At 41.9% G+C, this 72,089-nt stretch overlaps 2 pseudogenes; both read right to left on the bottom strand.

Moving 5' to 3' along the window:
• Positions 1-26,249: 26,249 nt before the first annotated feature.
• On the bottom strand, positions 26,250-26,369 carry LOC134898047 (5S ribosomal RNA; annotated as a pseudogene).
• A 4,727-nt stretch (positions 26,370-31,096) lies between these two features.
• On the bottom strand, positions 31,097-31,216 carry LOC134897432 (5S ribosomal RNA; annotated as a pseudogene).
• Positions 31,217-72,089: the final 40,873 nt, after the last annotated feature.

The following is a 72,089-nucleotide window of genomic DNA, read 5'->3' as shown; positions in this document are numbered from 1 at the left end:
TGAAGCAAGAGGTAGTAACAAGGTGGAATTCTACTCTTTGTATGCTTCAGCAGATGGAGGAGCAGCAATAGGACATTCAAGCCTATACATCCACCTATGACATAAGAAAAGGACCGGGAATGCATCTGAGTCAAGCACAGTGGAGATAAATGTCTGTGTTGTGCAAGGTTCTCGAACCCTTTGAAGTTACCACATGTTAAGTTAGTTCGGACACTGCCAGCTTGAGTCAGGTCATTCCCCTCATCAGGCTTTTGCAAAAGCTGCTGGAGAAAGTGAAGGAAAGCTGAAACAGAGCAATTCTGCAAAGTATGTCAGACTTGTAGATGAAGCCCTTCATTCGCTTTGCCAGTATTCAAGGGTCATCAATCTCTTTAAATCAGATCACCATATTTTGGTGACCGTACTTGTTCCTAAGTTTAAGTCTAACTTGCCAATAGGCACAAACCTGCAGAGATGCAAAAAGCTGAAGGTAAGAAAATTTTCAGCTCAAGCGGAACATGACATGGCAACATCTCCTTAATTTTCTCTGGCAACTGTGGCTGCAAAGAAAAAAACTACATTTTCCAAAGAGACTCGCTGGCAGTGATGCAGATCAGTCAGGAACAAGTTTTGACATATGGTCCAGACTGAAGGAGCTGCCTACAATTAGTGACATGTCTACTGTCACTGCATATGATGCTGTCACCATTGAAAGAATGGTTGATGACTATTTCAGTGATAGCATTCAAATAGGCATGTCAGACAGTCCATTTCAATACTGGCAGGAAAAAGAGGCAATTTGGAGGCCCTAGCACAAACTGGCTTTGTTTTACTTAAGGTGCCCACCCTCCAATGTGTACTCAGAAATAGATTTTAGTGCAGCCGGGAACCTAGGCAGCATTCAGCGTAGGAGGTCACTTCTCCAAAATGAATTACAAATTCCACGAGGAATACCTTTACCAGTAATTATCTCCAAAAAGTAGAGAGGGACAGGTGATGGTGGATTACAGCAAGAACAAATTAATAGTCTGTGAAGAAGAGGATGTACACACTGATGGGGGTGAGAAATCGGATGCTGATGACAACATTGTTCCTATTTAAAGTACTAAAGCCAGTTTGTGCACTGCCCATTGCCACTTTGTTTTGTGGGGCCCAAACAAACCTATCATTTCAACCACAAGTGAGAGTTTCTGTCACTGAAATTATTGGTTTGTTAAACTTTGCATGTCCTGTTTAATATACAACATAAGGACAAGGACAATTCCATCTTGTGCCTCTTTTCTTTGCATTACAGATGGAGCCCTCTTCATCTTTGCCTTTAATAGGATTAACTGAGCCAGGCCAGTCAGACTTAATCCCCTGCTGTATTGGTCTCTCTGTATTGTATTGCAGATGAGAACAATAGATGAAAGGCTTCTGCTAATAAACCATGGTGCACCTAGGTGCAGCAGAGAAGCCAAGATGAGCGTGGCTCCATCTGTATGTGCTCTTTGGAGCATTTTTTTGGCATAGTTTATAAAAGTGATATCCAATTAAAAAATACAAAAAAAATATTGTTTTTATTTTTCCTAAAAAAACTTTTTGACAATACATATAGTCATACAATGCAATAGACAGCAGAACTCCACTTTACAGAGAAATGGATGTTCAAGTCACAGCTACAGTATTTCCCTTCTGGATATGAGCTCACTAGGCATATAACATGTAACTATTTTTGTGGATAATGCTTGTCAGACCCTATGCGTTTCATCTCAACGGACTTCCTCAGGGGTATTAGAACAACATTGTATGTGTATATATAGAATCCAGTGAATGATTACCAGATTGGACACCAGTAAGTATTATAAGTGTAGAAAGTATAATCAATTACTAAGGCTGAAGATATGCAAGACTCAAACCAGTATTAAAGTTCTTTCAGCTGGATATGTGAGACTTAACCAGTATTAAGGTTCTTTCAGCTGGTCAGCCAAACTATATTTCAACCAAATGTGTGATGATACATCACTAAATTTTATAATAAAAATGTATTTAAATTCTCTCCAATTGGATCTAAAACTAAAGATAAAATGATAATCCAACACAGGATGTGGATCTCTTCCTGTGCACATACTCTCAGCAACACAATAATATGCACCCGACAGTAATTCCCCTGACACAATATTAAGTCCCCACAGTAATGCCCAACACCATATTAAGATAAGATAAGATACTTTATTTGTCATTGGTCAAACAAAAATTTGTACAGAACAATGAAACTACAACCGGATCAACGCATATGCAAATCAGTCAGCATAGATTAAATATCAGAATTCCCCAAACTGGTTCATTCTTACTATAACTGAAGGGAAGAAACTGTTTCTAAACCGTGAAGTCCTCGTTTTAATACATCGGAAGCGCCTTTTTGATGGTAATAGGACAAACAGACAATGGAATGGATGCTCACAATCTTTTAAGATGCTAATTCCTTTCTTCATACTGTACCTAATAAATACTGTAACTCCTCCACTGTAGGCAATTCAGTGCCAATGATATTCCCAGCTGTCCTAACTACTCGCTCCAACAATTTTCGGTCCACTGATATATAATAGGTTAAAATACTTTCAATTACACAACAATAAAAATTCAATAAATATTTTTTTTAGATAGTTTAGCAGCCTGTAATTCCCTAAAAAAAAAAATTCACTGTTGCACCTTCTTAACCATAGATACAACATTAGCACTCCAAGTTAAATCATTGTTAATAATAGTACCCAATAATTTAAAACATTTCACCCATTCAACCTCCAGGTTAGCAATAGATAATGGCAACAGACTAGCTCTCGTTGTTTTTCTAAATTCAATAATGATTTCTTTGGTCTTTTTTTGATTTAACAACAGATTAGCCTCCCCCCAACTAACCAACCTATCCACCTCCTCACGATACATAATCTCATCTCCATCCGATATAAGCCCCACTACTGTCGTATCATTGGCAAACTTTACAATTAGATTTGATTAAAAATTAGAAGCACAATCATATGTAAAAAGTGAGAATAAAAAGGGACTTAAAACACAGCCTTGAGGGGTACCAGTACTAATCATAGTAGAAGTAGATATTAAATTGCCCAACCTCACTTGGTGTGGCCTATCAATAAGAAAATTTAAAACCCAATTGCACAAGACTGCAGGAAATCCTAGTGTAAATAATTTCTTAATCAGAGCACCGGGGGGAAGGGGGGGGGGGGATAGTATTAAATGCTGAACTATAGTCAATAAAAAGTATTCTAACATACGAGTTGGGCCTTTCCAGATGACAAAGAGAGGAATGGACAACAGAGTTTAATGCATCTTCCATTGACCTCTTTTGTCTATATGCAAATTGATATCTATCAAAATCAGGGGGGATAAAACTCTTCATATGTGATAAAACTAATCTCTCAAAACATTTCATGATTAACGGGGTCAGAGCAATTGGTCTATAATCATTTAAATAAGTAATCTTCAAGGTTTTGGAACCGGAATTACTACTGTCTTTTTAAAACAAGCAGGGACTAAACACTGTGAAAGAGACAGATTAAAAATATAAGTAAAAATATAACTAATTCCATCGACACACCCTTTCAGTACTTTCCCTGGTATACCATCCAGACCAGGTGCTTTCTGGACACTAACACCTAATAGACAATTTCTGACCTCATGCTCAGAAAAAGTGAATGCCTTATCAGAGCAACACGTTAACAAATGAGTAGCAGCAGTTTGATTGGCTCTATCAAAACGGGCATAAAAATAATTCAATTCCTCCAATAAACCAACATCAGTGTGCACATCAAATGAGAATTTCACCCTCCAGTCTGTCAAACTCCGGATTCCATCCCACATGCTTCTAGAGTCAAAATCATTCTCAAATTTAGACTCAATTCTCGCAGCATAATCCCTTTTTGCTCTAATAATCCCTTTCTTAAGGGTTAATCTAGATACTCTAAAACTGCCTGATCATTAGCCTTAAAGGCTTGATTCCTAGCATTCAGTAATGAAAGCACCTCCCCGTTCATCCACGGCTTCTCATTCAAAAACTGCTTAATACTCTTCATAATAGTAATATTCCCAATGCACCAATATATATATGAGAGTACTGCAGAAGCCAAATGATCAACATTAACCTGAGAATTTTCAACAGACTGAGAAATAAATAGTTCCCAGTCGGTTGTCTCAAAACAATCCTGTAGCCTAGACATAGCATCCTCTGGCCAAATACAGACAGATCTATTTTCCATTTTCCTACGTTTCACTAATGCAGGGGTGGGGAACCTTTTTTCTACCAAGGGCCATTTGGATATTTATAAAAATCCTTTGGGGCCATACAAAAATTATCAACTTAAAAATTAGCATGCCCCCAGTAGATATGCCCCCATTAGATATGACCCCTAGCAGAGCCGCTTACGCACACACACAGTAAAAGAAAGAAAAAACACAATACTCACTAGCCCCGCTCCTGCTTCCGGACCCTTGCCCTCTGCCTGGCTGCCCGCTCCTCAGAACTATGGGAGAGACGTCATGACATCTCTCCCATAGCACCGCACAGACACACAAGTACACTGCCAGAGCTGGAAGCCAGAGCTCAGGAGTGAGAACCTACCTCCAGCTGCTGCTGAGGGGAAGAAGCCGGACACCCACTAGTAACAAAATTTCAGCGGGCGCCCGGCATCTCCCTTGGTTAGGTGAGCCTGGGAGGGCCGGATCAAGTGGCTTTGTGGGCCTTATACGGCCCACGGGCCTGAGGTTCCCCACCCCTGCACTAATGGGATATATACGAGGGAATAAGATATATAGACGCATGGTCAGAAAGTCCAACATGGGGACACACAATAGTTTTATATGCCTGTTTAACATTGCTGTAGACCTGATCAAGAATATTATCACCCCTAGTCGGAACAAATACATTTTTATAAAATTTTGGCAGCACCGCCTTTAAATTTGCTTTATTAAAATCACCAGCTACTAAAAAAACTCCATCCGGATAAATCCCCTGCCTCTTTGAAATAGCACTATAAAGAATCTACAGGGCATCCTTAACAACAGCCTGTGGCGGAATATAAACCGCAATCACTATTATAGCAGAGAATTCCAGAGGCAGATAAAAAGGCCTACACTTCAACATCAGATATTCCAGTTCCGGAGAACAGTGATATTCAATAATGGCTGAGTCTGTACACCAGTTACTATTAGTGTAAATACACAGACCACCTCCTCTCCGTTTACCAGAGGAGACTGCTCTATCTGCTCTAAACATAGATCTATCAGGGAGCTGGACAGCCGAATCCAGGATATTGTCAGTAAGCCAAGTCTCAGTCAAGACTACCAAGGAACATGAACTCATAATGTTGCTGCTAGAGATTCAAAGCAGCAGATCATCCACTTTGTTAGTCAAGGAACACACATTAGCCAGAAAAATACTTGGCAAAGGGGAGCTAAAAGGGGATTTCTTCCATCTCTCCACCACTCCTGCCCTCTTACCCCGCTTCTGTCTCCGTTCCCGACGTGGATGCCTCTTCCTTCTCGACACTACACATGCAGGACCTTCTCTGCTAACATCAGGCCGCAGGTTCTCTCCATCATTTTCCTGCTCCTTGCTCCCACTGCCCCTCCAACTATCTTCATGGCTGCGGCCACAGGAGGAACTTTGATCTGGCAGGAATGATGCCTTGGACACTGATGAACTAGGCACGGCTCCCCCCACCTGTAACCGCAGCTCCCTCCAGCTTCCTCTGCCATTGGGCATCTCTAACCCAGGCACTGCTCCCCTGGCCTGCAAGCGCGGCTCCACCCGGCTTCCTCCACCGCCGAGTCCGCGAGTGATGACGTCACCAGCTGGGGACGCTACCTGGGAAACCGCCGCTGCCTGGGACACCACCACTTCCTGCCACCTCCTGCCAGTCGCATCTCTCCCCGGCTGCCCGCTGCTAGATCATGGAGGGCAAGCAGCTCCAGCCGGGCATACTGCAGATGACCAGCCACCACCGAAGCCACCAAAACCAGCAGGACCACGCTCAGAAGGCACCTTTTACCGAGCACAATGCGGAGCTCCAAGCCACTGCATCCGTGCGCACCGCCAACCTCCACCTGCTCTTTCCCCAGGCAGTATGAGAGTATGGAGAAGTGAGCCTGTGGAGAAGTTGCCCATGGCAACTTATTGTTAAGTCTGTGACTTATATTTCACAAAGGGTTTAATGCAACCTGGACACATTTAGTGTTGCATGCCTCTTGACTGAAATACTGCAGGAAGCAAAATAGATATTCATATACCAACTATTACAAACACAAAATAAGATCCATTGTAACTTTCCACCAGAATACATATACAGCAATGGCAACTATATACACCACACTCCTCCCAACTTAGACAAATGAAGACATAGAAAGAGGTTAGCACTCTGCAATGTATATGTGTTACAAGCTGCAAATGCAGCTTGCATTTTGTTTGTGTTTTTATGTTGTGAGTCTGTTGTCTGTTGTGTTAGCATTCAAGGTTTTCTGATGTACTTGTTTGGGGTACTGTTGCGGGTCACCTTTGGTGAATCTGTGTAACTGAATCCTGTCTCCTGTATGTGTGGCCTGTGCAGTCTCACCTGTCAGATAATTAGGCCATTACCTTGTATCAGGTTTTCCAGCCATCCTGATTGGGGCTTGCTCCCTTTATTACCCAGCTTGCCCTTCACCTGATACCGGTTATAGCTTCAAGTTCCTGTTTGTACCCGGTCCCGGTTCTCGTCCTGTGGTTGTGAATTGAGTCTGTGCTGTTAATGCTGTCTGTTCCTGTTGCCAAGCTTGATATCACTGCACAGAATGTAATCCTGCTCTGAAGCAAGTCTCAGTCTCAGTGTCTCTGGATATCTGCATTGTTGCATTTCATATACATTCAGTGTTTATTATTATTTCACCCTGTGCATTGTTGCACTCATGTGCATTCTGTTATTATCTCTGTGCATTTAGCAGCGTTGCTAAGGTTGTGTCCAGTGAACATCTCACTGTACTGCGTTTACTCTTGCCCAGCCTCCAATAGTCACCTTGTCCTTACATAAGACCTGGGGCATCAGAGTGGGGGTGGACATTATTCACCCTGGAAAGGCAGCTGCTAAAGGTGAATCCAAGCACTGCAGGAGGTTAAAAGACTGATGGGCAAGGGTAATTGCGTGAGTCTCACCAAGTACCACCTGGTTACCCTCTTAACTGAGTAGTCCACATAACAATATGTCACACCAGAAGGCTACAAGTCAAGCCTCTGCATTGCCTTATGAACTCTTTCTGGGTACCGATGTTTAAATCCCAGAGTGACTGGCTGCTCCACCAAAATCACACTAGAAGGTTCAGGATCAGTTGTTGTTACTAAGGGAACATCATGCTTAGGTGACTCTTTAGCAGACTTGGGAAGTCTCTGTAGCTGACCCAAAGGGGTACATTTTCTCCACAGTGTCAGGAACAGTCTCTGTAGCAGTCCCAGAGGGGTATACATAAACCCCCACATCACTGGCTTAGTTATGTCCAGCTGTTGATGTACAGTCAGTTTGCCTCCCGACCTCAATTATTTGATCAATGTGGCAATGCCACAATTCTCCTCCGACTTCAGTCATGTACATCAAAGGGCCGGATTTGGAAGAAACTATTCCCGGTTGCCATTTGTCTCCTCTGTAATCACGAACAAGCACCTCTTGGCCAATGTCAAAGGACCAAGTAGGTTTCTGATAAACAGGTTGAAACTGCTTGTTCTGAACCTTCCATCTCACATCTGGTTTTATCAAATCCCACTGAGACCGCAGGTTCCGTTGCATAAAGAGCACAGCAGGTAGCTGACCAGTAGTGGAGTGCTCAGTTCTATGAAATATAAACAGGAATTTGTCAATCTCCTGTTGCATAGGTATGCATGGTGCATGGACTTGATAGCTTTTTTGAATGTTTGTACTAATCTCTCAGTCAAACCGTTAGTGGCTGGATGGTGTGGAGCTGATGTAAAATGTTTAATGTCATTGTCTTACATGAACTTTTTGAATTCCATGGACATAAATTGTGGCCCATTGTTACTGCACACTTGCTCCGGTAGACCATTTCTGGCAAAGATGGTTCGCAGCACAGCAATTGTTTTCCCAAATGTAGTAAATTTCGCTTTATTACCTCTGGTCATTTTGAAAGAGCATCCACTGCAATAAGAAACATACAATCCATGAATGGACCATCAAAGTCAATATGTACCCGCAGCCATGGAGATGATGGCTATTCCCAGGGGTGTAATGGGGTTAAAGGTGGTGAATTTTGAACTCTTTGGGGAAAATTCAATTGTTTTATAATGGGCATCTAGCTATTGTGTAATTTTTTCACATTTTAACAGATGGGTGTCTTACAACAGCCGCAATTTAATTATTTAAAATAGACTGGCTTATGGGTGTGTAAAAAGGGGTATGGTGTGAGCCTGTGATGCGGAGCAGTGGGCATCTTTTGCACCCATTCTCCATTTTGCACGGTGTTGCTGCAGTGTTGGGGTGCCTAACAGCAGCTCCAGGGACCATAAGAGAAGGGAGGCTGCTGTTGGGGAGTGCCCACAAAGCAGCAGACAGCTGTGTGCTTGATTGCTGCAGGAGGGAGGTGGGACTTGGAGCAGGCAGGCACAGCTGTGAGCTGACCTGGGGCAGGGAAGTATCCTGATGGCTGCATTGTGTGTGAGGGGGTACAGAATAGTGTGAAGGCTGTGGGGTGGGACTGGGTGCATTGGTGAGCTGGCCCCCAGCATAGGGAAGTGTTCCATGGATGGCTGCATTATGTGTGGGGAGGAGGGTGGGGTATGGCATGTCCTGACTGCAGGTGAGAGGAGGGGGGAGAGGAGTGTGCCACCCATTGCACCATGCTGGGGGGAGCGTGTTGTGTATCCTGATGGCTGCACTGGGGGTGGGGGTCGTAGAGTGTGCTGTCCACAGCAGTGTGCTTGGGGAGGGGGTCTAGTGTGCCCCTCACTGTTGTGTACTGGGGGAAGGATTGCTGCTGTGAGCCAGATGCCAAGTAGTGTGCTGTGAATGTGAGCAGAGGGGTGACAGGAGCATACTATCTGGGGGGTGGGTTGCTTTAGGGGATACACATATCTGGGCCTGGGGGGAAGTGGAGACGTGCGCTATTCAGGAATTTGAGCAGCAAGGGTGGGAAGAAGGGTACTATTGGGGAGGAAGAGAGAGCATGCGGGTTGGTAGTGGATGCTGCAGAGTGTGATGGCTATGACCTGGGGGGAGGGGAGTGTGCCATCTGCTGCAATGGTGTGTGTGATGGGGGGTGTTGGCTGCAGTAGGGACCAGTGACCCATCGGCTGCACCGTTGGGGGGTGGGTGGGTTGGTGAAGTTTGCTGTGAGCCAATGGGGGAATTTAAATGTTATTGTGGGTCCCTGTGCACTCCCGAAGGCAGCCTGATATGAGCATGATAAGGGGGAACATTGAATATTGCCTTGTGATATCCCGTCACTTTAGATGGGAGATCGGGCATGAACAATTGAATATATATATTGTAATATATCTAATGCAAACTGGTGACACTTGAAGAGTACATGGACTTTCAAAAATACATTTATTTGTCCTTCACCTCCTATGTTTCAGGACTTAACACACTTGTATGTGTGCGTATACTGTATATGTGTGCAGGGGCGTAAGCCGCGTAACTAAAACTTCGTGAGCCCCATAGCCAAATCTTGAAAGGGCTCCCCCAGGAAAAAACACATTGGCCCCCAGAAAGGATGAGGATGGAAAGATATAAAGAGGGAAGAAGTGGAAGATGGGAGAGTGGGGGGATGGACAAAGGTGTGGCACAAAAGCAAACTGAATCAGATAGGAGAAGAAGGTTGGTGAACAGATTGTATGGGGAGAAAGATGGGTTAATTTAACATAGAGAGAGAAAGAAAATTACAGAGGTTAGAGATGTGGAGGAGGGGAAAAGACATGTGGGAATTGGAGGAAGGGCAGAGACACACATGGAGTGTGGAGTGGGAGGCAGAGGCACATATTCTAAAGTACATAGTGTAACAACAAAGTCATGGGGAGACAAAGATACACATGCAGGGTGGTAGGGAGGGAATATAGAGATGCAGGGCAGTAGGGAAAGAACACAGATGTAGAGCAGATGGATGGGAATATAGAGACGCAGGGTGGTAGGGAGGGAATATAGAGATTCAGGGGGATAGAGAGACGCAGGACAGTAGGGGGCAGATAAAGAGATGCAGAGTGGTAGGTAAGGGATAGGGAGATGCATGGCTGCATGGAGGGCATATAGCGATGTAGAGCAGTAGAGAGGAGATAGAGAAATGCAGACAGATGGCTGGAGATCCCTGCACTACTTACTGTGCATGCAGAGCATGCAGTATTTTTCTTGGGTTGGGTGCCTGACAGAAGCCCCAATGAGACAGCCAAGGAGGGTAAGTAGTGGAGATGGTGGATACCAGGAGCGGAGACATAGTGCACAACAGAATAGTGGAATTGATACTGCACTTTCTCTGTAAGGCAGGCTGGGGGGAGGGGGTGCTGGTGGATGTGACCAGCAGCGAAAGCAGTGACACCATAGCCAAGCACATCACTGGGGTAGAATGCAGTGTGGGGTTACCATGTGTGCCCACAGCAGAACTCTCACCTGGCCTCCAGCTTGCACCTGGCACTAGCAAAGTGGCGCACTCTCATCTTTGATATCAGTGCAGCCACAGTGACATCACACTCCAATGCATTACATTCCTTATCTCTGGGCTTCCAGGAGCAGGAGTAGTGGTAATTACGTTAATGTAGGGGGAGGGATCGCCGACGGTGACTGTCGTCAGGTATGTGTGTGTGTGTATATGTATATATATATATATATATATATCAAAGAGGAAGACACAGGAAGGCAACACTAGATAATGTGTGTATATATATATATATATATAGTCACTGTGGTCCCTAGGGAGGATATGGCACACTCCCAAATGCTGAAAGAACCAGACGGCACTCTGGGGACTGATGCAACAAGTGGTGAAAGTTTTAGTGAGAAATCACATAAATAAATGGCATAGCTTTGCCGACGTTTCAGCGCCGCGCAGGGCGCTTTTTTTCGAGGCTGCATGCTGTGAAAACAACAAAGTCACACAGTGTTACCAATCTTACCTTTATGTGTCCCAACACCAACGTTTCCGTAGCACCGAGCAGCGGGAGCTGGCATGGGGCCGGGCTTCCGGTGAGTACCTGCTTGCGGTTTCCAGGAAGTGACGTCGTCCGGTAACCACGGCAACCTCGGGTGTCCTGGCCTCCGCTGGTAACCTGCTGGCGCTGACGGACTGAAGTGAAAACAATTGTGAAACATGAAACAACAGTGTTCCTGGCTTGGACAATTGTGCATATTAACTCATGGGGCTTGTGCCTGCTTATAATGTTAGTGATTAAAGTGCGTGATAGAGAACAGCCCTGGTGCATAATGTGATGTAGCCAAAGAACAAGTGCAATGATGCTAAAAAAATTCAAAAAGCTAAAACGTGAATGCAACATTCCCAATCAAAAAGACATGTCGACTGCATTAGATGTTAGGGTAAATGCTACCAATAAAGCGATACAGAAAAGGGAAATAGTGACCATGCTGTTATAGAAGGGACATTAGATGGAGAAAATGACAGACCCTGATCCCACATGTCAGAGGTTGCAGATAAAGGAAGAAGGAAAAGCGCATTATATGCTGTTAATAGCCCAATGTGCCCAACAGCGAGTTGTAGAGAAGACAGAAGACATACAGTATTGATATTGTTGTTATAAGAACACACTCCAGGCAATGTGTTCATTAAGTCCATCAGGTGCTAATGCTGATAGGCGACGGATCCATTCGATCTCTCTTTGTGCTAGCAACCTGGACCGATCACCTCCTCGTATGTGTGGGGGAATATGGTCGACAATCATGTAACGCAACTATTAAACATAGAAACATAGAAACATAGAATTTGTCGGCAGATAAGAACCACTTGGCCCATCTAGTCTGCCCCTTTTTTTTTTTTTAATCTCTAACCTTAATTGATCCTTATTTCTTTGTAAGGATATCCTTATGTCTATCCCATGCATGTTTAAATTGCTCTACTGTCTTAGCCTCTACCATCTCCGATGGGAGGCTATTCCACTTGTCCACTACCCTTTCTGTGAAGTAATTTTTCCGCAAATTTCCCCTGAACCTCCCCCCCTCCAGTCTCAGTGCATGTCCTCGTGTCCTATTGCTTCTCTTCATTTGGAGAATGTTTCCCTCCTGGACTTTGTTAAAACCCTTGATATATTTGAAAGTTTCTATCATGTCCCCCCTTTCCCTTCTCTGCTCCAAACTATACATATTGAGATTTCTTAGTCTTTCTGGGTATGTTTGGTGATGTAGGCCATGCACCATTTTAGTTGCCCTTCTTTGTACAGTTTCTAATGTATTAATATCCTTTTGAAGATATGGCCTCCAGAATTGAACACAGTATTCTAGATGAGGCCGTACCAATGACCTATACAGTGGCATTATTACTTCTTTCTTTCTGCTGCTGATTCCTCTCCCACTGCAGCCAAGCATCTGCCTAGCCTTCCTCATTGCTTTGTTACATTGCTTACCTGCCTTTAAGTCACCTGAAATAGTGACTCCTAGATCCCTTTCCTCCTCAGTAGTTTCCAGTATAGTGCCATTAATACTATATTTAGCCTTTGGATTTTTGAGACCCAAGTGCATGATTTTGCATTTTTTGGCATTAAACTGTAATTGCCACACTCTTGACCATTCCTCTAGTCTACCTAGATCCTCAATCATTTGTTTTACCCCACCTGGTGTGTCTACCCTGTTGCATACCTTTGTGTCATCTGCAAAAGGCATACTTTCCCTTTAATGCCATTTGCAATGTCACCAATAAAGATATTAAAAAGCACTGGTCCAAGTACAGATCCCTGGGGTACTCCACTGGTAACATTTCCCTCCTGTGAATGCACTCCATTTACCACAACTATTGTAGTCTATGCGGTGCGTTCTTAAAATGCCAGGCAACTGGCTGATCATTCGGTTTGCCCTCCAAAGCTGCCTTTATGGCTGATCGATGAAGGGCCATCCTTTCCTGAAAAGTTCGTATAGTTTGTCCCACGTAAACCAGTCTGCACGGACACATGATGACATATATGATATATTAGGATGTACATGTAACATGATGTTTGATCTAAAAAATTTGCAGGGTTTTGGGATGCTTAAAAACTGGGCCCGTGTCCATAAATTTGCAAGTTGTGCACGAGAGGCACTACTGGCATCTCGGTTTTTGCAACTGTTTTTTTGTCTGTGTAATGTCAGTTTTTACTAAGATGTCCCGTAAGCTGCGTCCCCACTTGTAGCAGGGCATGATTGACGTCTGCTTAAAGCAAGGTAAAGATGGGTCAGTACTGACAATGGGCCACAATGCCCGTGTGGCTCTGGTTACCACAGACCTAGCTGTTGTGTACTCAGTGATAAAAAGAACTTTTTTCTTGTTACTTTTTGTCAAGTGCTCAAAGAGTGTATCCCTTGGAATGAGCATGATTTCCTGTTTTGTGGATTCTAATTGTCGTTTATCGTATCCCCTTTGTATAAATTGTGCCACCATGTCATTCAATGCTGGTTCCAGTTGTGACTGGTCACTAGTAATTCTGGCAACCCTAAGCATCTGGGATCGAGGAAGGCCCTTCTTTAATGCAGGAGGATGGAAACTGTTGTGCATCAATAAGGTTGGCTTGTAATATACCGACGTGTGTATATTGTTGTTAACAATATTAATTTGTACATCCCAGAAATGTATGGACGTCTGACTGGATTTAAAGTTGAATTTGATTGGGGAATCACTGTTGTTGATATTTGCACACATATTGGCCAATGCAAAGACACCACCGGTGCAGAAGAGTAGGAGGTCGTCGATATAGCGTTTGTACAGTAGAATGTTGGCTCGTATTGTATCTGTGCCGAAGAATGAGCGTTCTTGAGCGAACATGTACATGTTTGCGTAGCTCGGCGCCACATTCGATCCCATGGCGCAACCTGTGAGCTGGACATAAAAATCGCCATTGTGTAAAAAATAGTTATGTGTAAGTGTGTACTCCAAAAGTTGTAAAAATAATGGAATGTGAAGCCCCTGAAAATTTTCGGACTGTAAGAATTCTTGCATAGCCATTAGGCCCTCCGCATGGGGGATGACGGTGTACAGACTATGCACATCCATGGTGCACATGATTGTATTCTGGGGGACAACTGCCATATAATGAAGCAAATGCAGTAAATGTGACATGTCCTTTAAGTAAGTATTTTGTCTAGTGACCAATGGCTTAATTAGAAGGTCAAGGAATTAGGAAATTGGCTGCATAAGGGAACCCCTAGCTGAGGTGATCGGATGGCCTGGTGTATTCGCACTGTCCTTGTGTACCTTAGGTACTGTGTATAAAACAGGGGTGATCGGGTGCACTTGCATAAGTGAGTTAGCCAACTTAGAACTGATGTGTCCATCATGTACTACATTTTTAAGAATGGCATCAATTTCTGTCTTGTATGCTGCAGTAGGATTATAGCGTAATTTCTTATAGGTGGTAATGTCCACCAGTTGTCAATCAATTTCCTGAATGTAGGAGCTCTTGACTTGAATGACAATTACACCCCCTTTGTCCGCAGGTCGGATCGTGATGTCATACTGTATATATATATAGGTAGGAGAGACGACTGCGGCACTCAACGTCTTGTGACAAAGCGAAGTGTATTATGTAGTCACAGCATAGAACATCAATGTTTCGGGGTGTCTAGCCCCTTTGTCAAGATGTGACATCTTGACAAAGGGGATAAACACCCCAAAACATTGATGTTCTATACTGTGACTACATAATACACTTTGATTTGTCACAAGACCTTGAGTGCTGCAGTCGTCTCTTCTACCTATCAATTACCTTCACTGGAGGCACATTTGCTATTTGAGGAGTGCCGGCCTGTCTGTATTCTATATATATATATATATATATATATATATATATACACATACAAGCACACGGTTAAGACCTGAAACATAGGAGGTAAAGGAGAGAAATTTATGTCCATGCACTCTTCAGAGGGAATTCAATTGTTTTATTATGGGCGTCTATTTATTTGGACTGTTGTTTTTGCAGCTATCATGCCAATTTATATAGAATAGGCATTTTACAACAGACACAATTCAATTCTTTAAGCGCGAGATAAGGGGTGAAGTGCGAGGCAGACAATGGGCATCCACACAGAGCTTTGGGCGTCTTTGTTGCCCATTCTCCATTCTGGATGCTGTTTCTGCAGTGCTGGGGTGCCTGATTCGCAAACTATAGCTTACAGGCAGCTCCGGGAGCAGAAGGAATGGATGCTGCTATTCGTAGTGTATTTGAAGCAGTAGCTGGCTGTATGCTTGGCTGCTGTGGGAGGGAACGAGGGAGGAGCGGACAGGGTGCAACTGTGAGCTGGCTAAGGGTATGGGAGTGTTCCAGTAGCAATGTGTGCATGGAGGTTGCTGATCGCAGCTGCGGGGAGGAGAGTGTGTCGCATGCTGCTATGTGTCAGGGGGGTGAGTGAATGCTGCTACAGGGTGGGCGGCTGACCTATGAGTTGTTTTGAGGTAGGGGAGTGTGCTGACTTGTGTTTTGGAGGGGGTGCAAAGTGTGCTGTCTGCTGTTGAGTGTGCCTGGACATCAATTGCTGTGTGTTGGAAGGGCGGACAGCTGCACTTTCGAGCTGGCCGGTGGTCGGGGACAGTGTCCTGACAGCTGCATTGTTTTTGAGGCTTGCACACTTACTGTGTGCTAGCTGTGGAGAGAGGGACAGAGAGTTTGCCACCCACTGTTTCACCCCCTGGGACTAGCGTACTGCTCCGCTGCTGTTCTCCCTGGCATGCTGAGGTTTGATGAGTACAGCGTCCTGGAGGTGTTCAGCAAGGTAGAGGAGTGGGATAGGGGGCAAACATCATGTCCCTACGGAAAAGTTATGTTAAGTTATGTAAATTGTGTTGCGCAGAGCAACTGTGCTGTGCTGCACCCACATGACAGCACAGCTGTTATGTGCTGAGTGCAGGGAGTGCGGTCATCCCATTGTGCTGCCTGGGACAAAGGCATGCTGTATTACCTGTATACTGTTCTGTTCCCACCCATAATTATGCACTGTTTATTCCCACATGTCAGTCACTGGGCATGCTGGCAAGCAGAAAAGAAAAAAAAGTGGCCCATTTGAGCCCCCCAGCAGCACTTTTCACATTGCGCCTGCTACAGGTGGGTTACGTTCGAGGAGACCCAGTTGGGTGGATTCCCAGAAAAGCACTTTATATTTGGTGCTAAAAAACACATGAAAGCATGAGATTGCAAAGAGTGAAACTTATATTTTTGTATCACTCCTGACACTCCACCCTCTGCTCCCAGGTGGTTTTGCACCATATACCTTGCAATTTATATCCTGTATCAATTATCATCTTAACAGTTTATAAACTCGAACAAAATTTACCTTTTAACCATATACCACATTTAATCACCAAATATATTGTTAAAAACATAAGCAAATCATCCTTTTAGGTGTAAGATTCCTATGAGCAATGTTTTTAATCCAGAGAATCAATTTGTTAGATTAAATCAGGATATCATATTCTAGATCATTGTGAGATTTCCTATACTCCTCCTTTAACTTAGGTACTTGCTTGATATGGGCCGTTGTAAAGTTACTAATGTCTGTAAAGTCTTGTTCAATAAAGTCTTGGAATAATGCTGAATGTATGTATCCAAGCAATATATGGTTCAATTTCAAGTTCCAGTAATTCTGTAGATGGAACTGCTGTACCATCCATCTTGTGGAAATGTCTTATCTACATGGGCTCTTTCTTGTACAATAATCTTCTCTCTAACCATTGTCATCACAGGCACATCTTGAGTGAAGTCCTCTCATCCCCTCTTTCAACCAGTATAGACACCACACTTTGCACTCAGTTCTTGTGTCTCTATGCCATTCAAGACATAGGCATGTTCCATGTCAGCAACCGTCCATATAGATTCAATGTCAGCAACCATCCGCATAGGCTTGACAATTGTCCAATTTTCAAAGCAAAGATTTACTGGGTTTATTGTCTTTGCAACAACTCCTGTCTGAAGTTTTACAGTCTGTAAAGGTTGCTACAACACTGCAGCAGCAGTCCACACTTGGTCGTCAACTGTGAATGTGGCAAAATTATGCATAAACTAGTAATTCTCCCAATCTTCGAATGGTTCCTCCGACCGTGGATCTGTGCTCATGAAGAAACCCAATTCAGATGGTTCTGTGATCTCTGGCAACACTGGTTTAAATTTGACAAGTTCAGCAAGTAGATTTGCGGTTGCCATTGGTATCCGTGCATCTTTTAATAGTTTCAATACGATTGAATACTTTGGGGTTTGAATTTCAGTACCAAACACAAAATCTGAACTAGGGGGGTAATTCAGACTGGATTGCTGCAGCAGCAGTGATCGCAGTCTGAATTACTTTGTGGAGTGTGTGTGCGCAGTGGGCGCACTGTGCATGCGCACCCCGGGAGCTCAGTGAGATGCTATCAGCATTAGAACGCCATTAGAACGCCATTTGTGGGGCGCGGTCCGGAAATGTCTCCTTTGTCCGGACTGCGCCCCACCAATGGCATTTGGGGGGCAGGCCACGGCAGCTGCTTAACATCACACACAGCCACTGTGACCCAAGATGCAACAGGTAGCTCCCTGCCCGAGTGCAGGAGCTGCGCTGGCAGGGAGCCACTCGCCAGGTACAAAAGCATCGCCACCGTACAATACTTTTGTACCTGTACTTTAGGGCCTGACGTGGGGTGGACTAGCCCTGTGCTGGGCATACCCCGCATGTCAGAGTAAATGATCGTAGATGTGATAAATTTAGCACATCTATGATCAACTCTGAGTTACCCCCTAAATACCCAAATCAGTGTGTTTCTAATTCTCTGCTGTTCTCTGTTATCAGGCAGTTTGTCTGTAATGGGTTGCACATCGTAAATCTTTATCAGTGTATTACCAACCCCCTTGTTGAATATGTATCTCCCAGCCCCTGTGTCATCATCAGCTGGTCTACAGTTTTCAGGTAACCAGTTTACTTTGCATGTTTGCCCATAAAACACATATTGTTCACTTTTTTCAGCAAGAAACTCATAATCATTCAGTATGTGTTCACATGTAATTTTCTTAAAAGAACATTCTACCACCCCACATTCACACTTCTGCTCAGATTCAATGTTGTCCTTATCTGTAGTGTAAATGTGCATAGGCATTTCTGTCTGGCAACTTTGTATCACAGTTTGGGCTGTGTCTGGCATATTTTGCATGGAGAAGCAATTCTCTCCCACTTCTGTGTTGTGTTAATCAAGCCCCCCTTTCACATATGCAGTTTGTGAAATCTTGTGGGTGTCAGTACCAGCCCCTCCTAACTTTGAACAGCCCCCCTTGATTTCATTACTATCTGGGCTGAAACTATGTGAGAGTGCTAAAACTTCACCCTATTGTCTGTGATTTTCAACATCCTTTGAAACATCTGCAGGTTCAACTACATTTTTATAATCTACTGTGGTTTGTATACAGTTAGCGCAAACAAACTGATTAGGCGTCCCATCATCAAATTGTCTATTCTCTTGTGTGGAATTGCAAGTAGTGTGTCTGACAGTGTGAAGCTGCCCTGTTACATCTTCCTCATATTCTACCTCAGAATAACTGTCTAACTGTTCCCAGTTTTGTGAGGTAATCAATGTACGTATCTGCACAGAATAATGTTTGGGCCTTTTATCCAGCTGTGTCTTACAGTTCACTCTTTCTACAACATAATTTTTGAACTGTCTGCAGTTCACTTGTACACTGTTCCTGTGACCATACACAGGTTTTCAGGACACCATTTTGCTCTCTTAGTGCGTCTCGCTCTATCTGCACTTCCTGTAAGACGAGCTCACAGACAGCCTGTGCATTGAGTTTCAGAATTGCGGTCGCGGTTCAATACTCATTTTCCCCAAAAATACTTAAATCAACATTCTGTAAATCTTCTAAAGGAGTTACAGTTCTGATTGGTTGCATATATTTAGCGGCAGTCTCCATAATGTCAGAACAGGGTCCTGATCTATTTAGACATGATGGAACACTTGCCACCTTCTTCTTACTGAAAAACCTTTTAAACATTTGTCTTACACAAAATATAGCACTTTCTGGGTTCCCAAATGGGGACTCCTGGCTGGCTCACCAAATGTTATAGGTGGGTTAAGTTTGAGGAGACCCTGGTGGGTGGATTCCCAGAAAAGTACTTTGTACAATATTTGGTGATAAAAAACACATAAAAGCATGAGATTGATAATAATGAAACTTATATTTTTGTATCACTCCTGACAGTGCCCAGCACTTTGCTGGGTTTTAGATATTTTTCACAGGGACACAGGGCACTGCAGGCCATGGTTAGTGTGGTGGTGATTCTATTGTTTTGTGGGCACCCAAATGTAATGGGCACTTCAAATTTTCCACCTCATAGGCACACATTCCACTTGGAGTTGGGAATGAAATGTTGGCGGTCGAGATGCCAATGTTCAGGATCCCAACATATTCTTACCCTCCCCCAGTTGCCCCCTAACCCTCCCTTTCAGCAGCCGAAACCTAACCCTCCCCCATCCCCCCCCTTTGCAGCCTAATCCTAACCCTCCTCATGGTGTCTAAACTTAACCCTCCCTCCCCATAGCCTAAACCTAACACTCCTCAACCTAACCCTAAATACTGCCACATGGAGCTTATCACTCCAGTGGCATGGAAGTCACTCGTTTAGGATCTGTGGAATTTAACTCTTTATATATTCAGTGAACATTTGCATATAAGGAGCACGCATACCTGCAGTAATCCAAAATTGGGTGCACGACATGAAAGTTTTTTTTTTACCTCGCTAAACCTCACTGCCAATTTAATCCCCCAGTGTGTTTAGGAAACAGTGAAAACTTTGTGAAATCAGAGTTTTCACCAAACTTAAAACTGCACTTAAATATGCAGAGAACATAAATACTGTATCAGCCTAAACCATAGGAGTGGAGAACAACTGAAGCAGTTTAAAGTAGAGAGAAGTGATATTTCCTCAAAAACAAACAAACTTGGGGGATACTTAAAAATACATAATATAAGTTAAGAATGAAAATAAAATTAAAAAAATAAATTCAAACCAAACTCACACCCCTCCGGGTTGGTGAGTTCTAGCATGACCAAAAGACAACAATGGATGCTCAAGCATTCTTTTCATGACTGTTGAATTGAATTGCAAATCCCATGTTAAAAATAGGCAAACTTTAGATGCCCAGATGCAGACTTTAGACACCCAAAAACATGACAATTGCGACTGTTCATTTGGGTGTCTAAAAAAACATGTTTAGACAGGAAAATATAGACGTCTAAATGACTTCAAACAGTTGAATTCCTTAACATGCTTCACCTCCTTTTGTCAATGTTTTGATTTGACCATCGATTCCTGTCCACCACACATAGCTTCTAACGAGAATCTTAATTTTTAATGCGCCTAGGTGACCCTCATGTAAATTTTCCAAAACTCTGTTTCACAGTTTAGGTGGTATTACCACTCTGGACCCACACAATAGATTACCTTGACAGACAGAAAGCTGATTTCTCCTGGCCAAAAACCCATAATATTGAGCATTGCCATGTTTAGGCAAACCTTTGAGAGTTAAGTCCATTACTTTTGATAGCACCCTGTGTTTCCTTGTTTCCCGATTGATCATGTCATTGGTAATAGGTAGCTGTTCCATAAACATATTATGATACACTTCAAGGGGGTCTCCACCATTGTTCTCCTCACTTTTTGGCAATTGAGAATGTGATATGTGAATCTGCGTTGCCATGTAGCTTTGTTCCTTTAAACTCAATGTTGTGTGTGTGTGCACCCAGGAATAATGACCAACATTGAAAACGAGCAGCAGTCATGGCTGAGACTCCCTTGTTGGGTTTAAATATCAATACCAATGGTTGATGATCTGTAATTAATGTAAACAAATATTGATTACATTTTTTTTACTCCCCATACTAAACTTAAGGCCTCTGGAGCAATTTGAGCATAATTCTTCTCTGCTATTAGTGTTGGGGTGGAAGATAGTCCAAACACAAGATGGTTATATTGTAATAAGCCTTTGTGAGTGTTGATGGTTAGATATTTCTTAGATGCCTTCTCAATTTCCATTTCTAAGTACGCTTGAACTAGGTCAATTTTGGAGAAGTGGTCACCCACTGAGATCTGAAAATATGTCCTCTATTTTAGGCAAAGGATACTGTACAGTCTGTAGTGCTGGATTTATTGTCATTTTGAAATCCCCACAAATGCGGATACTTCCTGTTTTGTCTTTCTTTACTATTGGAACTATAGGTGTAGCCCATTGATTCCATTCCATTGGGGAGAGTATACCAGAGTCTTCCAGTTTCCATAGTTCTACCCCAACTGCTGGTCGGATAGCATATGGTATTCTATGTGCTTTACAAAACTTAAAAAATGTGAAAAACATTTTGGAAAGTGGATCTAACTCTATAATGGCCTTAATACCCTTTAACATGCCTATCCCAAGTTGGAAAATGGGTTGAGCAGCAGCTAACAATTTCAAAAGTATCTTAGTAGCTGCGTTATTTTTGGATACATTAAATGCGGTAGACTGTAGCATGTGAATGGAATGCCAATCAAGTTGAATTTTCCTTACCTATTCGCAACCCAATAATGCTGATCCACCCTGTGAAAGTATGTATTTCACAAAAACTTTTATTTTTCCCAATGAGAACATCGGTTCACCTGTATATGTGTAGAGTGCTATGGATGTTTTCTTTAAAGGAATCACAGCAAACAGGCATAAGTAATCACTTGCATTTAGCACTGACAGAGCATAGCCTGTGTCTAATTCCATTTTTAAGTCAATACCTGCTATTTCCAAAGTGACCTAAATCACTTGACTCTCTTTTGTCCTCATAGAGTGCACCTCTAGGCTGCATAACCCCTTTTCTGTACCGGTACAATCAGTGATTCCGACTTGATCGTAGCTGTGCTAAATTTAGCACAGCTACGATCAGGAACATAGACATGTGGGGGGACGCCCAGCACAGGGCCAGTCCGCCCCGCATGTCAGTCCCTGCCCCGTTGCAAAAGTGCAAAAGCATCGCACAGCGGCGATGCTTTTGCACTTTAGGAGTAGCTCCCGGCCAGCGCAGCTGTTGCTTGCTGGCCGAGAGCTACTTGTCGCTACCCGGCTCGCAGCAGTTGCGTGTGATGTCACACAGCTGCTGCTGTGGCCAGCCCCACCACAGTCTGCCAACGCCTGTGTTGGCCGGACCACGCCCACAAAACGGTGGCCAAATGCTGCCGTGCCACCCCCTCCTGCCCAGCGACTGCCTCTGCCTGTCAGTCAGGCAGAGGTGATCACTAGGCAACGACATACATCAGCTGTCAGCCATACACCAGCGCATGAGCAGTTCTGACATGAGCACTGCGAAGAACTGCAGCGAGCGATCAGGTCAGAATGACCCCCATTGTCGGCTACCTTATGCACCTAAGATGTTGTATATTTTGTAACCCTATTTAAGTTTTATTCTTTAGGTGCCTCCACCCAAGTTGTTGGTTTATATAGATAATCTATATGTTACAGGATGAACTTGGGAATCTCCCTTCCCCTTATTCAACAACACTTAATTAACATAAGACCAACACGGTAAATGTTATCACTAGGATTTACTTTCCTTGTACTTCAGTTAACCACATTTGTTTAAACAATAGTGTACCCATGTGTATATATATAAATACAACCAAATTTTTAGTACAGTACATATATCACCAATAAAAACAAACAATGCCGAAACTAAGCAATTTCAACCTGGTTGTATGTTTACCTTTATATAATGCCTAGGCCTAGGAATAAGCTTCCCGTGAATTTGGGGAAACCCTGGTACCAGTAACTATTCTTAGTAATAACCAAATGTACATTCAATATAGCTTCAACCCCCTTTCAACAATCTTATATATTATATATACCATATACTAACTTTATAATGTGTTAAGTTATGCTAATATATATATATATATATATATATATATGGAATATTTGCAAAGTATATGTCTTCAGTTTGTCACATTGTCCACTGAAAGTACTCTTAATAAAATACTCCTAGTTTGCTGAAAATAATCCTCTTTAGTATGGATAAATAATCCAATTGGTTATACTAATGAAGCAATCCAATCCATGGATGAAAAGGGGTTAATAGTTAATAATTGTATCCACAGAGACAATAACAAAAATGTATCCACTCTGACTGATGGTATTGAAAAAACTGAGCTGGGTTGTTATTTGTTTTTTCCAAATCTGTAATTGTATCCACTTCATAAACATAACAACCATCAGTTAGTGTACTTGCATCCTCTCTGTCTGCTCAGCTTCCCATTAGTGAGATGAGTTGTTACAAAGTTGCTTGTACTCCATTAACTGGGGAATAAATCCCTGACTGTTCAAAGAGTCTGTGGTAAATGCATTTAACTATAAATCCGCTATTTATCAGTAATGCTTCCAATGAAGATCCATATATATATATATATATAAGTTTATATTATCCACAGCTAATATAGGTTAACTACTGCCTATATTACTTTCTCTGTAGGTAATGCTGATGAGGATCATATAACTCGGGTCTTAAATGTGTATTTTCTTCAGCTGTTTATATAAGAGAATACTGTTCATATACTGCTGGGTCACTGGGTAAGTAGCTGTTATATAGTATGTGTATACAGTCAATAGTTAATGGTTACCAGTGCCGGCTCTCCTATAGATAAATATGCAGAGTGTAAAATCTTTAACTCTCCTTGTATATTCCCTACAAGATAGTTATGTTCAACACTGATATGAATGTGTTAGGTGCATTTACAATCACAGACCTCAGATGTCTTTAGTAACGGCATCCAGCCAATAACCAGTATAGGATACTGTTCAGCCACTCCCCTCTGCTCACGGATTGGCTACCTCTGAATTCTATGAGCTGGAGAGGCTTCCATCTGTCACTGGGGCTCTGCGTGTTCCTGATCTAGCGAGTCAGCGCGCTGTCATTCAGGGGCACCTGGCAGGGAGCTGACTGGCTTCTTCAATGCTGCAGCGCTGGAGGGGGCGGTGTCACACCCCCAGGACACACCAGTCACAGTCCGCTGCTCCTCCTTAATGCTGCCATCATTTCTCCTCCTCCGATCGTCGCCAGCCTGCCGGAAGTTCTTCTCGATGTGGCCACACGCAGAGAGCCAGTCTTCAGTGCGCTTCCACCAGCAGTCGCCGCTCCCTTTCTCCCTGTGCCAGCCGATTGTTTACAGCAGTGCTCGGAGGCGCAGGAGAAGGGGAAATGGCTCCCGTGGCTGCGCACTCGAATTCCCCCTCAGTAACGGCTGGCTCTTCTATTTATACCCCAGTAAACGGGTCGCGGGGACATTGTCCTTCCCGCCAAAGTAGCGTGCGGCACCTGTCTCTAAATGTGCCCAGTGTCATTCCAGGTAAGTTTCCTCCAATCAGACAACAGTATCTTTCAATCCAGGGCTGTGGCAAGAAAAGGGTCTCTCACATGTTCCTATTAGGGTGTTTTATAAATAAAGCCCTCTACTACATTAACAGGGGGCATTATACATTACCTGCAATATATATATATATATATATATATATACACGACCACTGGTGTCTAAAAATGATAAAAAAACTCACACTATGGCCCTCATTCCGAGTTGATCGGTCGCAATGCGAATGTAGCAGAGTTACACACGCTAAGCCGCCGCCTACTGGGAGTGTATCTTAGCTTCTTAAAAGTGCGACCGAAGTAATCACAATATTGCGATCACAAACCTCGTAGCAGTTTTGGAGTAGCTTCAGACTTACTCTGCCTGTGCGATCAGTTCAGTGCTTGTCGTTCCTGGTTGACGTCACAAACACACCCAGCGTTCGCCCAGGCACTCCCACCGTTTCTCCGGCCACTCCTGCGTTTTTTCCGGAAACGGTAGCGTTTTCAGCCACACGCCCCTGAAACGCCGTGTTTCCGCCCAGTAACACCCATTTCCTGTCAATCACATTACGATCGCCGGAGCGATGAAAAAGCCGTGAGTAAAATTACTTTCTACATAGCAAAGTTACTTGGCGCAGTCGCAGTGCGAACATTGCGCATGCGTACTAAGCGGATTTTCATTGCGATGCGATGAAAAATACCGAGCGAACAACTCGGAATGAGGGCCTATAGGTGAATAAGTAAAATATAAAATACAGTTTATTCTCGTACAAATTTAAAACAACAAATCTTTTTCTAAAAAATGGGATAAAATGTATACACACATATATAATACCAGTTAAAATGTATAAATAATAAAAATTTTCTTAACTTGGTATGCAGTCACTGCCAGGTTGCCCAACGCGTTTCGTCATTCAGACTTCATCAAGGGGTGTTGGCAGAGTGGGACCAGGCTTCTATTTATACCAGTACTACTCTAATGTCAATTATGACATCACTTCCTGTTGTTACCACATGGTGTTGTATAACAGACTAGAACCTAATAGTTTAAATCAATGAATAACATGATTGGATAGTGTATGAATGTAATAAGTTCACTATATGCATAGAAAACAGGTTTGGAGCATGAAAAGCCGAAAAAGCATCTCAAATAGATGTGCTGATGTGACTTCCGCCCCACTTCCGGTTTCTTGGCGTCGCGTCACTTCCGGAAATGGGGCCGCGCGTGCGCCCGCGGTTTCCACTAGTTCAGTTGTTCCTAGAGGACTCGGTTGTTTATTCAGATTGCTCCAGTGGCGGCCATCTTTGTGTGGGTTTTTTCTTAGTCTCTTTATGTGGCGGCCATACTATTGGAGATCAACATTGTGGACATTTATATCCGTCCTCCGTGGTGCTCAACATATGGAATGAGATAATAAATAAAGAAAATAGATCAATGAATGTAGAAAACGATCTAATAACAGTTATTAAGAGTACAGTGGTCTATATTAAAGTGATTAAGCTATCATAAAACATAGGGAAATACATTCTGCAAAATACTAGATGTGTTTGGTAAAGGGGTGGTATTAGTAAAGTGCAGATTCAGTAAATGTGAAGTGCTTGGTGCAGGTTTATAATGATAAGGTGCATATTTGGAATATTAAGGTGCATATTGGTATATTAAAGTGCATATTGGGATATTGGGATTTGTTTAATCAGGATGGTAATAATTACATGCTCATGTAGGCTCTTTTGAGAAATAGTTTGGTAACAGTACCTGATCTTCCCAGGTGGTCTCCCTGTTCTTGTACTGATCAGGCCCGACACTGCTTCGCTTCCAAGATCGGGCGAGATTGGGCATGTCCAGTGTGGTTTGACTGTAAAAATCACTTACCATTCATGTGTCAATATTATAATAAAACGTAATATTGTGACCGACCTAGGACGGATAGTGATATCAATTCATATAGTGATATGGGGGGGGGGGGGAAATTGGGGGGGGGGTGAAAAGTGGGGTGGGGGGTAGTGATGGGGTACGTGGAGAGGGGTTGTGGGGGGAGTTGTGGGGGGGGGGGTTGGGGTGAGCGGGGGGGTTTAGGGGTGAGCGGGGGGAGGGGGAATGCAGTTGGTTGGGATCCGACCGTAGGATCCTGATGGCAGGAACGAATTCACAGGAACAGAGCAATTTCATAGTAATCGTTGAATCCCTTCGGGTGAAGTGTCTGCAGTTGGAATATCCAATACATTTCTCTGCGTGAGAGTTTGTTGGCCAGGTCACCACCCCTCTCTCCCAGCTTCACAAGTTCGATTGCTTTAAAAGTCAGTGCTTCTGGGTTGGAGTTGTGTGCTGTGTTGAAATGTCTGGATACTGCATGAGTTTCTATTTTGTTCTTCATATTGCGGACGTGTTCTTGGATTCTTATTTTGAGCGGTCTCTTTGTTTTTCCCACATATTGCTTTCCGCACCCACATTCTAATAAATAAATCACCGATTGGGTGTTGTAGTTTATGAAATCTTTGATTTTGTGAACTTCCCTTTTTTCTGTGTCCGTAAAGGTCTTCCTCACTGGGTGTAGATACCTACAGATGTTACATCGGCCACACTTGAAGGATCCAGTGCATCTTGGCATTCGTGATTCTTCTTTGGAGTCCTTACGTAACATACTGGGGGCTAGTGCATCTTTAAGATTTTGTGATTTCCTGAAGATGATCTCAGGGCGAGGAGGCAGGATTTCTTTAAGGACTGGGTCCATTAATAGGATACCCCAGTGGTTCTTAAGTGAGTCTCTGATGGTTTTTTCGTGACGGTTATATGTAGTGATAAATGAAACAGAGTCTTTTTTGGTTTCTTTGGTCTTGTATTCTAGCAATGTTGATCTTTCTAGTGCTTTTGCTTTGGTGGCTGCTTCTTCCAAGATGTTGGTTGGATAGTCTTTATCCTTGAATCTGTTTTTGTACTTCTCAATTTGGGCTTCACATTCTTCCTGATTGCTGCAGTTTCTCTTTATTCTGTTGAATTGGGAGAAGGGGATGTTATTTTTCCATTTCTTTAGATGATTACTTTTATAGTGCAGGTAGCTGTTTGTATCAACTTGTTTGATGAAGTTCTTAGTCTCGACTTTACCATCCTTCCCCATTAAAACCAGATCGAGAAATTCAATAGACTCTTGGTTGATCTTAGATGTAAAAACGAGATTCATATCATTGTTGCTCAGATATTCAAGGAATTCATAAAAACTTTCTTCTGTGCCATCCCAGATGATTAAAATGTCATCTATGTAACGACGGTAAAAGATTAGGTGTTTCTTAAAATCATGGTTACCATAGATAAAATTCTTCTCCCAACTGCCCATAAAAAGGTTTGCGAAACTTGGTGCAAAAATTGTACCCATAGCGGTCCCACATCGTTGTAGATAAAAATCATCTAAAAATTTAAAATAATTGTGCTGAAGAATAAAAAAACATGACATCGCAAATAAAATCTTTATGGATAGCTGTTAATGTGGTATCATTCTCCATGAATTCTCTGCATGCTGTTACACCTTTTTTGTGGTCTATACAAGTGTATAATGATTGAACGTCTATTGTAGCCCACTTGAAGGTGTCTTTCCACTCGAAATCTTTTAGGGAGTTCAATACGGCAGTGGTGTCCTTTAAATATGATGGTAACTCTTTGACGTAGGATTTTAAGAAGACGTCTACATATTCTGATAAATTTGATGTGAGTGAATCAATACCCGCCACGATGGGTCTTCCGGGCGGGTTTACCAGATCTTTATGGATTTTAGGCAAGAAATAGAAGATAGGGGTAATGGGGTCTGATTTAATAAAAAATTGGAATTCTCCCTTTGTAAGAATGTCAGTACGTAAACCACATACTGAAAGTGTTCTCAGTTCTTCGATAAAAACATCTTTGGGGTCATTGGACAATTTCATGTAAGAAGTGTCATCTCCCAGTAGTCTCTGAGCTTCATTAATGAATTTTTCACGGTCCATGATGACCAGACCCCCCCCTTTATCAGCTTGTTTTATAATGATTCCTTGATTTTTCTGTAGCTTTTTTAGTGCCTCTTTTTCTCGATTCGTTATGTTCTTCTCCTTAATTTTTTCTAGGTCGGTTTCACATAGGTCCTTTTTTACCATTTCATAAAAAATATTAATATTGCTCCCTTTCGACTCCAAAGGATAAAACTTGGAAGTTGGTTTTAAGCCTGATTTTGATTGGTTTTCATAGTTACTGATAATAGCATCATCTTTCCTTAGAAAGTGTCTTTTCAGTGTTAATTTTCTAATGAATTTGTTTAGATCAATGAAGGTCTCAAATTTATTGAGACCACCTGTGGGTGCGAATGTGAGACCTTTGTTGAGTAATGATGTTTCTGGTTTTGACAATGCGTGTTTTGAGAGGTTGAAGATTCCTTTTTCCTTTATATCCGTCGTTACAGTGCTCTTTTCTTGTTCTCTCTCCCTCCTACTGCCCCATTTTCCTCTTCCTCTGTATACCTTCTTTTCAGCGGTGATGCAAGGCGGATATCCTCTTTCAGGGAATTTCTTGTGGCTTCTTTCGGTCTTGTTCCTGTTCTCTGGGCTAAAAAAGTCTGGTCACTATTAGAGTTGAATCTTTGTAGTGCTGTGAATCTGTACTGCATCCTTATGGTTGGAGACGGTGTATTTCCTTCTAAATTCCGTGAGGGTTTTCTTTTCACTGGTACGGTTTTCCAATACTGTCTGTCTGTTCGGTTTATTTGCTGATTCATGGTTCCAAACCTACTCCAATTGTTTATTTTTCCTTGTTCGTAGTCTGTTTTGTCCCTTAGAAATTTTTTCTCTTTATTCTTAGTGACTTCTTCTTCAATATGTTCCATTTTCCTATGAAGAACTTTTTCATTAATTTTAAAGTCCTCTTTATCTTTGAAAGGTTCCAGTTCTCTTTCTTTACACTGGATACTCTTTTCTAATTTCAAGAGGGAGTTCTTCTTTTCCTCAATCAGAAGTTTCATGAGGTCAATGGAACAGTTGTGTAGTGTTTTATCCCATTTTTCTAAAAAGGCTGTATCAAGATTGCCGAATGTGGGTTGTTTTAGGAGTCTAAGCCCCCTGGGAATTCTATTAACCAATATATAATGTTCCAGACCCTTAATGTCCCACCATGTTTTCACTTCTTTGGTGAGGAGTCTTTCTATACCCCAAAATAATTCATCTAAATCACATGGTGGTGAGGGTTCATTGGATTGCTGTTTCTCATTAAATATTTTTTTGCACCAATTTTGTCTTTTGGTTGCTCTATCTGAATTCCTCCACATTTTTCTAGAAACGTTGTGATGCACCAGGCAGCAATAAAAATAATTGCCAAAGAATTAGAAATAGAAAGGAATTATTGCGCCACTTGTGTTCACCAACGTTTATATATCCTGAATGTGAAATGTACCATACAAATGAATCTGACACTCCCTACAAGTTTAAAAGGGCGTCTGCTTACCCCCAGACAGGGATGGCGGTTCCCTGGAGCATAAAATTAAATACACAAATGGGGGGGGGGGGTTAGCGACCACTGGTGTCTAAAAATGATAAAAAAAACTCACACTATAGGTGAATAAGTAAAACATAAAATACAGTTTATTCACGTACAAATTTAAAACAACAAATCTTTTTCTAAAAAATGGGATAAAATGTATACACACATATATAATACCAGTTAAAATGTATAAATAATAAAAAATTTCTTAACTTGGTATGCAGTCACTGCCAGGTTGCCCAACGCGTTTCGTCATTCAGACTTCATCAAGGGGTGTTGGCAGAGTGGGACCAGGCTTCTATTTATACCAGTACTACTCTAATGTCAATTATGACATCACTTCCTGTTGTTACCACATGGTGTTGTATAACAGACTAGAACCTAATAGTTTAAATCAATGAATAACATGATTGGATAGTGTATAAATGTAATAAGTTCACTATATGCATAGAAAACAGGTTTAAAGCATGAAAAGCCGAAAAAGCATCTCAAATAGATGCGCCGATGTTACTTCCGCCCCACTTCCGGTTTCTTGGCGGCGCGTCACTTCCGCCCCACTTCCGGAAACAGGACCGCGCATGCGCCCGCGGTTTCCACTAGTTCAGTTGTTCCTAGAGGACTCGGTTGTTTATTCAGATTGCTCCAGCGGTGGCCATCTTTGTGTGGGTTTTTTCTTAGTCTCTTTATGTGGCGGCCATACTATTGGAGATCAACATTGTGGACATTTATATCCGTCCTCCGTGGTGCTCAACATATGGAATGAGATAATAAATAAAAAAAATAGATCAATGAATGTAGAAAACGATCTAATAACAGTTATTAACAGTACAGTGGTCTATATTAAAGTGATTAAGCTATCATAAAACATAGGGAAATACATTCTGCAAAATACTAGATGTGTTTGGTAAAGGGGTGGTATTAGTAAAGTGCAGATTCAGTAAATGTGAAGTGCTTGGTGCAGGTTTATAATGATAAGGTGCATATTTGGAATATTAAGGTGCATATTGGTATATTAAAGTGCATATTGGGATATTGGGATTTGTTTAATCAGGATGGTAATAATGACATGCTCATGTAGGCTCTTTTGAGAAATAGTTTGGTAACAGTACCTGATCTTCCCAGGTGGTCTCCCTGTTCTGGTACTGATCAGGCCCGACACTGCTTCGCTTCCAAGATCGGGCGAGATTGGGCATGTCCAGTGCGGTGTGACTGTAAAAATCACTTACCATACATGTGTCAATATTATAATAAAACTTAATATTGTGACCGACCTAGGACGGATAGTGATATCAATTCATATAGTGATATGGGGGGGGGTAGGGAAATTGGGGGGGGAGGGGAGGTGAAAAGTGGGGTTGGGGGTAGTGATGGGGTACGTGGAGAGGGGTTGTGGGGGGAGTTGTGGGGGGGGTTGGGGTGAGCGGGGGGGGGTTTAGGGGTGAGCGGTGGGAGGGGGAATGCAGTTGGTTGGGATCCGACCGTAGGATCCTGATGGCAGGAGCGAATTCACAGGAACGGAGCAATTTCATAGTAATCGTTGAATCCCTTCGGGTGAAGTGTCTGCAGTTGGAATATCCAATACATTTCTCTGCGTGAGAGTTTGTTGGCCAGGTCACCACCCCTCTCTCCCAGCTTCACAAGTTCGATTGCTTTAAAAGTCAGTGCTTCTGGGTTGGAGTTGTGCGCTGTGTTGAAATGTCTGGATACTGCATGAGTTTCTATTTTGTTCTTTATATTGCGGACGTGTTCTTGGATTCTTATTTTGAGCGGTCTCTTTGTTTTTCCCACATATTGCTTTCCGCACCCACATTCTAATAAATAAATCACCGATTGGGTGTTGCAGTTTATGAAATCTTTGATTTTGTGAACTTCCCTTTTTTCTGTGTCCGTAAAGGTCTTCCTCACTGGGTGTAGATACCTACAGATGTTACATCGGCCACACTTGAAGGATCCAGTGCATCTTGGCATTCGTGATTCTTCTTTGGAGTCCTTACGTAACATACTGGGGGCTAGTGCATCTTTAAGATTTTGTAATTTCCTGAAGATGATCTCAGGGCGAGGAGGCAGGATTTCTTTAAGGACTGGGTCCATTAATAGGATACCCCAGTGGTTCTTAAGTGAGTCTCTGATGGTTTTTTCGTGACGGTTATATGTAGTGATAAATAAAACAGAGTCTTTTTTGGTTTCTTTGGTCTTATATTCTAGCAATGTTGATCTTTCTAGTGCTTTTGCTTTGGTGGCTGCTTCTTCAAAGATGTTGGTTGGATAGTCTTTATCCTTGAATCTGTTTTTGTACTTCTCAATTTGGGCTTCACATTCTTCCTGATTGCTGCAGTTTCTCTTTATTCTGTTAAATTGGGAGAAGGGGATGTTATTTTTCCATTTCTTTAGATGATTACTTTATAGTGCAGGTAGCTGTTTTTATCATTTTTAGACACCAGTGGTCGCTAAACCCTCCCCCCCCATTTGTGTATTTAATTTTATGCTCCAGGGAACCGCCATCCCTGTCAGGGGGTAAGCAGATGCCCTTTTAAACTTGTAGGGAGTGTCAGATTCATTTGTATGGTACATTTCACATTCAGGATATATAAACGTTGGTGAACACAAGTGGCGCAATAATTCCTTTCTATATATATATATATATATACATCTGAATGGATTATTACTTATACATGTATCTATATATATATATATATATATATATATATATATACACACACATATATATATATATATATATATACACACACACACACACACACACACACACACACACACACACACACACACACACACATATTTTAACCAAAGCATATATGCCTCGATGGTAGTGTACAAATATTTTACCTTACTTTCTGCTTATAAAGTATTACATTTTCTCACAGGAGTTTGGATACTTGCGGGCAGTTGGGTGTTTTCCCCAACTGACACACCCTTTCAATTTGACCTCCTCTTTTCCTACATTTTATACACACTTTGTAAACCAGCACTGACTGGCATTATGTACAGACCTTCCACAGCAGACATAGGACTGTCCCTGATTCCAGTGAATTGGATTAAGAGTACATTCTCATACTACCGAACTGTCCCGAATTTTGTGGGATAGTCCTATTTGTTGAGACTGTCCCGCTGTCCCTCCCACGGACTGCAGTGTCCCACGGTTGGGGGGGGGGGGGGCAGTTGGGAGGCTCCCGTCACTTGCTGCCCTGCTTAGCAGAGCAGCGGTGAATAGACACTGTGCACAAGTGTCTATTCACAGGTGACAGAGGGACAGGGAGGGCATGCCAGCAGTTCACAGAACGCTGGGCATGCCCTCTCAGTGATGAAAACAGGAGGCTTGGTTTACATTTGTGGAATAACCATGCCACTTTTTGCAGTCCATGCCCCCTTTTCAGATGTGAGCACGTGATGCATCCCTGGTTGCAGTCTTCATTGAAATAGCGATAGATAGTGCCTGCTCTGAGGTAATTTTAGGCTCAGCCAGTAATTTCTTTTGTATACTGTACTTGCATTTTTCATCCCACAAACTAAACGGTCTCTTAGGGCATCTGATAACACTGCTCCAAATGCATAGTGTTCAGATAATTTCCTCAGCTCTGCAATCTATTTAGAAATGCTTTCACTTTTATTGTGATACTTTCTATAAAACCTGAATATTTCAGCAATCACTAATGGTTTAGGGTTTAAATGCTTTTGTAAACTGTCCACAATGTCAGTGTAAATGACTTGGTGGCTGGTTTCTCACATGTTATTAAATGCCTCGGCAAACTGTATGTTTGGGCACCCATTACATATATAAGACTGCTATTTTCTTGTCTCCTTGTACAGAGTTAGCCTGACAGTACAATTCCACTATCTCAGTATATGTAGTCCAGTCCTCTATAGTACTATCAAAAGCAGATAGTGTGCCAATATATCCTGACATTTTGCCTTTGGAAGCTTTGACCTACTTTCTTTAGAGAATGAAAGATATAACTCACATGCCCCTTTTATTCAGGATATTTGTGCTGGTAGTATAAATTTATTGCTCCTTTTTGTACCCCACAATTGTGCTGTGTCAGCCAACTGGTGCTCTACTGATCACTGGAACAATGCTGAAGAAGAGTTTTACCATTGTTGCCAGTGTTAAGTGTGTGACTTTTATTTCAATAAGGGTTTTCATGTAACCAGGACAAAGTGGGCGGTATTCAAATGATATATCACACCCAATATCCTTTCTAAAGTGATCCCAGCATATTGCGCCCATAGTAATCATGTTTATCTGCATAAAGGGTTGGGCGCCCTTGCTACCCCGGAGGTAGCGAGCTGAAATGATTATACCACACCTGTCAGCAGAAACAGAACGGGTGTGGAAGGAAGTGAAAAGAATTGAATACTGCCCAGTGAGTACTGCATGCTTCTTTACTGATAAACTGCAAGAAGCCAAAGACACATAAAAGATTTTAATACGCAAACTATTACATACACAAAACAGTATACACAACCACCATATTATGCCCACACATTAATGCCCCTGACACCATATTATGCCATCACAGTAATGTCCCTGTCACCATACTATACCCCCAGTTATGTCCTTGTCATCAACATATTATGACAACATAGTAAAATGTCCCAAAGCACAGTACCTGCCCTCAGGGATCTGCACATTATGCAGGGCTTTGCTTGTTGTCATGGGAACCCCTCCTCAGCTGCTGACACAGGTCCGCAGTCCTGGCAGGGGGCCACTCACAATCCCTACTGTATTCACAGTTCCTGTTTAATTTTTCACACCAATATACACAACACCAATTCTGATATTGAGCTATGAAGAGTTTCGTAATACTGAACCAACTCAACAAAATACTATACAATACAAATCAGATAGACATCATAAGGTATATAGAGTGATCTATAACATAATCATATTGGGGGTAATAAAGCAAATAGAAATTAAATAAAACTAACAAATTTACAGTAAATTTATTACAAGCATTGGAACTGAAGAACAAAATGGGTATACCGGCCTGATATTTTATTACATTATATAATAACTTTATAATCGGGGGAAATCAAACCTAGATAAATGTAAAGTAGCATCGGTGAAAGTCCAATGTGATATCAGAATATAATCTAAATTTGTATATTCCCATTTTAAGACATCTATAATTACCTGTCATGAAATAGGGGGACAAGACATATATTTATATTAGATCAAAAAATAGTGTATGAAGATGTAACATATTAAGCACATAAGGGAATATCCAATGATATACAAAATTGATAAACCAATTGATGGAGAAGTGATGTAGATGGATGTTTGATAACTGACCAATATATCTGAAAGAATTTGGTCAACACCAGATGTAATGGGTTCACTACGATCTGCCGGCGGCCGGCCTCCCGGCGACCAGCATACCGTCGCCGGGAGGCCGGCCGCCGGCTTACCGACAGTGTGGCGAGTGCAAATGAGTGCAAATGAGCCCCCTGCGCTTGGTGCTAAGACGTTTGCGCATCAGTATATATTTCGGATCCAGTAAGCAATCTGGTTAGCCTTAGAAAAAGCAACTGCGAAACGTGCGTCAGGCCTCCCTGTGCACATGGTGTCCGCCATTGAATAATGTTCATGCAGTGAAAAACATTCTGTATACACTCCCGGAAGGGGCGCAATCATATAGATAGAAAATGTGTATTTCGATAGTTTTGCTGACAATATTTTGTGTCAATAATCCTGGTGAAATATCTCACTATAATACTCAGCACACCTTCTATATGTTCATGCAGTGAAAAACATTCTATATACATTCCCGGAAGGGCGCATTTACTTAGATAGAAAATGTGTATTTAGACAGTTCCGCTCAGAGTAACAGTACTTTGTGTCAATAATCCTAGTGAAATATCTCACTACAATACTCAGTATATCTTATCCTAATATTTAATATATTACAGATAGAAAACGTGTATCCAGATAGTCCCGCTCATAGCAGCAATATATTGTGTCAGGAGTTTTATTGGAATATCCTATTATAATGTGTTAATAATTCTGAGGGAATATTTTATCAAAATACTTAATATATGAACAGCTCATGTGGGTCATAATAGAATATACCCTGAATTTAAGCAGCTACAATATCTGAATATTCACGGCACCACATGAGTTACAGCTAGGCTGTGTAACTGTGCTACCAATAAATAATATAGTTTCAGTGTAACAAACTCGCATTAGACCTTAAATACTGTATCATATATTTAACTATTGATACATAGTAGTGGCTCATAGTGATCTTTGTTACACATCTGAATACCTGTGTAAGAATCCTGTTGGAATATTCTACTACAATACTCAATCTACTATAACATTCAGCATATTATAGATAGAAGATGTGTGCTTAGACAATCCTGTCCAAAGCAGCAGTATAATGGCCCTCATTCCGAGTTGATCGGTCGCAAGGCGAATTTAGCAGAGTTACACACGCTAAGCCGCCGCCTACTGGGAGTGAATCTTAGCTTCTTAAAATTGCGACCGATGTATTCGCAATAATGCGATTACTAACTACTTAGCAGTTTCAGAGTAGCTCCAGACTTACTCTGCCTGTGCGATCATTTCAGTGCTTGTCGTTCCTGGTTGACGTCACAAACACACCCAGCGTTCGCCCAGGCACTCCCACCGTTTCTCCGGCCACTCCTGCGTTTTTTCCGGAAACGGTAGCGTTTTCAGCCACACGCCCCTGAAACGCCGTGTTTCCGCCCAGTAACACCCATTTCCTGTCAATCACATTACGATCGCCGGAGCGAAGAAAAAGCCGTGAGTAAAAATACTTTCTTCATAGTAAAGTTACTTGGCGCAGTCGCAGTGCGAACATTGCGCATGCGTACTAAGCGGATTTTCACTGCGATGCGATGAAAAATACCGAGCGAACAACTCGGAATGAGGGCCAATATACTAACAATTTAGGTGGAAGATTCTACCATTACACTCAGTAGATCAACAGCATATATAAGTCACACTAGAGCATATTCTGAATTTAAGTAGAAAATACACCTCAACAACAGCACATGCTGATGGAAATTAACTCCACTAAAAGAGCTACAATATTTGAATACTTATGGTATCACATGAGACATAGGTGGTCATTCCGAGTTGTTTGCTCGTTGCTGATTTTCCCTATGCTGCGATTTGTTGCTAAATGCGCATGCGCATGGTATGCAGGGCGCATGCGCTTAGTTATTTAACTAAAAACTTAGCAGTTGTTCGTGCGACGCTTTTCAGTCGCTCTGCTGATCGGTAAATGATTGACAGGAAAGGGGCATTTCTGGGTGGTAACTGAGCGTTTTCCGGGAGTGTGCTAAAAAACGCAGGCGTGTCAGGGAAAAACGCGGAAGTGTCTGGAGAAATGGGGGAGTGGCTGGCAGAATGCAGGGCGTGTTTGTGACGTCAAACGAGGAACTAAACGGACCGAGCTGATCGCAATCTAGGAGTACGTCTGGAGCTACTCAGAAACTGCAAGGAATTATTTAGTAGCAATTCTGCTAACCTTTCGTTCGCTATTCTGCTAAGCTAAGATACACTCTCAAAAGGGGCGGTGGCCTAGCGTCTGCAATGCTGCTAAAAGCAGCTAGCAAGCGAACAACTCGGAATGAGGGCCATAGCCAGACTGTATAATTGTGTTGCTATTAAGGAATAATGATACAGTATAATAACATGCATCAGACTTCAGATATTATATCATATATTTAATCACTGACACAAAGAAGCGGCTCACAGCGATCCTCTTTATATATTTGAACCTCTGTGTCTAATATATTAACCAAAACACAACACAGACTGGGATGTACCAATATACTTAAGAACATAACCAAACAGAGACTGTCTGATTCATCCGACTGTAAAAATGTATACAGCTTTAAGGTACAAATAGTTATCTCTGTTCCACTTGGTGATATTGAGATACAGACACTCAGGAGGAATATACAGTGTGAGGTTAGCCTATGATTACTCAGACTCGTTATTTGATAACAAACAAGAATAATCCTTTAGAGACTCTTATGGTGACCTCCTATTTACATATGGATATACCAATAGGAGATTAAATACAGATATAACCTTAGCCCATACCCTATATTGGTCACAATAAAGAAACAAGGAATTGTATACAAATAGTGTTGTAAATATATGGTGTGTACAAATAGGGCAAGAAAGAATGAGACACGAATACTGCTGGGAACTGCATGATATTTATTAATAAGCATAAATATGTAAATACGTGTACACTATAAAGATATATAAGTTCTACAATTTGCGGACACCCTGTGTGCAGGAAGTCACATATTTTAAACACTTTTTCTTTATCTTTTCACTTCTATGTTTTACCTTATATTTCACAAATGTTTTTAATAATATGAATTAAAAGTTACATTTTATATTAATTAATGTGCACCACTGCAAGGCAATCTTGTTCTCTTCTTATATACACATGGGCCACTGTACATGCCTACCCCTTCAACCTTTTGAAGATGTCTCTCCCAAAATGGCCATCACTTCCTCTAGCATTTTAAGTAAATGTCTTCTCTGGATGGAACATTTTTGGGAGAGACATTTTCAATACTTCCAGCCGAGGCCCTCTCAGCAGCAGGCAATGCTGGGCAGCAGTGGGTAGCCTGGGCCCTCGTCTTTTCCAGACCTGGGACAGGTGTGCCCCTAAAACCTCCTCCTGAAGGTGGCTCTGCCTGCAACCTATTGAAGCCAGACAAGCAGTCAGTAGATCCTGACACTCCTGCTTGGTTTCATACACTAAAGTACATGAGTAGGTGTAAAGTAAAGCAGCAGTGATTCTATTCTGCCACGTGGGAGGCCCGTGTTGGATTCCCGGCAAATGGGTGAGATTTTGCTGATATGGCAGTGCATTTTGTGAAAGTGAAGAAAGACATTTGCGCTTTGGTTTTGCAAGCAGTGGCGGATTTAGCGGGGGGCGATTAGGGCGAACGCCCCCCTACACATACCGGCACCGGGATGGAGGCCGGGTCCCACCGCGGTGTTGGGAACGAGGTGGAGAGCGGTGGAGAGCGGTGCAGCGCGGCGGGGGAAGGGGAGAGAGATAGAGCGTCCTCACGCGCATACAGCGGCTGAGCAGCCTCTGTTCTGACCACGCCCCCTCCTTCCTGTACGCGCGTCAGGACGCTCTCTCTCTCTCCCCGTCCCCTGCCGCGCTGCCCACTCTCCACCTCGTTCCCAATGCCGGCGGCACCCGCCCTCCATCCGACTCCTCATGCTGCTGGCTGCAGCAGGTGTCACTGTCAGTGTATGCCAGCCATGTCTCCTACCCTCCAAACTAAAGTAAGTGTGTGTGTGTGCCCCCTCTGTGTTCCATGTCTCCCCCCTCCGCTCCTAACTAAAGTGCCTGTGTTCCATGTCTCCCCCCTCTTCTCCTAACTAAAGTGTATATGTCCCTGCATTATTTTGGCTCATTCAGTGTACTGTTATGTGAATTTCGGCTCATTCTACATGCTGTAATGTGAATTTCGGCTCATTCTACGTGCAGTAAATAATGTGAATTTCGGCTCATTCATTGTGCTATGATGTGAATTTTGGCTCATTCTGCGTGCTATAATGTGAATTTTGGCTCATTCTGCGTGCTATAATGTGAATTTCGGCTCATTCAGTGTGCTATAATGTGAATTTCAGCTCATTCAGTGTGCTATAACGTGAATTTTGGCTCATTCTGCGTGCTATAACGTGAATTTTGGCTCATTCTGCGTGCTATAATGTGCATTTCGGCTCATTCTGCGTGCTATGATGTGCATTTCGGCTCATTCTACGTGCTATGATGTGCATTTCGGCTCATTCTGCGTGCTATGATGTGCATTTCGGCTCATTCTGCGTGCTATGATGTGCATTTCGGCTCATTCTGCGTGCTATGATGTGCATTTCGGCTCATTCAGTGTGCTATGATGTGAATTTCGGCTCATTCTGCGTGCTATAACGTGAATTTTGGCTCATTCTGCGTGCTATAATGTGAATTTTGGCTCATTCTGCGTGCTATAATGTGAATTTCGGCTCATACAGTGTGCTATAATGTGAATTTCGGCTCATTCAGTGTGCTATAATGTGAATTTTGGCTCATTCTGCGTGCTATAATGTGAATTTTGGCTCATACAGTGTGCTATAATGTGAATTTTGGATCATACTGTGTGCTACAATGTGAATTTCGGCTCATTCAGTGTGCTATAATGTGAATTTTGGATCATACTGTGTGCTACAATGTGAATTTCAGCTCATACAGTGTGCTATAATGTGAATTTCGGCTCATTCTGTGTGCTGTAGAAACAGAATTTGTCGGCAGATAAGAACCACTTGGCCCATCTAGTCTGCCCCTTTTTTTTTTTTTTTTACATTATTTTCTATCTCTAACCTTATCTGATCCTTATTTCTTTGTAAGGAGATCCTTATGTCTATCCCATGCATGTTTAAATTGCCCTACTGTCTTAGCCTCTACCACCCCTGATGGAAGGAATGGCGATTCGCCAGTCTGTATCACCAGTGCGCAGGGTTCTCTCCACTAACTGGCAACATTTTATTAGTAATGGCAACAATAGGAAATTTAGAAGCGAACGGGAAGGCCATTACTAAGTGGGAGGGGCTATGATTAGGGGGAGGGGTCATAATTATTAAACCGCCCCCCCTAAAAGTTAAGTCTAGATCCGCCACTGTTTGCAAGTATACAGTGTTCACATACAATGGTACAGGAAAAGGGAAAACAACCACCCAAAGTGGTGCTGGAACCCACCACCCTGAGGTTAAGAATCTCAAGCTCTACCAACTGAGCTAGGTAGACTTGGTTAAAGAAGAGTGGAGGTGGACGTTTCTAGTTAAAATGCACCACACTACCCTTTTCTGGTGAAAACAGAGGGTGGGTATTAGCAAAATATCAATGCCTTATTAGTGCATACTTGCCTACCTGACCCTCTCCATGAGGGAGAAAATGCTCTGTTCCTGGACTTTCCTGGTAATGTATGATTGCCATCACCTGTGGTGAAACACCTTTCTTATCAATTACCTAGCTCACCACAGGTGATGGCAATCATACATTACCAGGAAAGTCCAGGAACAGAACATTTTCTCCCTCATGGAGAGGGTCAGGTAGGCAAGTATGTATTAGTGTTAGTTTGAGACTTTTTGTCCTGTATGCTTACAATGAAATGCAATTGGGTGCAGAAATGTCACAATTTTCATAGAAAAAAAGATACAATATGATTTTGAAATATAGCTTTATTTTAAAAAATAAAATAAACAGCTACAGTCTTCTAGAATTGCATGGTTTAAAAAATCACACCAAACTAGAGTTTCCCAAATTTTGCAATTACAGGCCAAGGATTAAGGCTATCTATGCTTGAGCACAGGTGACTTACTGTAATTAGTGCCTCAGTCAATTTGATTTAACAATCTCAAACATGGATATCCATAAAACCTGCACTATAAATGCGGAGTTTGGGAAATAACAAGAATGACCCTTCTATAATAATCCCTGGTTATATGATTTCACAGTAATGCTATATTAACCACTAAGTAAGCGGTTCCTAAACACAGTCCTTCAGGCACCCCAATAGTCCAGGATTTAGGTATATCCCTGATTGTGCACAGATTGTATAATCAAACTGAGGTACTAATTAAGTCACATGTGCCTAAACATGGATAGCCTTTAAACCTAGATTGTTGGAGTGCCTTGAAGACCGCGTTTAGGAACCACTGCACTAAGTAATTATAAAAAGTATGTCATTTACACAGAAATCATTCAAGACTTACAACATTTTCAATAGGTTGCATATTAGTGTGCTTTCCTTCTTGTTAATATCTTGACATAGTATTTTTTTATTTTCTAAACATAAATAAGCATTGATTGTTATTCTTCATTACTTGCAGATTGTATACTGTAATTGACTGCATTGTATTGAATCTTCAAAATGAATTTTTTTAGTCATGTCACAAGATCAGTGCTATGAGTAGCTACTAGCATTGTTACATTTGAATGTTCTGTCGCCATCTAGGGGTTGATAAATAAAATTAAAATCTAGATTTTTCTTTCTTTTTGTATTAAAAATTCTACTGTGTAAACGTGCTTTGTTCTTTCATGAAAAGTAATTACAGTAAAGGAGTTAGAACAGTCATGGCAACCTAGAGTATCACAATATTTTTTAAGGCACCCCGAGGCCAAAAGTTTCTTATTGAGAAATTCAGAAAAAAATATAAAATTAAGTAAATTGTGTTTATATGTTATCCTTAGGGTCAGTTATGTGGTGAGGGATAAGATTCACTTCTGTTTGTCAATATATTTATTATGGCAAGCCACCAGAACTGGGTTTGCCTATTACATTTACCATAAATAATTTGACTTGATCCTTGACCACCAACCCAGTGCACCCCTGCAAGTACCCCAAAGCACCCCAGGGTGCCACGGCACACAGTTTGAGAACCTCTGAGTTAGAATATTAAGAAAAGCAAGAGGAAAACTTGCATATTATTCAGGTAAGATAAAGCTAGCAATACATAAATAGGATCATTAAAGACCCAATCAAAGGGGCAAAGTCAGCTTGTCTGCCCCATACACATGCTTTACATAGTAACGTAGTATCTGAGGTTGAAAAAAGACAATTGTCCATCGAGTTCAACCTATTTGTGGTCTCCTATGCATGATGATTTGACTAAAATTTCTGACTGATGCTGCTGTCAGCCGTTGCATTTTATCCCTATTTATAGTAACTATAATGCATGACTATGCACCATACCCCTGGATATCCTTATCCATTAGGAATTTATCTAACCCATTCTTAAAGGTGTTGACAGATTCTGCCATTACAACTCCCTCGGGCAGGGAATTCCAAACACGTATTGTCCTTACCGTGAAAAAGCCTTTACGCCGTATTGTGCGGAATCTCCTCTCCTCTAACCTGAGCGAGTGTCCACGAGTCCTCTGTGTTGATCTAACCAAAAACAGGTCCCGTGCAAGCTCTGTGTATTGTCCCCTTATATATTTGTAGATGTTGATCATATCCCCTCTTAGTCTCCGCTTTTCCAATGTAAACATGCCTAGTCTTTCAAGCCTTTCCTTGTATTCCATCGTCTCCATGCCCTTAATTAGTTTGGTCGCCCTCCTCTGTACCTTTTCAAGCTCCAGGATATCCTTTTTGTAGTACGGTGCCCAGAATTGTACACAGTATTCAAGGTGTGGCCTCACTAGTGATTTATATAACGGGAGTATAATACTCTCGTCCCTAGCATCAATACCCCGTTTTATGCATGCTAATATCTTATTAGCCTTCTTTGCTGCAGTCCTACTTTGGGTACTACTGCTTAGCTTGCTATCTATGAGGACACCTAAGTCCTTTTCCAGTACAGAATCCCCTAATTTTACCACATTTAGTAGGTAGGTGTAATTTTTGTTCTTGTTACCACAGTGCATTACCTTACACTTGTCTGTGTTGAAGCGCATTCTCCATTTGGCTGCCCATGCTTCTAATTTAACTAAGTTGTTCTGAAGAGACTCGGCATCCTCCTCTGTATTTATAGCCTTACACAATTTGGTATCATCTGCAAAAATTGACATCATGCTCTCTAGACCTTCTGTTAGGTCGTTAATGAAAATATTGAACAATAGCGGTCCTAATACTGAGCCTTGCGGCACACCACTTAGCACTTCAGTCCAAGTTGAAAAAGATCCATTAACCACAACGCGCTGCTTCCTATTATCTAACCAGTTTTTGACCCAAGTGCATATTGTGCTTCCTAGCCCTGATTCTTGTAGCTTGTAGATAAGTCTCATGTGTGGTACAGTATTGAACGCTTTGGCAAAGTCTAAAAAGATTACATCCACGTCTTTGGTTGGGGCAAACCAGCTGCATAGTTCGTCATCAAAATGCCTTTAGTGAACATTGCCTTGGTGAGAAGTTGAACACACCGTTAATGCAGTTATGCCCCTCCAGTTGCAAATGGAGATGCGCAAAACTGTACATTGCCTGTAATTGCTTACACATGGTTCCAGGTTATGTGCAGTGCAAAAATGTGGATTTGCATTCAACTATGGATTAGCCCCAAAAATGTCTACATTTGTTATCAGTAATTTTTACAGTGTTAACTTGTAATAGAACAAACTGTAGTCAAGAATCAAAATTGTTGATTATTACTCAATTTTCCTTTCTCATTTGCCCTGCTTGATACTGTCTGTTTCCCTGTTCAGTGACTGCTAGTTTGTGCTAGAGAATGCTATTGCCTAACCATGAAAGAAAATAGGCAATTGCTAAGGGCACCATACAATTTTGTCTTTGACTAGCTATCATGCCCTTAACTCTTTTTTACTGCCACACTCAACTCTCACTCTTGCTACGGGCACGCAGGATTTTTGCCCGGGCCGCCGCCTTCCGGAGGGTGCTGCCACCGGGGCAAGTTCCGCTACTGGTGTTGCCCCCCAATGCTGTGCTGTGCGGTGCTGACTGTGCGGTGCGCAATGAAGTTATAGATGATACATAGGTACAAATGCATAGTGTCTGGATTCAAGGCGACAGACAAAAGCTGTTTTTTCGATCATACAAAAATATAAGTGTACCTATGTATTTGATCTACTGTTCTATTAATTTATTTAAAATATTTTTTTAAAGTGTTTTAATAAATTATATATACTTTGAAGATTAAGTACTATGGTTGAATTCAATGTACAATAGGTTATAAAAAATAGGCCAATCTGTACCATAAATATATGTCTTGATGTTCTATGAAGGGTGTCAATATACACAATCTTTCATATTAGGCACCCCTTAAAGAAACAATTTCCCTATATACAATATATATATATATATATATATATATATATATATATATAAATACAGAGGGGACGGGACTCAGAGGATTTTTAAATGTTGTATTCAAACGATCAGCATAAATTTCTCTATCAACGTTTCGGTGCTAGACAGCACCATCTTCAGGATGTACAAAACATAATAAACTGAAAATGACAATACAAACACACCTCAACTCACCCTGCTTATAAATGTACCCACTACTGTGAACTTTTATATACATCTTTTCACCCAGACATTACATTATTTTATCCCCGAAGTCCATCAGGAAGAAACGCGTAGGGTTTATTGATTATTGTACACTACCCATTTGCTTTGAGTATCCTCCTTTGAGCTCACACCGTTAAGGTGAGGAGGTTATTCTTCTATACCATCTAAGCAATTTGGTGTGTGTCTAATTTGCTATGTGCTTTTAAAATCTATTATGTTATACAAGATCATGTATTAAAAATTCCTTTACCAAGACTCTATTATTAATCGGTTGCATTTTTTGCCAGGTGATTATCTATCTATGGTGAGTGGGATTCTCTGTAGGCCCAAATTGGGGAGCCACTAAGAGGAACGGAATCCAAGAGAACCTTTGATTATGATTTGTTAAACTGAATAATATTGAACCATTGTGTATGCTATAGCGCACTCTGTTTTCTATTGTGTTCATTTTGGATTTGGCTGTTACTTGTGTCTCTTTCCTGGTGGCTGCAGGTTCAAATTTAACAGACCCTGCATACAAACTGAAAAAAGTCTGCAATCAGGTTCATTAACTAGCTGAATACCCTTAAAGGGATATGCGTTTATGCTTGGTTTTACCATCCTACAACCATTCTGGGTGAATTATCCATCTCTATTAAAAGTTGGTCCTATATATATGGGCTATGAATGTTTTATATCCATGAAGGCCTTTGTTCCTTTTTTTGTGATACCATACAGAAACCCCTGATGAAGTCGTTCTGACGAAACGCGTTGGCTCTAATCAGTTACGGTCTCATATCTAGTTCATCATTACACCCTACAGAATATACACCTATAAGGGTGAGGGTGTTCTTTAAAGGCTTGAACAGAAAACCTATTGACTGTATCTGGATATATTTCTTTTAAGAATGTTTATATGAATGAATGGAATCTTTTATTTGTAAAAAAATGTTCATATGAATTTATGGAATTCTATATGTTTTTTTTAATAAAAACAAATTGGTATCATATCTAATTTAGGCCATTCTGGCCGTCTTTTTGTTCGGGTGTGTTCTCTGGTGTGAGGGTATACTTGCAGGTGATACCAGTTATAAGAATCCACACCGTGGAAGAACAGCTGCTGGAAATACTAAAATCTGAGTGTTTTAAAGTTATACCAAGCGCAATTGGTTATTGTTTTGTTTATATATATATATATATATATATATATATCTTGAAGAGAACTGGCACTCACCCCAGAAGAAAAATGCTCCGGTGCCCTCTGGAATAATAAACATGCAGCAATAGGGATCATGCAGCGGCACTCAGAGACTAGAATCCGGTAAATAACTTGAAAAAAGGACTTTAATCCATAACAGCAAATGGGGTGACCCCATTTGCTGTTATGGATTAAAGTCCTTTTTTCACGTTATTTACCGGATTCTAGTCTCTGAGTGCCGCTGCATGATCCCTATTGCTGCATATATATATATATATATATAGGGGACGGCACTCAGAGGATTTTTTAAACCTTGTATTCAAACGATCAGCATGAATTTCTCTCTCAACGTTTTGGCACCATCTTCAGGATGTACAAAACATAATAAACTAAAAATAGCAATACAAACACACCTCAACTTACCCTGCTTATAAATGCACCCACTGCTGTAAACTCCAATCAAACAAGCCGGGCTTGTGGCTCATGCAGAGGACACGGGTCGCACAGTGGTGAAATCACGCAGCTTCCCGTGAATCACGGGCCAGTGTGCGCTCTACCTCCCATGACGTATACCCGTTGCCATATGAACCCATTATGTCTGTAATAGTCCCATCACGTAATGGCTGTCTGTAAGGACGATCTCCCAGGCCTAGGCATCTGAAAATAACTGATTGTTTATTAGTTTCCTAGATTATATCTAGTAATGTTTTTAATGCATTCGTAATATAGTTTGTCTTTATGAGATCCCCAATTTAAGTGTTTCATTGGTCCAGACACCTGTGCTGGGCAGTTCTGAGCTTGATATGAGGTGGAACCGATTATGTGTCCACGTTCTAGCTATTTTTGAGTAGCACTGCTTATCGGGTGCGCTCCGACGTCACTTCCGCCCCATTGGAACGCATTTCCGGCTAATGGAACGCATTCAGTCCGCGTTCAGCCGTAGCGGCGTTCTAGGCTGGGTGATCGTGACAGATTATGTCCCCAGGCAGCGGAGGCTGTTGGTTAGCGGGTGAACTAAATTGGAGTGGCTTGTGAGAGCCCTTTGTCACACTAGGCTGTTGTTTTGCTGTGGTAGGAAGTGTATGGACGTTGCAAGTGGTTTTTCCTGTCACTTCCGGTCCGGGACACTTAAATAGCAGTCCCAGTGCAGTCATGTGTTATGCAGCACAGGGACGCTTTGATCCACCTTCCACCCATGTAAGTGTGTCACTTTGTATTCTTTTATCAGATATAGAATCTAGATTGAAGTGATATACATATGTAGTTCTTGTTGTTATTTATGCAGCACGCTTCATCGTGTATGACCCTGTGGCTGTAACATGGTAGCAGGATCTGTTTGATCAGGTACGTTTGTGACTTTGCAATTATGCACTAGGATGAGATGTTCATTTGATAGCAACTCAATTTGTTATATACATTCGTACTTATAGATGTATATCGCTGACACTTATGGCTGTGTCCGGAATGCTACCTTTGTGCTAGCAAGTTATTTGGATGACTATAATCTGATCTTAGGTGAGCTGTTAACACTATATGATACATAGAGCTTTGAGTGGTGTTGTCACAGGTGACGGTGGTGTATTGATTTAAAGCAGCTTGGTGATACTTAATTGAATTGGGATTAAGGTGGATCCATAGAGACAAACATACTATACACTTTTGATCAGATGTGATTTGGCCTGGGAGGCTTAGTTCCCTGTGTATGTGAACCTGTCTGTATTTTGTTTATTTTATAGACACATGATTAAGATGAACGATGTTAACCTAAAGAGCAATTAGTCTTGAGAAAGGTTCGTTATACGGACCGAAACATCGACAGATAAGGCTTTTTGACCTTCCCAATAAAAGTCTTTTTTATGAACGGACTTCATTCATTTCAGCGAGAGTGCACCTCCACCTAGTGGAATTTTTGTTGTTTGAGTGGACCTGACCGGGCTCATTAGGAGCACCCGCAACGTTGGAACTAATGAGATGAGAGTGCAGGATCAACGTGGATATTGAGTCGGGTTCACTGAGAGTGGACCAGATATCCTGACACCCATCTGAAACAGTGAGGCATTGTTTGCAGACACAGGGACTTTTTAGTCCTACAGACTATTAACACAGACGGGACATTTGTTTATTTTACTGTATTTTTTGGTTCATTGGTTTTTCATTTCATGTACGTTCTTTATTATTTATTATTTTTTGTTTTATTTTATTATTATACTTTTTGTCTTAGCTTTATTATTTTCTCTGCTTTGCATTTTGCGGCAATTATTTGCCTGCCCTGTGGTTAAAAAAGTACTGTGGTATAAAAACCTTTGATTCTCTAGAGGATGTCACAAACTGGAGTATACTTATTGGATGATGGATTACTATCCCAGGCAGAAGGTGGCACTGTCTCCTTCACCGAAGAGGAAGTTGAAAAACTCCTATTCGATAAGCTGGATTTCGATGCCTTACCCTCAGATACTCCGATTGATGTCTTCTATAAAGTATTGAAACAGCGACAGAGGGAGGTTGACCTGACCTTACACGGTCAGTTCCTCTCTGAATATCACAGACGTAAGCAGTTACCTAGAGGATTTCGTATAGCCAACATTCCCACACTAGGGAGAAACAACCCCACATTCTGTAGTAGATGGTGTGGGGTTCTTAATAAATGTTCATTAGATCTTATGGCCTTAGTCATAGAGGAGGTGGGTTTAGAACTCAAAAAGATCAAGATAGATATTGAGACTACGAACATCACAGCACTCCCCACACTCCGGGATGATAAATCCCAAAACTGGACAGACCGATTACAAACACAAGTTGAAAATTATAAAAAAGAACTAATCTCGTTTAAACGGAAAAAATTATTAACAGTGACCAACGATTATTCCAATCACACGGTATACCGTTGGGTTCTTGGCAATTCAGACGAGTTTAACAGACGTTATCCCCGTAGGCGCAGAACTCAGACATTTCCCAAAGAATTTGGGTCTTCTGTTTCTACCTCTGACGCTGAATACACGGAAGGGCCCTCAGACACTGTTAATTTTTTAGAACCCGGACCGGAGAACACTACCGGATCCGGCAAATATCTCAGAAGCGGCACCGATCGCACACGAGGAGGGGTGGCGGTCAAGCGAAGAGGCCGCCAGAAACGCAAGTAAACACGGTTTTCAACTTATCCTGTAAACCATTAAATGAAGCCGAAATAAAACTTCTATCCAGAGGGTTAACCTTTGTTCCAACATGTACAGTCCAACCATTTAACAAAGTAGTTGATCAATACAAATTCGGTAGGTCTATGAGGCTTCGTGAACATTTTTCTGATAAAACTACAGTTGGTGAACCTAGTAGATTTCGTGGAAAATCCCATTTTGATCCCCCATCAACAAATGCAAGCATTAAAACGTTTTTGAGATTAGTCCAATCTGACATTGAGACAGATAAAACATCTAAGATGTATGATAATCTGACCCCCTCTGAACGTTTGGCTCTTAAAGCACTCAGGGAGAACACCTCTATAGTTATCCGTCCCGCGGATAAAGGGGGAGCGGTCGTCGTCCAAGATTGGGCTGACTATGACCAAGAAATTCAACGCCAACTAGCGGATTCTGGGACGTATAGACCTCTAGAATGTAATCCCATGGCTAAAATAAAGAACATGGTTGATTCTACTATTAAATTTGGCTATGAACAGGGTTGGATTAGCGAGGAATTAAAAAACTTCTTGCAGGTTGATCACCCTAAGTGTCCCATACTATACACGCTTCCAAAAATACATAAAACCTTGGCCCACCCACCTGGAAGGCCCATCATAGCAGCGGAGGGTTCTGTATTGCAACCACTGGCTATCCTAGTGGATAGTATTTTACAACCATTAGTATCAAAAACTGGAAGTTATCTAAAGGACACCGGTGATTTTTTGACCCAGTTACATAAGATTCAGGTTAATGATGAAAATCTGATCTTGGCATCCCTAGATGTATGTTCATTATACACGGTAATTCCGCATCAAACAGGGCTTGATACTATTAAGAAATATTTGTTGAAAGCTGAGAATCTTGAATTGCCTATTGACTTCATACTAGAACTCACTGAACTAGTATTGACTCAAAATCACTTTCTATACAAAGATAAGTACTTTATGCAAATTGCAGGCACCGCAATGGGGTCTAATTTAGCCCCAGCATATGCCAATCTTTACATGGCTAATTACGAGAACACCTATCTATTACCTGTGTATGGCCATAAGATAATTTTTTATCGCAGATTTATAGACGACATCTTTCTACTTTGGCGAGGTACTGAATCTGAATTCAATTGTATGGTCAATGAATTAAACGCATTAGATAGCCCGATCCGCCTGACACATACCACCTCATCTACCGAAATTAATTTTCTCGATGTCACCATCATTAGAACAGACGCAGGCTTTATTTCTACTGTATTTCGCAAACCTACAGACCGTAACCTGCTGCTACAGGCAGACAGTTTTCACCCTCCGGCTTTAAAAGAAAGCCTTCCAATTTCACAATATTTACGAATCATGCGTATAAACTCTGAACCAGATCGTAGAAACATACAATGTTCAGAGGTGACCTCTCGATTTTTGAGTCGGGGATATTCACCTAGAACATTAACCAAATGCCTAAATAGAGCAACAAAGATCTTTTCAGGTCAACAGAGTCTATCTAATAAAAATGCAGATCGCATGATTTTTCCGACACAGTTTGACAATACCACTACTATACGGAAATCATTAAGGAAACATTGGCCGATTGTAGCCTCTGACGTCAATCTTCCTTTCTCTAAAATGAAGACACCTATGGTAGCTTATCGCAGAGGCGCAAATCTTAGACAATTACTGATGCGCCGCACTATGCTTCCAAAGAAGGAATTGACTCCATTCCAAGTCATGCAGTCAAGACCAGGCAGCTACTCTTGTGGTAGCTGTACCACATGTAGATCTATGTTGACTGGTCCAGTGTTTTATCATCCCCATTCGGGTAAGGTGATTAAGTTAAGATACCATTTACATTGTCGGTTAGACCATGTCATTTATATCCTTAAGTGTCCTTGTGGGCTTGTATATGTCGGTCTGACCACACGGCCATTTCGAGACCGGATGGCTAACCATCGATCCTCGATTCATACTGCACTAGCCACAGGCAAAACGGATAAACCGGTGGCAAGGCACTTTTTAACAGCAAAACACCAAGTTGCCAGTCTAAAATGTAAATTAATCGATTGGATTCCACCATGTCCTACTGGTGGCGATCGGTCCCTGCTGTTGAAGAGACGCGAAAGCTATTGGATACATCGGTTGGACACGGTCGCACCCAGAGGACTTAATGAGTCTAATCCTTTCAATGTCTTTTTGTAATATTAATTGTTTTTTCCTGTATACATGTGTACTCATTATTGAATTCTTTGTGATTGATACGTTCTAATATTAATATAATTATTCTCTAGGGGATAAATTCCCCAGTTTTTTACAATATGAGATAATTATGCGATTATATAATGAGCCATATTTGCATATTCATTTGCACTAGTTTATTATAAATAACTTAACATTTTGGGTACTAAGAGTTCTAATGAGAAAATATATGTATACAGTACTTATGTCTGTAATAGTCCCATCACGTGATGGCTGTCTGTAAGGACGATCTCCCAGGCCTAGGCATCTGAAAATAACTGATTGTTTATTAGTTTCCTAGATTATATCTAGTAATGTTTTTAATGCATTCGTAATATAGTTTGTCTTTATGAGATCCCCAATTTAAGTGTTTCATTGGTCCAGACACCTGTGCTGGGCAGTTCTGAGCTTGATATGAGGTGGAACCGATTATGTGTCCACGTTCTAGCTATTTTTGAGTAGCACTGCTTATCGGGTGCGCTCCGACGTCACTTCCGCCCCATTGGAACGCATTTCCGGCTAATGGAACGCATTCAGTCCGCGTTCAGCCGTAGCGGCGTTCTAGGCTGGGTGATCGTGACAGATTATGTCCCCAGGCAGCGGAGGCTGTTGGTTAGCGGGTGAACTAAATTGGAGTGGCTTGTGAGAGCCCTTTGTCACACTAGGCTGTTGTTTTGCTGTGGTAGGAAGTGTATGGACGTTGCAAGTGGTTTTTCCTGTCACTTCCGGTCCGGGACACTTAAATAGCAGTCCCAGTGCAGTCATGTGTTATGCAGCACAGGGACGCTTTGATCCACCTTCCACCCATGTAAGTGTGTCACTTTGTATTCTTTTATCAGATATAGAATCTAGATTGAAGTGATATACATATGTAGTTCTTGTTGTTATTTATGCAGCACGCTTCATCGTGTATGACCCTGTGGCTGTAACATGGTAGCAGGATCTGTTTGATCAGGTACGTTTGTGACTTTGCAATTATGCACTAGGATGAGATGTTCATTTGATAGCAACTCAATTTGTTATATACATTCGTACTTATAGATGTATATCGCTGACACTTATGGCTGTGTCCGGAATGCTACCTTTGTGCTAGCAAGTTATTTGGATGACTATAATCTGATCTTAGGTGAGCTGTTAACACTATATGATACATAGAGCTTTGAGTGGTGTTGTCACAGGTGACGGTGGTGTATTGATTTAAAGCAGCTTGGTGATACTTAATTGAATTGGGATTAAGGTGGATCCATAGAGACAAACATACTATACACTTTTGATCAGATGTGATTTGGCCTGGGAGGCTTAGTTCCCTGTGTATGTGAACCTGTCTGTATTTTGTTTATTTTATAGACACATGATTAAGATGAACGATGTTAACCTAAAGAGCAATTAGTCTTGAGAAAGGTTCGTTATACGGACCGAAACATCGACAGATAAGGCTTTTTGACCTTCCCAATAAAAGTCTTTTTTATGAACGGACTTCATTCATTTCAGCGAGAGTGCACCTCCACCTAGTGGAATTTTTGTTGTTTGAGTGGACCTGACCGGGCTCATTAGGAGCACCCGCAACGTTGGAACTAATGAGATGAGAGTGCAGGATCAACGTGGATATTGAGTCGGGTTCACTGAGAGTGGACCAGATTTCCTGACACCCATCTGAAACAGTGAGGCATTGTTTGCAGACACAGGGACTTTTTAGTCCTACAGACTATTAACACTGACGGGACATTTTTTTATTTTACTGTATTTTTTGGTTCATTGGTTTTTCATTTCATGTACGTTCTTTATTATTTATTATTTTTTGTTTTATTTTATTATTATACTTTTTGTCTTAGCTTTATTATTTTCTCTGCTTTGCATTTTGCGGCAATTATTTGCCTGCCCTGTGGTTAAAAAAGTACTGTGGTATAAAAACCTTTGATTCTCTAGAGGATGTCACAAACTGGAGTATACTTATTGGATGATGGATTACTATCCCAGGCAGAAGGTGGCACTGTCTCCTTCACCGAAGAGGAAGTTGAAAAACTCCTATTCGATAAGCTGGATTTCGATGCCTTACCCTCAGATACTCCGATTGATGTCTTCTATAAAGTATTGAAACAGCGACAGAGGGAGGTTGACCTGACCTTACACGGTCAGTTCCTCTCTGAATATCACAGACGTAAGCAGTTACCTAGAGGATTTCGTATAGCCAACATTCCCACACTAGGGAGAAACAACCCCACATTCTGTAGTACAGTAGATGGTGTGGGGTTCTTAATAAATGTTCATTAGATCTTATGGCCTTAGTCATAGAGGAGGTGGGTTTAGAACTCAAAAAGATCAAGATAGATATTGAGACTACGAACATCACAGCACTCCCCACACTCCGGGATGATAAATCCCAAAACTGGACAGACCGATTACAAACACAAGTTGAAAATTATAAAAAAGAAATAATCTCGTTTAAACGGAAAAAATTATTAACAGTGACCAACGATTATTCCAATCACACGGTATACCGTTGGCTTCTTGGCAATTCAGACGAGTTTAACAGACGTTATCCCCGTAGGCGCAGAACTCAGACATTTCCCAAAGAATTTGGGTCTTCTGTTTCTACCTCTGACGCTGAATACACGGAAGGGCCCTCAGACACTGTTAATTTTTTAGAACCCGGACCGGAGAACACTACCGGATCCGGCAAATATCTCAGAAGCGGCACCGACCGCACACGAGGAGGGGTGGCGGTCAAGCGAAGAGGCCGCCAGAAACGCAAGTAAACACGGTTTTCAACTTATCCTGTAAACCATTAAATGAAGCCGAAATAAAACTTCTATCCAGAGGGTTAACCTTTGTTCCAACATGTACAGTCCAACCATTTAACAAAGTAGTTGATCAATACAAATTCGGTAGGTCTATGAGGCTTCGTGAACATTTTTCTGATAAAACTACAGTTGGTGAACCTAGTAGATTTCGTGGAAAATCCCATTTTGATCCCCCATCAACAAATGCAAGCATTAAAACGTTTTTGAGATTAGTCCAATCTGACATTGAGACAGATAAAACATCTAAGATGTATGATAATCTGACCCCCTCTGAACGTTTGGCTCTTAAAGCACTCAGGGAGAACACCTCTATAGTTATCCGTCCCGCGGATAAAGGGGGAGCGGTCGTCGTCCAAGATTGGGCTGACTATGACCAAGAAATTCAACGCCAACTAGCGGATTCTGGGACGTATAGACCTCTAGAATGTAATCCCATGGCTAAAATAAAGAACATGGTTGATTCTACTATTAAATTTGGCTATGAACAGGGTTGGATTAGCGAGGAATTAAAAAACTTCTTGCAGGTTGATCACCCTAAGTGTCCCATACTATACACGCTTCCAAAAATACATAAAACCTTGGCCCACCCACCTGGAAGGCCCATCATAGCAGCGGAGGGTTCTGTATTGCAACCACTGGCTATCCTAGTGGATAGTATTTTACAGCCATTAGTATCAAAAACTGGAAGTTATCTAAAGGACACCGGTGATTTTTTGACCCAGTTACATAAGATTCAGGTTAATGATGAAAATCTGATCTTGGCATCCCTAGATGTATGTTCATTATACACGGTAATTCCGCATCAAACAGGGCTTGATACTATTAAGAAATATTTGTTGAAAGCTGAGAATCTTGAATTGCCTATTGACTTCATACTAGAACTCACTGAACTAGTATTGACTCAAAATCACTTTCTATACAAAGATAAGTACTTTATGCAAATTGCAGGCACCGCAATGGGGTCTAATTTAGCCCCAGCATATGCCAATCTTTACATGGCTAATTACGAGAACACCTATCTATTACCTGTGTATGGCCATAAGATAATTTTTTATCGCAGATTTATAGACGACATCTTTCTACTTTGGCGAGGTACTGAATCTGAATTCAATTGTATGGTCAATGAATTAAATGCATTAGATAGCCCGATCCGCCTGACACATACCACCTCATCTACCGAAATTAATTTTCTCGATGTCACCATCATTAGAACAGACGCAGGCTTTATTTCTACTGTATTTCGCAAACCTACAGACCGTAACCTGCTGCTACAGGCAGACAGTTTTCACCCTCCGGCTTTAAAAGAAAGCCTTCCAATTTCACAATATTTACGAATCATGCGTATAAACTCTGAACCAGATCGTAGAAACATACAATGTTCAGAGGTGACCTCTCGATTTTTGAGTCGGGGATATTCACCTAGAACATTAACCAAATGCCTAAATAGAGCAACAAAGATCTTTTCAGGTCAACAGAGTCTATCTAATAAAAATGCAGATCGCATGATTTTTCCGACACAGTTTGACAATACCACTACTATACGGAAATCATTAAGGAAACATTGGCCGATTGTAGCCTCTGACGTCAATCTTCCTTTCTCTAAAATGAAGACACCTATGGTAGCTTATCGCAGAGGCGCAAATCTTAGACAATTACTGATGCGCCGCACTATGCTTCCAAAGAAGGAATTGACTCCATTCCAAGTCATGCAGTCAAGACCAGGCAGCTACTCTTGTGGTAGCTGTACCACATGTAGATCTATGTTGACTGGTCCAGTGTTTTATCATCCCCATTCGGGTAAGGTGATTAAGTTAAGATACCATTTACATTGTCGGTTAGACCATGTCATTTATATCCTTAAGTGTCCTTGTGGGCTTGTATATGTCGGTCTGACCACACGGCCATTTCGAGACCGGATGGCTAACCATCGATCCTCGATTCATACTGCACTAGCCACAGGCAAAACGGATAAACCGGTGGCAAGGCACTTTTTAACAGCAAAACACCAAGTTGCCAGTCTAAAATGTAAATTAATCGATTGGATTCCACCATGTCCTACTGGTGGCGATCGGTCCCTGCTGTTGAAGAGACGCGAAAGCTATTGGATACATCGGTTGGACACGGTCGCACCCAGAGGACTTAATGAGTCTAATCCTTTCAATGTCTTTTTGTAATATTAATTGTTTTTTCCTGTATACATGTGTACTCATTATTGAATTCTTTGTGATTGATACGTTCTAATATTAATATAATTATTCTCTAGGGGATAAATTCCCCAGTTTTTTACAATATGAGATAATTATGCGATTATATAACGAGCCATATTTGCATATTCATTTGCACTAGTTTATTATAAATAACTTAACATTTTGGGTACTAAGAGTTCTAATGAGAAAATATATGTATACAGTACTTATGTCTGTAATAGTCCCATCACGTGATGGCTGTCTGTAAGGACGATCTCCCAGGCCTAGGCATCTGAAAATAACTGATTGTTTATTAGTTTCCTAGATTATATCTAGTAATGTTTTTAATGCATTCGTAATATAGTTTGTCTTTATGAGATCCCCAATTTAAGTGTTTCATTGGTCCAGACACCTGTGCTGGGCAGTTCTGAGCTTGATATGAGGTGGAACCGATTATGTGTCCACGTTCTAGCTATTTTTGAGTAGCACTGCTTATCGGGTGCGCTCCGACGTCACTTCCGCCCCATTGGAACGCATTTCCGGCTAATGGAACGCATTCAGTCCGCGTTCAGCCGTAGCGGCGTTCTTGGCTGGGTGATCGTGACAGATTATGTCCCCAGGCAGCGGAGGCTGTTGGTTAGCGGGTGAACTAAATTGGAGTGGCTTGTGAGAGCCCTTTGTCACACTTGGCTGTTGTTTTGCTGTGGTAGGAAGTGTATGGACGTTGCAAGTGGTTTTTCCTGTCACTTCCGGTCCGGGACACTTAAATAGCAGTCCCAGTGCAGTCATGTGTTATGCAGCACAGGGACGCTTTGATCCACCTTCCACCCATGTAAGTGTGTCACTTTGTATTCTTTTATCAGATATAGAATCTAGATTGAAGTGATATACATATGTAGTTCTTGTTGTTATTTATGCAGCACGCTTCATCGTGTATGACCCTGTGGCTGTAACATGGTAGCAGGATCTGTTTGATCAGGTACGTTTGTGACTTTGCAATTATGCACTAGGATGAGATGTTCATTTGATAGCAACTCAATTTGTTATATACATTCGTACTTATAGATGTATATCGCTGACACTTATGGCTGTGTCCGGAATGCTACCTTTGTGCTAGCAAGTTATTTGGATGACTATAATCTGATCTTAGGTGAGCTGTTAACACTATATGATACATAGAGCTTTGAGTGGTGTTGTCACAGGTGACGGTGGTGTATTGATTTAAAGCAGCTTGGTGATACTTAATTGAATTGGGATTAAGGTGGATCCATAGAGACAAACATACTATACACTTTTGATCAGATGTGATTTGGCCTGGGAGGCTTAGTTCCCTGTGTATGTGAACCTGTCTGTATTTTGCTTATTTTATAGACACATGATTAAGATGAACGATGTTAACCTAAAGAGCAATTAGTCTTGAGAAAGGTTCGTTATACGGACCGAAACGTCGACAGATAAGGCTTTTTGACCTTCCCAATAAAAGTCTTTTTTATGAACGGACTTCATTCATTTCAGCGAGAGTGCACCTCCACCTAGTGGAATTTTTGTTGTTTGAGTGGACCTGACCGGGTTCATTAGGAGCACCCGCAACGTTGGAACTAATGAGATGAGAGTGCAGGATCAACGTGGATATATATATATATATATATATATATATATAGGGGACGGCACTCAGAGGATTTTTTAAACCTTGTATTCAAACGATCAGCATGAATTTCTCTCTCAACGTTTTGGCACCATCTTCAGGATGTACAAAACATAATAAACTAAAAATAGCAATACAAACACACCTCAACTTACCCTGCTTATAAATGCACCCACTGCTGTAAACTCCAATCAAACAAGCCGGGCTTGTGGCTCATGCAGAGGACACGGGTCGCACAGTGGTGAAATCACGCAGCTTCCCGTGAATCACGGGCCAGTGTGCGCTCTACCTCCCATGACGTATACCCGTTGCCATATGAACCCATTTAAACAACAGTGCGGGTTACTATGGGCGCTGTCCGTGTCCTTCTAGCACCATCAACCATGTCTGGGGAGACCCATCAGCAACTACTATGTCCGGACCTGTAAAAAAACAAGAACAAAACTATACATATATTAAAAACATGGTGGATTACATCCAAGTGCAACCTCCACGTGAACTACTAGCATCATTCAGATAAATACTATATTTCATCACTAAATATATATGAAATATTAGCCTATACCTTTATGGCGTATATATTTATATCAAAAGTATTATTTAACTATTATCATGCTAAACAATTAGAAGAGAAGATTCTACATAAAGAAGTTAATACTAAAGAGTTCCAACAGAGTTTTTCATTAAGGCCTCTAGGCCATACAGTATCCAATCATGTGATCCATCTTGCTTCCATAATCAAAAGTTGTTTGTTACAGTCACCACCTCTTTTATTTTCTGGTAGATGGTCTATAATCATGTACTTGACACTTGCCATACTATGCCCCCGCTCAACAAAATGTTTAGCAACCGGCTGGTCGCTATTTCCCATTTGTAAAGCTGCTTTGATTGCAGACCGATGTTGTGTATCCCTCTCCTTGAAAGGGCGAATAGTTTTACCTACATAATAGTGCCCACATGGGCATCTAATTATGTAAATGACAAATGGCGTTGTACATGTTGCCACATGATTAATGGGGATATATCTCCCACTATGTGGATGTCAAAAGGCAGTACCCACATCCATACAAGTGGCACAATTTATACATCTGTGACATCCTTTTTTCCTTTGACCTAAAATGAACCAATAGGCTGTTTAAAATCAGAAATGTCCGTACGGACTACCATGTCTTTAATATTTCTCCCACGACGAAAACTTGCCATAGGGGTTTGGTTCTTGAAGCTTTGTAACTCCTTATCCGTGCTGACAATTGGCCGTAAAGCTTTGGTGGTGGATTGTGTAATATGGCTACTGGTAGAATATGTAGAGGTCCAAATAATACGATCACTTTTTGATTTATTACTGCCCTGTCTATTTGCAGATGGTTGGAATAAATGTTCACGAGGTGTGTTCAGCACTTTCAGTTTATGTTGTTGTAACAATTGTGTGGGGTATCCCCTAAGGGAATTTTTTTAACCATTTCTCCTAGTTGCTCTTCCAATAACACTCTGTCATTGTTGATCCTCGCAACCCTCAACATTTGAGAGTAGGGTAATCCTGATCTCAATGCCACTGTGTGATGACTAGAGAATCTCAGCAACGTATTGCGGTCTGTTCTTTTGCTATAGATCGAGCTAATCAAACGTCCTTCACAATTAATTAGTTTAACATCCAGATACTCAATCTCTTGAAAGCTGCTTTTGCACGTGAACTTAATTGGACCATTCCGAGAGTTAATGGACTTAACCTGACTCTCAAATTCCAGTTCCGTTCCTGCTCAAAAGATAATCAGATCATCAATCTTATTGACTTTTTTTGACTGTGTGACTAAAGTGATGGATAAAGGTGGAGCCATGGATATAGCTTATCTAGACTTCAGTAAGACTTTTGACACTGTTCCACATCGCAGACTGCTAAATAAACTTGAAAGTTTGGGATTGGATATTAGGATTATTGAATGGATAAGATCTTGGTTGAAGCATAGAAAACACAGCATTGTGGTAAATTCACAGGAGGGAAATGTTACCAGTGGAGTACCCCAGGGATCTGTACTTGGACCAGTGCTTTTTAATATCTTTATTGGTGACATTGCAAATGGCATTAAAGGGAAAGTATGCCTTTTTGCAGATGACACAAAGGTATGCAACAGGGTAGACACACCAGGTGGGGTAAAACAAATGATTGAGGATCTAGGTAGACTAGAGGAATGGTCAAGAGTGTGGCAATTACAGTTTAATGCCAAAAAAAGCAAAATTATGCACTTGGGTCTCAAAAATCCAAAGGCTAAATATAGTATTAATGGCACTATTCTGGAAACTACTGAGGAGGAAAGGGATCTAGGAGTCACTATTTCAGATAACTTAAAGGCAAGTAAGCAATGTAACAAAGCAATGAGGAAGGCTAGGCAGATGCTTGGCTGCAGTGGGAGAGGAATCAGCAGCAGAAAGAAAGAAGTAATAATGCCACTATATAGGTCATTGGTACGGCCTCATCTAGAATACTGTGTTCAATTCTGGAGGCCATATCTTCAAAAGGATATTAATACATTAGAAACTGTACAAAGAAGGCCAACTAAAATGGTGCATGGCCTACATCACAAAACATACCCAGAAAGACTAAGAAATCTCAATATGTACAGTATAGTTTGAAGCAGAGAAGGGAAAGGGGGGACATGATAGAAACTTTCAAATATATCAAGGGTTTTAACAAAGTCCAGGAGGGAAACATTCTCCAAATGAAGAGAAGCAATAGGACACGAGGACATGCACTGAGACTGGAGGGGGGGAGGTTCAGGGGAAATTTGCGTAAAACTTACTTCACAGAAAGGGTAGTGGACAAGTGGAATAGCCTCCCATCAGAGGTGGTAGGGGCTAAGACAGTAGAGCAATTTAAACATGCATGGGATAGACATAAGGATATCCTTACAAAGAAATAAGGATCAAATAAGGTTAGAGATAAAAATTATGTAAAAAAAAGGGGCAGACTAGATGGGCCAAGTGGTTCTTATCTGCCGACAAATTCTATGTTTCTATGTTTTTATACATTAAGAACAGTCTGGCGTGTTGTGTAAATAAAGGATTGTCAAAAAATAAGATCTGTACCTGTAGGTACATATAAATATTAGCATAAGAATGTAAGCTCTCACGAGCAGGGCCCTCTTCCCTCATGTGCTTATCCTTTCTTACTTTAATATTCTTCAACTGCATCAACTCCAGCAGTCTTCTGCCACCTGATACTTATTCCAGTGTCATCTGCTGATGTAACTATGTTTATTTACCCTGTACTTGTCCTATACTATCATCAACTGTAAGTTGCTATTTTCCTGTTTGATTATTTATGTACTCTGTAATTGGGCGCTGCGGAACCCTTGTGACGCCATATAAATAAAGGATAATAATAATAATAATAATAATAATAATAATAATAATAATGTATGTGAGACATTAGACCCCATGGAGCAACCGGACTTCTGTAAATAATATTGTCCATCAACATTTTGTTGAGCGGGGACATAGTATGGCAAGTGTTAAGTACATGATTATAGACCATCTACCAGAAAATAAAAGAGGTGGTGACTGTAACAAACAAGTTTTGATTATGGAAGCAAGATGGATCACATGATTGGATACTGTATGGCCTAGAGGCCTTAATGAAAAAATCTGTTGGAACTCTTTAGTATAAACTTCTTTATGTAGAATCTTCTCTTCTAATTGTTTAGCATGATAATAGTTAAATAATACTTTTGATATAAATATATATGCCATAAAGGTATAGGCTAATATTTAATATACATTTAGTGATGAAATATAGTGTTTATCTGAATGATGCTAGTAGCTCACGTGGAGGTTGCACTTGGATGTAATAATCCTCCACGTTTTTAATATATGTATAGTTTTGTTCTTGTTTTCTAACAGGTCTGGACATAGTGGTTACCGATGGGTCTCCCCAGACACGGTTGACGGCGCTAGAAGGACGCGGACAGTGCCCCTAGTAACCCGCACTGTTGTTTAAATGAGTTCCTATAGCAATGGGTATACGTCATGGGAGGTAGAGCGCGCACTGGCCCGCTATTCACAGGAAGCTGCGTGACGTCACCACTGTGCGACCCGCGGCCTCTGCACGAGCCACAAGTCCGGCTTTTTTGATTGGAGTTCACAGTAGTGGGTGCATTTATAAGCAGGGTAAGTTGAGGTGTGTTTGTATTGTCATTTTCAGTTTATTATGTTTTGTACATCCTGAAGACGGTGCTGTCTAGCACCGACACGTTGTTGGAGAACTTTATGCTGATCGTTTGAATACAACATTTAAAAATCCTCTGAGTGCCAATCCCTCTGTATTTCTAAATTGGTGGGAACCTGCCTAGGACATGGACACCGGGGTAAGATACCTGTTTGCCTATTGAGTGCCGGATCAGACTATATATATATATATATATATAGAAGAAATATGTCTGGCACTCTCCCGTGGGCTGATATATATATAAACAAATGACCAATTGCGCTAGTGTATAGCCTCCTAACATGCTTGAATTCAGTTTTTCCGATTTTCATATATGTTCAATGAACAATTCTCCAAGGTGTGGGTTTTTACATATGGTGTCAACTGTAAGTATACCCTCACACCAGAGTCACACCCAAAAAAAGTGGCCCAGAGGCCTAATTAGAAATGATACCACTTTTATTAAAATGTACATAATATTTCTTCATATGTTCACATGAACACTGTAAAAAAGTACATCAAGATACAGCCAAGGAGTTTTGTCAGTTTCAACAGTTGGAAAGATCAAACCACCCTAACCTTCGCAGGTGTTAACTCAACAGGGTGTGATGGCAAACTGAACAAAAGGTCATAGCTGATTTTTGTCAAAAAACACTTGTTCAGGTTTTTTTTTTTTACATGAATGAGGACAGCAATACTCCATATATATAGTAAAATGTTTCTGCTTAAAAGTTAGATGGTTAAATCAAATGGTCCACCTGGACTGGTTACAGGGTAATGGAACCAAATACAAATCATGTACAGAAATCTTCTTTAAGAGTACTTGATACTTTACACTGAGCCTGATTGCAAATTGTGTTGTCACAGAAATTCACTCTGGATAAAACTCTTTATATTGAGCCTGCAGCTATCAGGAAACAGCACATGTCTGTCAGTATGTTCATATCTGACATGCTGGATTGGTGTGTCTTATGGTTGACTTGAAAACGGCCTACTGTGCCGAAACGTCGACATACACCTAATGACTTGGATGTATTAATAAACGTTTGAAAAATTTGTGGATTGGTGAGTGCCCTTTGTTAAGACCTATTGGTCTTATACAATTTGGTATATATATATATATATATATATAACACACACACACAAACAGAATATTCAGTACTCACCATAGCAAGCTCACACATCCTCACAACATCAATTAATAAATGATGGGGGTTTAGTTAGTGAATTGTCCAATGCACGGAAGCCTGCAAACTGCTCGCCAAGGTACCCCACCTTCATGCAGGTCCTACACTATCACAGAGTCTTAAAAATTAAAACCTGGCAACTGTATCACACATAATATAACTGCAAATATGCCTACTTGGTTTAATGTGTACCTGACACATACCTTATGGCTTTTAAAGGTACACTAGTCACCTGACACTGGATGATAAATTACTAAGGAACAGCTGACACAGGTTTAGGACAATTGAGTTTACATAGGGGTGCATGAAAAAGCTTGTGGCCACAGTTAATAAGAGTTAACCAAAGATTAACCCTGCAATATACATACAAATATAAAACCACAGCACTCGGTACCCCAGAAGTGGTGTGCAATGTCTGCACTCACCACTCATAGGGTGGGGTGCATGTAGCCCATGGCCACCTACTTAAATATATACAAATGGAAAATTCAGCACTCACCATAGCAAGCTCACTTATCCTCACAACATCAATAGATACATGATGGGGGTTTAGTTAGTGAATTGGCCAATGCACGGAAGCCTGCAACCGATCGCCAAGGTACCACAACTTCATGCAGGTGCTACACTATCACAGAGTCTCAAAAATTAAAACCTGGCAACTGTATCACACATAACTGCAAATATGCCTACGTGGTTTAATGTGCACATATATATATATATATATATATATTTATTTGATAGGGATGAGCGGGTTCGGTTCCTCGGAATCCGAACCCGCCCGAACTTCAGTTTTTTTCACACGGGGCCGAGCGACTCGGATCTTCCCGCCTTGCTCGGTTAACCCGAGCGCGCCCGAACGTCATCATCCCGCTGTCGGATTCTCGCGAGGCTCGGATTCTATCGCAAGACTCGGATTCTATATAAGGAGCCGCGCGTCGCCGCCATTTTCACACGTGCATTGAGATTCATAGGGAGAGGACGTGGCTGGCGTCCTCTCCGTTTATAGAGAAGAGAGTGAGACAGTAGAGAGAGACACAGTAGTAATTTTGGGGAGCATTAGGAGGAGTACTAGTAGTTACTTGCTGAAGTGATAGATAGTGTGACTGTATTATCTGACTTGTGGGGGAGACACTGACAGTGGGGAGCAGTTAGAGTCTGAGAGCAGGACTCAGGAGTACATATAACGTACAGTGCACACTTTTGCTGCCAGAGTGCCACACTGCCATTGTGACCACACTGACCACCAGTATAATATATATTGTGATTGTCTGCTTAAGAGTACTACTTGCAAGTTGCTGATAGTGTGACCACTGACCAGTGACCTGACCACCAGTTTAATATTCACCACCAGTGAGTTTAATATATATATATATATATATAATTGTATATAATATATATATAATATTGTATACCACCTACCCGTGGTTTTTTTTTTTCTTTCTTCTTTATACATACTACTATAGTAGCTTACTGTAGCAGTCTGCGGTGCTGCTGAGCTGACAGTGTCCAGCAGGTCCGTCATCAGTCATTACATAATAAATATATCTACCTGTCCGGCTGCAGTACTAGTGTGATATTATATATATATATATATATTGATTTCATCTCATTATCATCCAGTCTATATTAGCAGCAGACACAGTACAGTAGTCCACGGCTGTAGCTACCTCTGTGTCAGCAGTCGCTCGTCCATCCATAATTGTATACCACCTAACCGTGGTTTTTTTTTTTTTCTTTCTTCTTTATACATACTACTATAGTAGCTTACTGTAGCAGTCTGCGGTGCTGCTGAGCTGACAGTGTCCAGCTGGTCCGTCATCAGTCATTACATAATAAATATATCTACCTGTCCGGCTGCAGTACTAGTGTGATATTATATATATATATATATTGATTTCATCTCATTATCATCCAGTCTATATTAGCAGCAGACACAGTACAGTAGTCCACGGCTGTAGCTACCTCTGTGTCGGCAGTCGCTCGTCCATCCATAATTGTATACCACCTAACCGTGGTTTTTTTTTTTTCTTTCTTCTTTATACATACTACTATAGTAGCTTACTGTAGCAGTCTGCGGTGCTGCTGAGCTGACAGTGTCCAGCAGGTCCGTCATCAGTCATTACATAATAAATATATATACCTGTCCGGCTGCAGTACTAGTGATATTATACATATATATATTGATTTCATCTCATTATCATCCAGTCTATATTAGCAGCAGACACAATACGGTAGTCCACGGCTGTAGCTACCTCTGTGTCGGCAGTCGCTCGTCCATCCATAATTGTATACCACCTACCCGTGGTTTTTTTTTTCTTTCTTCTTTATACATACTACTATAGTAGCTTACTGTAGCAGTCTGCGGTGCTGCTGAGCTGACAGTGTCCAGCAGGTCCGTCATCAGTCATTACATAATAAATATATATACCTGTCCGGCTGCAGTACTAGTGATATTATATATATATATATTGATTTCATCTCATTATCATCCAGTCTATATTAGCAGCAGACACAGTACGGTAGTCCACGGCTGTAGCTACCTCTGTGTCGGCAGTCGCTCGTCCATCCATAATTGTATACCACCTAACCGTGGTTTTTTTTTTTTCTTTCTTCTTTATACATACTACTATAGTAGCTTACTGTAGCAGTCTGCGGTGCTGCTGAGCTGACAGTGTCCAGCAGGTCTGTCATCAGTCATTACATAATAAATATATCTACCTGTCCGGCTGCAGTACTAGTGTGATATTATATATATATATATTGATTTCATCTCATTATCATCCAGTCTATATTAGCAGCAGACACAGTACGGTAGTCCACGGCTGTAGCTACCTCTGTGTCGGCAGTCGCTCGTCCATTCATAATTGTATACCACCTACCCGTGTTTTTTTTCTTTTCTTTCTTCTTTATACATACTACTATAGTAGCTTACTGTAGCAGTCTGCGGTGCTGCTGAGCTGACAGTGTCCAGCAGGTCCGTCATCAGTCATTACATAATAAATATATCTACCTGTCCGGCTGCAGTACTAGTGTGATATAATATATATTGATTTCATCTCATTATCATCCAGTCTATATTAGCAGCAGACACAGTACGGTAGTCCACGGCTGTAGCTACCTCTGTGTCGGCAGTCGCTCGTCCATCCATAATTGTATACCACCTAACCGTGGTTTTTTTTTTTTTCTTTCTTCTTTATACATACTACTATAGTAGCTTACTGTAGCAGTCTGCGGTGCTGCTGAGCTGACAGTGTCCAGCAGGTCCGTCATCAGTCATTACATAATAAATATATATACCTGTCCGGCTGCAGTACTAGTGATATTATATATATATATATATATATATTGATTTCATCTCATTATCATCCAGTCTATATTAGCAGCAGACACAGTACGGTAGTCCACGGCTGTAGCTTCCTCTGTGTCTTTTAGTTGTGCCTATTAAAATATGGAGAACAAAAATGTTGAGGTTCCAAAATTAGGGAAAGATCAAGATCCACTTCCACCTCGTGCTGAAGCTGCTGCCACTAGTCATGGCCGAGACGATGAAATGCCAGCAACGTCGTCTGCCAAGGCCGATGCCCAATGTCATAGTACAGAGCATGTAAAATCCAAAACACAAAATATCAGTAAAAAAAGGACTCCAAAATCTAAAATAAAATTGTCGTCGGAGAAGCGTAAACTTGCCAATATGCCATTTACCACACGGAGTGGCAAGGAACGGCTGAGGCCCTGGCCTATGTTCATGGCTAGTGGTTCAGCTTCACATGAGGATGGAAGCACTCAGCCTCTCGCTAGAAAAGTGAAAAGACTCAAGCTGGCAAAAGCACCGCAAAGAACTGTGCGTTCTTCGAAATCCCAAATCCACAAGGAGAGTCCAATTGTGTCGGTTGCGATGCCTGACCTTCCCAACACTGGACGTGAAGAGCATGCGCCTTCCACCCTTTGCACGCCCCCTGCAAGTGCTGGAAGGAGCACCCGCAGTCCAGTTCCTGATAGTCAGATTGAAGATGTCAGTGTTGAAGTACACCAGGATGAGGAGGATATGGGTGTTGCTGGCGCTGGGGAGGAAATTGACAAGGAGGATTCTGATGGTGAGGTGGTTTGTTTAAGTCAGGCACCCGGGGAGACACCTGTTGTCCATGGGAGGAATAGGGCCGTTGACATGCCTGGTGAAAATACCAAAAAAATCAGCTCTTCGGTGTGGAAGTATTTCAACAGAAATGCGGACAACATTTGTCAAGCCGTGTGTTGCCTTTGTCAAGCTGTAATAAGTAGGGGTAAGGACGTTAACCACCTTGGAACATCCTCCCTTATACGTCACCTGCAGCGCATTCATAATAAGTCAGTGACAAGTTCAAAAACTTTGGGCGACAGCGGAAGCAGTCCACTGACCAGTAAATCCCTTCCTCTTGTAACCAAGCTCACGCAAACCACCCCACCAACTCCCTCAGTGTCAATTTCCTCCTTCCCCAGGAATGCCAATAGTCCTGCAGGCCATGTCACTGGCAAGTCTGACGAGTCCTCTCCTGCCTGGGATTCCTCCGATGCATCCTTGCGTGTAACGCCTACTGCTGCTGGCGCTGCTGTTGTTGCTGCTGGGAGTCGATGGTCATCCCAGAGGGGAATTAGTAAGCCCACTTTTACTACTTCCACCAAGCAATTGACTGTCCAACAGTCCTTTGCGAGGAAGATGAAATATCACAGCAGTCATCCTGTTGCAAAGCGGATAACTGAGGCCTTGACAACTATGTTGGTGTTAGACGTGCGTCCGGTATCCGCCGTTAGTTCACAGGGAACTAGACAATTTCTTGAGGTAGTGTGCCCCCGTTACCAAATACCATCTAGGTTCCACTTCTCTAGGCAGGCGATACCGAGAATGTACACGGACGTCAGAAAAAGACTCACCAGTGTCCTAAAAAATGCAGTTGTACCCAATGTCCACTTAACCACGGACATGTGGACAAGTGGAGCAGGGCAGGGTCAGGACTATATGACTGTGACAGCCCACTGGGTAGATGTATGGACTCCCGCCGCAAGAACAGCAGCGGCGGCACCAGTAGCAGCATCTCGCAAACGCCAACTCATTCCTAGGCAGGCTACGCTTTGTATCACCGGTTTCCAGAATACGCACACAGCTGAAAACCTCTTACGGCAACTGAGGAAGATCATCGCAGAATGGCTTACCCCAATTGGACTCTCCTGTGGATTTGTGGCATCGGACAACGCCAGCAATATTGTGTGTGTATTAAATATGGGCAAATTCCAGCACGTCCCATGTTTTGCACATACCTTGAATTTGGTGGTGCAGAATTTTTTAAAAAACGACAGGGGCGTGCAAGAGATGCTGTCGGTGGCCAGAAGAATTGCGGGACACTTTCGGCGTACAGGCACCACGTACAGAAGACTGGAGCACCACCAAAAACGCCTGAACCTGCCCTGCCATCATCTGAAGCAAGAAGTGGTAACGAGGTGGAATTCAACCTTCTATATGCTTCAGAGGTTGGAGGAGCAGCAAAAGGCCATTCAAGCCTATACAATTGAGCACGATATAGGAGGAGGAATGTACCTGTCTCAAGCGCAGTGGAGAATGATTTCAACGTTGTGCAATGTTCTGCAACATTTTGAACTTGCCACACGTGAAGTCAGTTCAGACACTGCCAGCCTGAGTCAGGTCATTCCCCTCATCAGGCTTTTGCAGAAGAAGCTGGAGGCATTGAAGGAGGAGCTAAAAGGGAGCGATTCCGCTAGGCATGTGGGACTTGTGGATGGAGCCCTTAATTCGCTTAACAAGGATTCACGGGTGGTCAATCTGTTGAAATCAGAGCACTACATTTTGGCCACCGTGCTCGATCCTAGATTTAAAACCTACCTTGGATCTCTCTTTCCGGCAGACACAAGTCTGCTGGGGTTCAAAGACCTGCTGGTGACAAAATTGTCAAGTCAAGCGGAACGCGACCTGTCAACATCTCCTCCTTCACATTCTCCCGCAACTGGGGGTGCGAGGAAAAGGCTCAGAATTCCGAGCCCACCCGCTGGCGGTGATGCAGGGCAGTCTGGAGCGACTGCTGATGCTGACATCTGGTCCGGACTGAAGGACCTGACAACGATTACGGACATGTCGTCTACTGTCACTGCATATGATTCTCTCACCATTGAAAGAATGGTGGAGGATTATATGAGTGACCGCATCCAAGTAGGCACGTCAGACAGTCCGTACTTATACTGGCAGGAAAAAGAGGCAATTTGGAGGCCCTTGCACAAACTGGCTTTATTCTACCTAAGTTGCCCTCCCACAAGTGTGTACTCCGAAAGAGTGTTTAGTGCCGCCGCTCACCTTGTCAGCAATCTGCGTACGAGGTTACTTCCAGAAAATGTGGAGAAGATGATGTTCATTAAAATGAATTATAATCAATTCCTCCGTGGAGACATTGACCAGCAGCAATTGCCTCCACAAAGTACACAGGGAGCTGAGATGGTGGATTCCAGTGGGGACGAATTGATAATCTGTGAGGAGCGGGATGTACACGGTGATATATCGGAGGATGATGATGAGGTGGACATCTTGCCTCTGTAGAGCCAGTTTGTGCAAGGAGAGATTAATTGCTTCTTTTTCGGTGGGGGTCCAAACCAACCCGTATTTTCAGTCACAGTCGTGTGGCAGACCCTGTCACTGAAATGATGGGTTGGTTAAAATGTGCATGTCCTGTTTATACAACATAAGGGTGGGTGGGAGGGCCCAAGGACAATTCCATCTTGCACCTCTTTTTTCTTTCATTTTTATTTGCGTCATGTGCTGTTTGGGGAGTGTATTTTTGGAAGGGCCATCCTGCGTGACACTGCAGTGCCACTCCTAGATGGGCCAGGTGTTTGTGTCGGCCACTAGGGTCGCTTAGCTTACTCACACAGCTACCTCATTGCGCCTCTTTTTTTCTTCTTTGCGTCATGTGCTGTTTGGGGAGTGTTTTTTGGAAGGGCCATCCTGCGTGACACTGCAGTGCCACTCCTAGATGGGCCAGGTGTTTGTGTCGGCCACTAGGGTCGCTTATCTTACTCACACAGCTACCTCATTGCGCCTCTTTTTTTCTTCTTTGCGTCATGTGCTGTTTGGGGAGTGTTTTTTGGAAGGGCCATCCTGCGTGACACTGCAGTGCCACTCCTAGATGGGCCAGGTGTTTGTGTCGGCCACTAGGGTCGCTTATCTTACTCACACAGCTACCTCATTGCGCCTCTTTTTTTCTTCTTTGCGTCATGTGCTGTTTGGGGAGTGTTTTTTGGAAGGGCCATCCTGCGTGACACTGCAGTGCCACTCCTAGATGGGTCAGGTGTTTGTGTCGGCCACTAGGGTCGCTTAGCTTAGTCACACAGCTACCTCATTGCGCCTCTTTTTTTCTTTGCGTCATGTGCTGTTTGGGGAGTGTTTTTTGGAAGGGCCATCCTGCGTGACACTGCAGTGCCACTCCCAGATGGGCCAGGTGTTTGTGTCGGCCACTAGGGTCGCTTAGCTTAGTCATTCAGCGACCTCGGTGCAAATTTTAGGACTAAAAATAATATTGTGAGGTGTGAGGTATTCAGAATAGACTGAAAATTAGTGGAAATTATGGTTTTTGAGGTTAATAATACTTTGGGATCAAAATGACCCCCACATTCTATTTGAAAAAAACACCCGAATCCAAAACACACCCGAATCCGACAAAAAAAATTCGGTGAGGTTTTGCCAAAACGCGGTCGAACCCAAAACACGGCCGCGGAACCGAACCCAAAACCAAAACACAAAACCCGAAAAATTTCAAGTGCACATCCCTAATATTTGACATTGGGGGGAATGTAATAGGGTATGGGAGTCAGAAAGTGAGAGATTTTGGGAGAGCTCTGTTCTAAAGTGGCAATCATTTACATGGCAAAACCAGGTTGATTTTGCCATGTAAATGATTGCCACTTAAAAAAAACAGATCTCTCACAAGATCTCTCACTTTCTGATTCTCACACCCTATTACATTCCCCCTTTGGTGAGAGACTAAAGTTTATTTTCTTCTCATGGCATGAGACCGAGTTTTGTTTCAGACAGGTGTAAACTTGGTTGTGTCTATGTTACCTTCGTGCTAAGGACCTGGACGTGACAAAACGAGAGGGCAGGAGAGAACTTCCGCCCTTACAGCTCCTAAATGTTTTCTTCGTTCTCTGTTCGTTTGGGGGAACTTTTTTTCTCTCGCTCCGCTCGCCACACTTTTCTATTCCAAATAGATTGTGACATGGACCCAGGAGGTTATGGGAAAGGTCCTCTCCACAAAGAGAATCTAGACGCTACCGTGTAAACTTAGCTGGGAAGCTAACATTTGTCATAAGATTACATCACACTCATACTCAAACGACTAAATAAATACGTTTATAGAGAAAGAAAGGGTGGTCACTGCGCTCAGACCCTGTGTTGTGCCTCTATTATTTAGTGCTAGGACAAGAAACAATGC

Source organism: Pseudophryne corroboree, chromosome 3 (assembly GCF_028390025.1).
Source record: "Pseudophryne corroboree isolate aPseCor3 chromosome 3, aPseCor3.hap2, whole genome shotgun sequence".
Taxonomy (NCBI): domain Eukaryota; kingdom Metazoa; phylum Chordata; class Amphibia; order Anura; family Myobatrachidae; genus Pseudophryne; species Pseudophryne corroboree.
The sequence above is the reverse complement of the archived record's forward strand: the minus strand, read 5'-3'. Positions and strand labels throughout refer to the sequence as shown.